The sequence below is a fragment of the Rhea pennata genome, chromosome 21 (genome assembly GCF_028389875.1).
Source record: "Rhea pennata isolate bPtePen1 chromosome 21, bPtePen1.pri, whole genome shotgun sequence".
NCBI lineage: Eukaryota > Metazoa > Chordata > Aves > Rheiformes > Rheidae > Rhea > Rhea pennata.
Genome location: NC_084683.1, coordinates 6,550,493 through 6,619,263, shown reverse-complemented (window position 1 = coordinate 6,619,263; position 68,771 = coordinate 6,550,493).

The window sequence follows — 68,771 nt, the reverse complement described above, 5'->3', positions numbered from 1 at the left end:
GGCGAGCGGAACAAGGCATGTGCTGCACAGCTTCCCTGGCAGGCAGATTCCCTGCTGGGGTGCTTAGTTCTCTTGCCTTAGCGCCCTGCTTTGTTTGGAGGCTGGTTGCGGATCGCAGCACACACAGCGGGAAGGTGCGCGCTGATCGGCTCCAAGTCTCGGCAGATAGAAGCGCAAGCGAGGCACCGGCTCGCAGTTTGTCCCGGGCATGGGAAGCAGCATGCTGCGTGCCCAGAACACATCTCGCTCTGTCCTGCCTGCCTCGGGGCTGTTTCCTAGCTTGTAGGCACGCCTACAAGCCAGCTGAGATGGGCTTTGCCTAAGAGTCAGGGAAGTGGCGAGCGGAACAAGGCATGTGCTGCACAGCTTCCCTGGCAGGCAGATTCCCTGCTGGGGTGCTTAGTTCTCTTGCCTTAGCGCCCTGCTTTGTTTGGAGGCTGGTTGCGGATCGCAGCACACACAGCGGGAAGGTGTGCGCTGATCGGCTCCAAGTCTCGGCAGATAGAAGCGCAAGCGAGGCACCGGCTCGCAGTTTGTCCCGGGCATGGGAAGCAGCATGCTGCGTGCCCAGAACACATCTCGCTCTGTCCTGTCTGCCACGGGGCTGTTTCCTAGCTTGTAGGCACGCCTACAAGCAAGTTGAGATGGGCTTTGCCTAAGCGTCAGGGAAGTGGCGAGCGGAACAAGGCATGTGCTGCACAGCTTCCCTGGCAGGCAGATTCCCTCCTGGGGTGCTTAGTTCTCTTGCCTTAGCACCCTGCTTTGTTTGGAGGCTGGTTGCGGATTGCAGCACTCACAGCGGGAAGGTGCACGCTGATCGGCTCCAAGTCTCGGCAGATAGTAGCGCAAGCGAGGCACCGGCTCGCAGTTTGTCCCGGGCATGGGAAGCAGCATGCTGCGTGCCCAGAACACATCTCGCACTGTCCTGTCTGCCTCGGGGCTGCTTCTGAGCACGGAGACATGCCTACAAGCCAGCTGAGATGGGCTTTGCCTAAGAGTGAGGGAAGTGGCGAGCGGAACAAGGCATGTGCTGCACAGCTTCCCTGGCAGGCAGATTCCCTCCTGGGGTGCTTAGTTCTCTTGCCTTAGCGCCCTGCTTTGTTTGGAGGCTGGTTGCGGATCGCAGCACACACAGCGGGAAGGTGCACGCTGATCGGCTCCAAGTCTCGGCAGATAGAAGCGCAAGCGAGGCACCGGCTCGCAGTTTGTCCCGGGCATGGGAAGCAGCATGCTGCGTGCCCAGAACACATCTCGCACTGTCCTGTCTGCCTCGGGGCTGCTTCTGAGCACGGAGACATGCCTACAAGCCAGCTGAGATGGGCTTTGCCTAAGAGTGAGGGAAGTGGCGAGCGGAACAAGGCATGTGCTGCACAGCTTCCCTGGCAGGCAGATTCCCTGCTGGGGTGCTTAGTTCTCTTGCCTTAGCGCCCTGCTTTGTTTGGAGGCTGTTTGCGGACAGCAGCACACACAGCGGGAAGGTGCGCGCTGATCGGCTCCAAGTCTCGGCAGATAGAAGCGCAAGCGAGGCACCGGCTCGCAGTTTATCCCGGGCATGGGAAGCAGCATGCTGCGTGCCCAGAACACATCTCGCACTGTTCTGCCTGCCTTGGGGCTGCTTCTGAGCACGGAGGCATGCCTACAAGCCAGCTGAGATGGGCTTTGCCTAAGAGTCAGGGAAGTGGCGAGCGGAACAAGGCATGTGCTGCACAGCTTCCCTGGCAGGCAGATTCCCTGCTGGGGTGCTTAGTTCTCTTGCCTTAGCGCCCTGCTTTGTTTGGAGGCTGGTTGCGGACAGCAGCACACACAGCGGGAAGGTGCACGCTGATCAGCTCCAAGTCTCGGCAGATAGAAGCGCAAGCGAGGCACCGGCTCGCAGTTTGTCCTGGGCATGGGAAGCAGCATGCTGCGTGCCCAGAACACATCTCGCACTGTCCTGTCTGCCTCGGGGCTGCTTCTGAGCACGGAGACATGCCTACAAGCCAGCTGAGATGGGCTTTGCCTAAGAGTCAGGGAAGTGGCGAGCGGAACAAGGCATGTGCTGCACAGCTTCCCTGGCAGGCAGATTCCCTCCTGGGGTGCTTAGTTCTCTTGCCTTGGCGCCCTGCTTTGTTTGGAGGCTGGTTGCGGATCGCAGCACACACAGCGGGAAGGTGCACGCTGATCGGCTCCAAGTCTCGGCAGATAGAAGCGCAAGCGAGGCACCGGCTCGCAGTTTGTCCCGGGCATGGGAAGCAGCATGCTGCGTGCCCAGAACACATCTCCCTCTGTCCTGCCTGCCTCGGGGCTGTTTCCTAGCTTGTAGGCACGCCTACAAGCAAGTTGAGATGGGCTTTGCCTAAGCGTCAGGGAAGTGGCGAGCGGAACAAGGCATGTGCTGCACAGCTTCCCTGGCAGGCAGATTCCCTCCTGGGGTGCTTAGTTCTCTTGCCTTAGCGCCCTGCTTTGTTTGGAGACTGGTTGCGGACAGCAGCACACACAGCGGGAAGGTGCGCGCTGATCGGCTCCAAGTCTCGGCAGATAGAAGTGCAAGCGAGGCACCGGCTCGCAGTTTGTCCCGGGCATGGGAAGCAGCATGCTGCGTGCCCAGAACACATCTCGCACTGTCCTGTCTGCCTCGGGGCTGCTTCTGAGCACGGAGACATGCCTACAAGCCAGCTGAGATGGGCTTTGCCTAAGAGTGAGGGAAGTGGCGAGCGGAACAAGGCATGTGCTGCACAGCTTCCCTGGCAGGCAGATTCCCTGCTGGGGTGCTTAGTTCTCTTGCCTTAGCGCCCTGCTTTGTTTGGAGGCTGGTTGCGGATCGCAGCACACACAGCGGGAAGGTGCACGCTGATCGGCTCCAAGTCTCGGCAGATAGAAGCGCAAGCGAGGCACCGGCTCGCAGTTTGTCCCGGGCATGGGAAGCAGCATGCTGCGTGCCCAGAACACATCTCGCACTGTCCTGTCTGCCTCGGGGCTGCTTCTGAGCACGGAGACATGCCTACAAGCCAGCTGAGATGGGCTTTGCCTAAGAGTGAGGGAAGTGGCGAGCGGAACAAGGCATGTGCTGCACAGCTTCCCTGGCAGGCAGATTCCCTCCTGGGGTGCTTAGTTCTCTTGCCTTGGCGCCCTGCTTTGTTTGGAGGCTGGTTGCGGATCGCAGCACACACAGCGGGAAGGTGCGCGCTGATCGGCTCCAAGTCTCGGCAGATAGAAGCGCAAGCGAGGCACTGGCTCGCAGTTTGTCCTGGGCATGGGAAGCAGCATGCTGCGTGCCCAGAACACATCTCGCTCTGTCCTGCCTGCCTCGGGGCTGTTTCCTAGCTTGTAGGCACGCCTACAAGCAAGTTGAGATGGGCTTTGCCTAAGCGTCAGGGAAGTGGCGAGCGGAACAAGGCATGTGCTGCACAGCTTCCCTGGCAGGCAGATTCCCTCCTGGGCTCTTAGTTCTCTTGCCTTAGCGCCCTGCTTTGTTTGGAGGCTGGTTGCGGATCGCAGCACACACAGCGGGAAGGTGCGCGCTGATCGGCTCCAAGTCTCGGCAGATAGAAGCGCAAGCGAGGCACCGGCTCGCAGTTTGTCCCGGGCATGGGAAGCAGCATGCTGCGTGCCCAGAACACATCTCGCACTGTCCTGTCTGCCTCAGGGCTGCTTCTGAGCACGGAGACATGCCTACAAGCCAGCTGAGATGGGCTTTGCCTAAGAGTGAGGGAAGTGGCGAGCGGAACAAGGCATGTGCTGCACAGCTTCCCTGGCAGGCAGATTCCCTGCTGGGGTGCTTAGTTCTCTTGCCTTAGCGCCCTGCTTTGTTTGGAGGCTGGTTGCGGATCGCAGCACACACAGCGGGAAGGTGCGCGCTGATCGGCTCCAAGTCTCGGCAGATAGAAGCGCAAGCGAGGCACCGGCTCGCAGTTTGTCCCGGGCATGGGAAGCAGCATGCTGCGTGCCCAGAACACATCTCGCACTGTCCTGTCTGCCTCGGGGCTGCTTCTGAGCACGGAGACATGCCTACAAGCCAGCTGAGATGGGCTTTGCCTAAGAGTGAGGGAAGTGGCGAGCGGAACAAGGCATGTGCTGCACAGCTTCCCTGGCAGGCAGATGCCCTGCTGGGGTGCTTAGTTCTCTTGCCTTAGCGCCCTGCTTTGTTTGGAGGCTGGTTGCGGACAGCAGCACACACAGCGGGAAGGTGCGCGCTGATCGGCTCCAAGTCTTGGCAGATAGAAGCGCAAGCGAGGCACCGGCTCGCAGTTTGTCCTGGGCATGGGAAGCAGCATGCTGCGTGCCCAGAACACATCTCGCTCTGTCCTGCCTGCCACGGGGCTGTTTCCTAGCTTGTAGGCACGCCTACAAGCAAGTTGAGATGGGCTTTGCCTAAGAGTCAGGGAAGTGGCGAGCGGAACAAGGCATGTGCTGCACAGCTTCCCTGGCAGGCAGATTCCCTCCTGGGCTCTTAGTTCTCTTGCCTTGGCGCCCTGCTTTGTTTGGAGGCTGGTTGCGGATCGCAGCACACACAGCGGGAAGGTGCACGCTGATCGGCTCCAAGTCTCGGCAGATAGAAGCGCAAGCGAGGCACCGGCTCGCAGTTTGTCCCGGGCATGGGAAGCAGCATGCTGCGTGCCCAGAACACATCTCCCTCTGTCCTGCCTGCCTCGGGGCTGTTTCCTAGCTTGTAGGCACGCCTACAAGCAAGTTGAGATGGGCTTTGCCTAAGCGTCAGGGAAGTGGCGAGCGGAACAAGGCATGTGCTGCACAGCTTCCCTGGCAGGCAGATTCCCTCCTGGGGTGCTTAGTTCTCTTGCCTTAGCGCCCTGCTTTGTTTGGAGACTGGTTGCGGACAGCAGCACACACAGCGGGAAGGTGCGCGCTGATCGGCTCCAAGTCTCGGCAGATAGAAGCGCAAGCGAGGCACCGGCTCGCAGTTTGTCCTGGGCATGGGAAGCAGCATGCTGCGTGCCCAGAACACATCTCGCACTGTCCTGTCTGCCTCGGGGCTGCTTCTGAGCACGGAGACATGCCTACAAGCCAGCTGAGATGGGCTTTGCCTAAGAGTCAGGGAAGTGGCGAGCGGAACAAGGCATGTGCTGCACAGCTTCCCTGGCAGGCAGATTCCCTGCTGGGGTGCTTAGTTCTCTTGCCTTAGCGCCCTGCTTTGTTTGGAGGCTGGTTGCGGATCGCAGCACACACAGCGGGAAGGTGCACGCTGATCGGCTCCAAGTCTCGGCAGATAGAAGCGCAAGCGAGGCACCGGCTCGCAGTTTGTCCCGGGCATGGGAAGCAGCATGCTGCGTGCCCAGAACACATCTCGCACTGTCCTGTCTGCCTCGGGGCTGCTTCTGAGCACGGAGACATGCCTACAAGCCAGCTGAGATGGGCTTTGCCTAAGAGTGAGGGAAGTGGCGAGCGGAACAAGGCATGTGCTGCACAGCTTCCCTGGCAGGCAGATTCCCTCCTGGGGTGCTTAGTTCTCTTGCCTTGGCGCCCTGCTTTGTTTGGAGGCTGGTTGCGGACAGCAGCACACACAGCGGGAAGGTGCGCGCTGATCGGCTCCAAGTCTCGGCAGATAGAAGCGCAAGCGAGGCACCGGCTCGCAGTTTGTCCTGGGCATGGGAAGCAGCATGCTGCGTGCCCAGAACACATCTCGCTCTGTCCTGCCTGCCACGGGGCTGTTTCCTAGCTTGTAGGCACGCCTACAAGCAAGTTGAGATGGGCTTTGCCTAAGAGTCAGGGAAGTGGCGAGCGGAACAAGGCATGTGCTGCACAGCTTCCCTGGCAGGCAGATTCCCTCCTGGGGTGCTTAGTTCTCTTGCCTTGGCGCCCTGCTTTGTTTGGAGGCTGGTTGCGGATCGCAGCACACACAGCGGGAAGGTGCACGCTGATCGGCTCCAAGTCTCGGCAGATAGAAGCGCAAGCGAGGCACCGGCTCGCAGTTTGTCCCGGGCATGGGAAGCAGCATGCTGCGTGCCCAGAACACATCTCCCTCTGTCCTGCCTGCCACGGGGCTGCTTCTGAGCACGGAGGCATGCCTACAAGCCAGCTGAGATGGGCTTTGCCTAAGAGTGAGGGAAGTGGCGAGCGGAACAAGGCATGTGCTGCACAGCTTCCCTGGCAGGCAGATTCCCTGCTGGGGTGCTTAGTTCTCTTGCCTTAGCGCCCTGCTTTGTTTGGAGGCTGGTTGCGGATCGCAGCACACACAGCGGGAAGGTGCGCGCTGATCGGCTCCAAGTCTCGGCAGATAGAAGCGCAAGCGAGGCACCGGCTCGCAGTTTGTCCCGGACATGGGAAGCAGCATGCTGCGTGCCCAGAACACATCTCGCTCTGTCCTGCCTGCCTCGGGGCTGTTTCCTAGCTTGTAGGCACGCCTACAAGCAAGTTGAGATGGGCTTTGCCTAAGCGTCAGGGAAGTGGCGAGCGGAACAAGGCATGTGCTGCACAGCTTCCCTGGCAGGCAGATTCCCTCCTGGGGTGTTTAGTTATCTTGCCTTAGCGCCCTGCTTTGTTTGGAGGCTGGTCGGACAGCAGCACACACAGCGGGAAGGTGCGCGCTGATCGGCTCCAAGTCTCGGCAGATAGAAGCGCAAGCGAGGCACCGGCTCGCAGTTTGTCCCGGGCATGGGAAGCAGCATGCTGCGTGCCCAGAACACATCTCCCTCTGTCCTGCCTGCCTCGGGGCTGCTTCTGAACACGGAGGCACGCCTACAAGCCAGCTGAGATGGGCTTTGCCTAAGAGTCAGGGAAGTGGCGAGCGGAACAAGGCATGTGCTGCACAGCTTCCCTGGCAGGCAGATTCCCTGCTGGGGTGCTTAGTTCTCTTGCCTTAGCGCCCTGCTTTGTTTGGAGGCTGGTTGCGGATCGCAGCACACACAGCGGGAAGGTGCACGCTGATCGGCTCCAAGTCTCGGCAGATAGAAGCGCAAGCGAGGCACCGGCTCGCAGTTTGTCCCGGGCATGGGAAGCAGCATGCTGCGTGCCCAGAACACATCTCGCACTGTCCTGTCTGCCTCGGGTCTGTTTCCTAGCTTGTAGGCACGCCTACAAGCCAGCTGAGATGGGCTTTGCCTAAGCGTCAGGGAAGTGGCGAGCGGAACAAGGCATGTGCTGCACAGCTTCCCTGGCAGGCAGATTCCCTGCTGGGGTGCTTAGTTCTCTTGCCTTAGCGCCCTGCTTTGTTTGGAGGCTGGTTGCGGATCGCAGCACACACAGCGGGAAGGTGCGCGCTGATCGGCTCCAAGTCTCGGCAGATAGAAGCGCAAGCGAGGCACCGGCTCGCAGTTTGTCCCGGGCATGGGAAGCAGCATGCTGCGTGCCCAGAACACATCTCGCACTGTCCTGTCTGCCTCGGGTCTGTTTCCTAGCTTGTAGGCACGCCTACAAGCCAGCTGAGATGGGCTTTGCCTAAGAGTGAGGGAAGTGGCGAGCGGAACAAGGCATGTGCTGCACAGCTTCCCTGGCAGGCAGATTCCCTGCTGGGGTGCTTAGTTCTCTTGCCTTAGCGCCCTGCTTTGTTTGGAGGCTGGTTGCGGATCGCAGCACACACAGCGGGAAGGTGCGCGCTGATCGGCTCCAAGTCTCGGCAGATAGAAGCGCAAGCGAGGCACCGGCTCGCAGTTTGTCCTGGGCATGGGAAGCAGCATGCTGCGTGCCCAGAACACATCTCGCACTGTCCTGTCTGCCTCGGGGCTGCTTCTGAGCACGGAGACATGCCTACAAGCCAGCTGAGATGGGCTTTGCCTAAGAGTGAGGGAAGTGGCGAGCGGAACAAGGCATGTGCTGCACAGCTTCCCTGGCAGGCAGATTCCCTGCTGGGGTGCTTAGTTCTCTTGCCTTAGCGCCCTGCTTTGTTTGGAGGCTGGTTGCGGATCGCAGCACACACAGCGGGAAGGTGCGCGCTGATCGGCTCCAAGTCTCGGCAGATAGAAGCGCAAGCGAGGCACCGGCTCGCAGTTTGTCCCGGGCATGGGAAGCAGCATGCTGCATGCCCAGAGTACTTCTCGCACTGTCCTGCCTGCCACGGGGCTGCTTCTGAGCACAGAGGCACGCCTACAAGCCAGCTGAGATGGGCTTTGCCTAAGAGTGAGGGAAGTGGCGAGCGGAACAAGGCATGTGCTGCACAGCTTCCCTGGCAGGCAGATTCCCTGCTGGGGTGCTTAGTTCTCTTGCCTTAGCGCCCTGCTTTGTTTGGAGGCTGGTTGCGGATCGCAGCACACACAGCGGGAAGGTGCGCGCTGATCGGCTCCAAGTCTCGGCAGATAGAAGCGCAAGCGAGGCACCGGCTCGCAGTTTGTCCCGGGCATGGGAAGCAGCATGCTGCGTGCCCAGAACACATCTCCCTCTGTCCTGCCTGCCTCGGGGCTGTTTCCTAGCTTGTAGGCACGCCTACAAGCCAGCTGAGATGGGCTTTGCCTAAGCGTCAGGGAAGTGGCGAGCGGAACAAGGCATGTGCTGCACAGCTTCCCTGGCAGGCAGATTCCCTGCTGGGGTGCTTAGTTCTCTTGCCTTAGCGCCCTGCTTTGTTTGGAGGCTGGTTGCGGATCGCAGCACACACAGCGGGAAGGTGCGCGCTGATCGGCTCCAAGTCTCGGCAGATAGAAGCGCAAGCGAGGCACCGGCTCGCAGTTTGTCCCGGGCATGGGAAGCAGCATGCTGCGTGCCCAGAACACATCTCGCACTGTCCTGTCTGCCTCGGGGCTGCTTCTGAGCACGGAGACATGCCTACAAGCCAGCTGAGATGGGCTTTGCCTAAGAGTGAGGGAAGTGGCGAGCGGAACAAGGCATGTGCTGCACAGCTTCCCTGGCAGGCAGATTCCCTGCTGGGGTGCTTAGTTCTCTTGCCTTAGCGCCCTGCTTTGTTTGGAGGCTGGTTGCGGACAGCAGCACACACAGCGGGAAGGTGCGCGCTGATCGGCTCCAAGTCTCGGCAGATAGAAGCGCAAGCGAGGCACCGCCTCGCAGTTTGTCCCGGGCATGGGAAGCAGCATGCTGCGTGCCCAGAACACATCTCGCTCTGTCCTGCCTGCCTCGGGGCTGTTTCCTAGCTTGTAGGCACGCCTACAAGCAAGTTGAGATGGGCTTTGCCTAAGCGTCAGGGAAGTGGCGAGCGGAACAAGGCATGTGCTGCACAGCTTCCCTGGCAGGCAGATTCCCTGCTGGGGTGCTTAGTTCTCTTGCCTTAGCGCCCTGCTTTGTTTGGAGGCTGGTTGCGGATCGCAGCACACACAGCGGGAAGGTGCGCGCTGATCGGCTCCAAGTCTCGGCAGATAGAAGCGCAAGCGAGGCACCGGCTCGCAGTTTGTCCCGGGCATGGGAAGCAGCATGCTGCGTGCCCAGAACACATCTCGCACTGTCCTGTCTGCCTCGGGGCTGCTTCTGAGCACGGAGACATGCCTACAAGCCAGCTGAGATGGGCTTTGCCTAAGAGTCAGGGAAGTGGCGAGCGGAACAAGGCATGTGCTGCACAGCTTCCCTGGCAGGCAGATTCCCTGCTGGGGTGCTTAGTTCTCTTGCCTTAGCGCCCTGCTTTGTTTGGAGGCTGGTTGCGGATCGCAGCACACACAGCGGGAAGGTGCACGCTGATCGGCTCCAAGTCTCGGCAGATAGAAGCGCAAGCGAGGCACCGGCTCGCAGTTTGTCCCGGGCATGGGAAGCAGCATGCTGCGTGCCCAGAACACATCTCGCTCTGTCCTGCCTGCCTCGGGGCTGTTTCCTAGCTTGTAGGCACGCCTACAAGTAAGTTGAGATGGGCTTTGCCTAAGAGTGAGGGAAGTGGCGAGCGGAACAAGGCATGTGCTGCACAGCTTCCCTGGCAGGCAGATTCCCTGCTGGGGTGCTTAGTTCTCTTGCCTTAGCGCCCTGCTTTGTTTGGAGGCTGGTTGCGGATCGCAGCACACACAGCGGGAAGGTGCACGCTGATCGGCTCCAAGTCTCGGCAGATAGAAGCGCAAGCGAGGCACCGCCTCGCAGTTTGTCCCGGGCATGGGAAGCAGCATGCTGCGTGCCCAGAACACATCTCGCACTGTCCTGCCTGCCTCGGGGCTGTTTCCTAGCTTGCAGGCACGCCTACAAGCCAGCTGAGATGGGCTTTGCCTAAGCGTCAGGGAAGTGGCGAGCGGAACAAGGCATGTGCTGCACAGCTTCCCTGGCAGGCAGATTCCCTGCTGGGGTGCTTAGTTCTCTTGCCTTAGCGCCCTGCTTTGTTTGGAGGCTGGTTGCGGATCGCAGCACACACAGCGGGAAGGTGCGCGCTGATCGGCTCCAAGTCTCGGCAGATAGAAGCGCAAGCGAGGCACCGGCTCGCAGTTTGTCCCGGGCATGGGAAGCAGCATGCTGCGTGCCCAGAACACATCTCCCTCTGTCCTGCCTGCCTCGGGGCTGCTTCTGAACACGGAGGCACGCCTACAAGCCAGCTGAGATGGGCTTTGCCTAAGAGTGAGGGAAGTGGCGAGCGGAACAAGGCATGTGCTGCACAGCTTCCCTGGCAGGCAGATTCCCTGCTGGGGTGCTTAGTTCTCTTGCCTTAGCGCCCTGCTTTGTTTGGAGGCTGGTTGTGGATCGCAGCACACACAGCGGGAAGGTGCGCGCTGATCGGTTCCAAGTCTCGGCAGATAGAAGCGCAAGCGAGGCACCGGCTCGCAGTTTGTCCCGGGCATGGGAAGCAGCATGCTGCATGCCCAGAGTACTTCTCGCACTGTCCTGCCTGCCACGGGGCTGCTTCTGAGCACAGAGGCACGCCTACAAGCCAGCTGAGATGGGCTTTGCCTAAGAGTGAGGGAAGTGGCGAGCGGAACAAGGCATGTGCTGCACAGCTTCCCTGGCAGGCAGATTCCCTCCTGGGGTGCTTAGTTCTCTTGCCTTAGCGCCCTGCTTTGTTTGGAGGCTGGTTGCGGATCGCAGCACACACAGCGGGAAGGTGCGCGCTGATCGGCTCCAAGTCTCGGCAGATAGAAGCGCAAGCGAGGCACCGGCTCGCAGTTTGTCCCGGGCATGGGAAGCAGCATGCTGCGTGCCCAGAACACATCTCGCACTGTCCTGTCTGCCTCGGGGCTGCTTCTGAGCACGGAGACATGCCTACAAGCCAGCTGAGATGGGCTTTGCCTAAGAGTCAGGGAAGTGGCGAGCGGAACAAGGCATGTGCTGCACAGCTTCCCTGGCAGGCAGATTCCCTCCTGGGGTGTTTAGTTATCTTGCCTTAGCGCCCTGCTTTGTTTGGAGGCTGGTTGCGGACAGCAGCACACACAGCGGGAAGGTGCGCGCTGATCGGCTCCAAGTCTCGGCAGATAGAAGCGCAAGCGAGGCACCGGCTCGCAGTTTGTCCCGGGCATGGGAAGCAGCATGCTGCGTGCCCAGAACACATCTCCCTCTGTCCTGCCTGCCTCGGGGCTGCTTCTGAACTCGGAGGCACGCCTACAAGCCAGCTGAGATGGGCTTTGCCTAAGAGTGAGGGAAGTGGCGAGCGGAACAAGGCATGTGCTGCACAGCTTCCCTGGCAGGCAGATTCCCTGCTGGGGTGCTTAGTTCTCTTGCCTTAGCGCCCTGCTTTGTTTGGAGGCTGGTTGCGGATCGCAGCACACACAGCGGGAAGGTGCGCGCTGATCGGTTCCAAGTCTCGGCAGATAGAAGCGCAAGCGAGGCACCGGCTCGCAGTTTGTCCCGGGCATGGGAAGCAGCATGCTGCATGCCCAGAGTACTTCTCGCACTGTCCTGCCTGCCACGGGGCTGCTTCTGAGCACAGAGGCACGCCTACAAGCCAGCTGAGATGGGCTTTGCCTAAGAGTGAGGGAAGTGGCGAGCGGAACAAGGCATGTGCTGCACAGCTTCCCTGGCAGGCAGATTCCCTGCTGGGGTGCTTAGTTCTCTTGCCTTAGCGCCCTGCTTTGTTTGGAGGCTGGTTGCGGATCGCAGCACACACAGCGGGAAGGTGCGCGCTGATCGGCTCCAAGTCTCGGCAGATAGAAGTGCAAGCGAGGCACCGGCTCGCAGTTTGTCCCGGGCATGGGAAGCAGCATGCTGCGTGCCCAGAACACATCTCGCACTGTCCTGTCTGCCTCGGGGCTGCTTCTGAGCACGGAGACATGCCTACAAGCCAGCTGAGATGGGCTTTGCCTAAGAGTCAGGGAAGTGGCGAGCGGAACAAGGCATGTGCTGCACAGCTTCCCTGGCAGGCAGATTCCCTCCTGGGGTGCTTAGTTATCTTGCCTTAGCGCCCTGCTTTGTTTGGAGGCTGGTTGCGGACAGCAGCACACACAGCGGGAAGGTGCGCGCTGATCGGCTCCAAGTCTCGGCAGATAGAAGCGCAAGCGAGGCACCGCCTCGCAGTTTGTCCCGGGCATGGGAAGCAGCATTCTGCGTGCCCAGAACACATCTCCCTCTGTCCTGCCTGCCTCGGGGCTGCTTCTGAACACGGAGGCACGCCTACAAGCCAGCTGAGATGGGCTTTGCCTAAGAGTGAGGGAAGTGGCGAGCGGAACAAGGCATGTGCTGCACAGCTTCCCTGGCAGGCAGATTCCCTCCTGGGCTCTTAGTTCTCTTGCCTTAGCGCCCTGCTTTGTTTGGAGGCTGGTTGCGGATCGCAGCACACACAGCGGGAAGGTGCGCGCTGATCGGCTCCAAGTCTCGGCAGATAGAAGCGCAAGCGAGGCACCGGCTCGCAGTTTGTCCCGGGCATGGGAAGCAGCATGCTGCATGCCCTGAACACATCTCGCACTGTCCTGTCTGCCTCGGGGCTGCTTCTGAGCACGGAGACATGCCTACAAGCCAGCTGAGATGGGCTTTGCCTAAGAGTGAGGGAAGTGGCGAGCGGAACAAGGCATGTGCTGCACAGCTTCCCTGGCAGGCAGATTCCCTGCTGGGGTGCTTAGTTCTCTTGCCTTAGCGCCCTGCTTTGTTTGGAGGCTGGTTGCGGATCGCAGCACACACAGCGGGAAGGTGCACGCTGATCGGCTCCAAGTCTCGGCAGATAGAAGCGCAAGCGAGGCACCGGCTCGCAGTTTGTCCCGGGCATGGGAAGCAGCATGCTGCGTGCCCAGAACACATCTCCCTCTGTCCTGCCTGCCTCGGGGCTGTTTCCTAGCTTGTAGGCACGCCTACAAGCAAGTTGAGATGGGCTTTGCCTAAGTGTCAGGGAAGTGGCGAGCGGAACAAGGCATGTGCTGCACAGCTTCCCTGGCAGGCATATTCCCTGCTGGGGTGCTTAGTTCTCTTGCCTTAGCGCCCTGCTTTGTTTGGAGGCTGGTTGCGGATCGCAGCACACACAGCGGGAAGGTGCGCGCTGATCGGCTCCAAGTCTCGGCAGATAGAAGCGCAAGCGAGGCACCGGCTCGCAGTTTGTCCCGGGCATGGGAAGCAGCATGCTGCGTGCCCAGAACACATCTCGCACTGTCCTGTCTGCCTCGGGGCTGCTTCTGAGCACGGAGACATGCCTACAAGCCAGCTGAGATGGGCTTTGCCTAAGAGTGAGGGAAGTGGCGAGCGGAACAAGGCATGTGCTGCACAGCTTCCCTGGCAAGCAGATTCCCTGCTGGGGTGCTTAGTTCTCTTGCCTTAGCGCCCTGCTTTGTTTGGAGGCTGGTTGCGGATCGCAGCACACACAGCGGGAAGGTGCGCGCTGATCGGCTCCAAGTCTCGGCAGATAGAAGCGCAAGCGAGGCACCGGCTCGCAGTTTGTCCCGGGCATGGGAAGCAGCATGCTGCGTGCCCAGAACACATCTCGCACTGTTCTGTCTGCCTCGGGGCTGCTTCTGAGCACGGAGACATGCCTACAAGCCAGCTGAGATGGGCTTTGCCTAAGAGTGAGGGAAGTGGCGAGCGGAACAAGGCATGTGCTGCACAGCTTCCCTGGCAAGCAGATTCCCTGCTGGGGTGCTTAGTTCTCTTGCCTTAGCGCCCTGCTTTGTTTGGAGGCTGGTTGCGGATCGCAGCACACACAGCGGGAAGGTGCGCGCTGATCGGCTCCAAGTCTTGGCAGATAGAAGCGCAAGCGAGGCACCAGCTCGCAGTTTGTCCCGGGCATGGGAAGCAGCATGCTGCGTGCCCAGAACACATCTCGCACTGTCCTGTCTGCCTCGGGGCTGCTTCTGAGCACGGAGACATGCCTACAAGCCAGCTGAGATGGGCTTTGCCTAAGAGTGAGGGAAGTGGCGAGCGGAACAAGGCATGTGCTGCACAGCTTCCCTGGCAGGCAGATTCCCTGCTGGGGTGCTTAGTTCTCTTGCCTTAGCGCCCTGCTTTGTTTGGAGGCTGGTTGCGGATCGCAGCACACACAGCGGGAAGGTGCGCAATGATCGGCTCCAAGTCTCGGCAGATAGAAGCGCAAGCGAGGCACCGGCTCGCAGTTTGTCCCGGGCATGGGAAGCAGCATGCTGCGTGCCCAGAACACATCTCGCACTGTCCTGTCTGCCTCGGGGCTGCTTCTGAGCACGGAGACATGCCTACAAGCCAGCTGAGATGGGCTTTGCCTAAGAGTGAGGGAAGTGGCGAGCGGAACAAGGCATGTTCTGCACAGCTTCCCTGGCAGGCAGATTCCCTGCTGGGGTGCTTAGTTATCTTGCCTTAGCGCCCTGCTTTGTTTGGAGGCTGGTCGGACAGCAGCACACACAGCGGGAAGGTGCGCGCTGATCGGCTCCAAGTCTCGGCAGATAGAAGCGCAAGCGAGGCACCGGCTCGCAGTTTGTCCCGGGCATGGGAAGCAGCATGCTGCGTGCCCAGAACACATCTCCCTCTGTCCTGCCTGCCTCGGGGCTGCTTCTGAACACGGAGGCACGCCTACAAGCCAGCTGAGATGGGCTTTGCCTAAGAGTGAGGGAAGTGGCGAGCGGAACAAGGCATGTGCTGCACAGCTTCCCTGGCAGGCAGATTCCCTGCTGGGGCTCTTAGTTCTCTTGCCTTAGCGCCCTGCTTTGTTTGGAGGCTGGTTGCGGATCGCAGCACACACAGCGGGAAGGTGCGCGCTGATCGGCTCCAAGTCTCGGCAGATAGAAGCGCAAGCGAGGCACCGGCTCGCAGTTTGTCCCGGGCATGGGAAGCAGCATGCTGCATGCCCAGAGTACTTCTCGCACTGTCCTGCCTGCCACGGGGCTGTTTCCTAGCTTGTAGGCACGCCTACAAGCCAGCTGAGATGGGCTTTGCCTAAGAGTGAGGGAAGTGGCGAGCGGAACAAGGCATGTGCTGCACAGCTTCCCTGGCAGGCAGATTCCCTGCTGGGGTGCTTAGTTCTCTTGCCTTAGCGCCCTGCTTTGTTTGGAGGCTGTTTGCGGATCGCAGCACACACAGCGGGAAGGTGCGCGCTGATCGGCTCCAAGTCTCGGCAGATAGAAGCGCAAGCGAGGCACCGGCTCGCAGTTTGTCCCGGGCATGGGAAGCAGCATGCTGCGTGCCCAGAACACATCTCGCACTGTCCTGTCTGCCTCGGGGCTGCTTCTGAGCACAGAGGCACGCCTACAAGCCAGCTGAGATGGGCTTTGCCTAAGAGTGAGGGAAGTGGCGAGCGGAACAAGGCATGTGCTGCACAGCTTCCCTGGCAGGCAGATTCCCTCCTGGGGTGCTTAGTTCTCTTGCCTTAGCGCCCTGCTTTGTTTGGAGGCTGGTTGCGGATCGCAGCACACACAGCGGGAAGGTGCACGCTGATCGGCTCCAAGTCTCGGCAGATAGAAGCGCAAGCGAGGCACCGGCTCGCAGTTTGTCCCGGGCATGGGAAGCAGCATGCTGCGTGCCCAGAACACATCTCCCTCTGTCCTGCCTGCCTCGGGGCTGTTTCCTAGCTTGTAGGCACGCCTACAAGCCAGCTGAGATGGGCTTTGCCTAAGAGTGAGGGAAGTGGCGAGCGGAACAAGGCATGTGCTGCACAGCTTCCCTGGCAGGCAGATTCCCTCCTGGGGTGCTTAGTTCTCTTGCCTTAGCGCCCTGCTTTGTTTGGAGGCTGGTTGCGGATCGCAGCACACACAGCGGGAAGGTGCACGCTGATCGGCTCCAAGTCTCGGCAGATAGAAGCGCAAGCGAGGCACCGGCTCGCAGTTTGTCCCGGGCATGGGAAGCAGCATGCTGCATGCCCAGAACACATCTCGCTCTGTCCTGCCTGCCTCGGGGCTGTTTCCTAGCTTGTAGGCACGCCTACAAGCAAGTTGAGATGGGCTTTGCCTAAGCGTCAGGGAAGTGGCGAGCGGAACAAGGCATGTGCTGCACAGCTTCCCTGGCAGGCATATTCCCTGCTGGGGTGCTTAGTTCTCTTGCCTTAGCGCCCTGCTTTGTTTGGAGGCTGTTTGCGGACAGCAGCACACACAGCGGGAAGGTGCACGCTGATCAGCTCCAAGTCTCGGCAGATAGAAGCGCAAGCGAGGCACCGGCTCGCAGTTTGTCCCGGGCATGGGAAGCAGCATGCTGCGTGCCCAGAACACATCTCGCACTGTCCTGTCTGCCTCGGGGCTGTTTCCTAGCTTGTAGGCACGCCTACAAGCCAGCTGAGATGGGCTTTGCCTAAGAGTCAGGGAAGTGGCGAGCGGAACAAGGCATGTGCTGCACAGCTTCCCTGGCAGGCAGATTCCCTGCTGGGGTGCTTAGTTCTCTTGCCTTAGCGCCCTGCTTTGTTTGGAGGCTGGTTGCGGACAGCAGCACACACAGCGGGAAGGTGCGCGCTGATCGGCTCCAAGTCTCGGCAGAAAGAAGCGCAAGCGAGGCACCGGCTCGCAGTTTGTCCCGGGCATGGGAAGCAGCATGCTGCGTGCCCAGAACACATCTCCCTCTGTCCTGCCTGCCTCGGGGCTGCTTCTGAGCACGGAGGCACGCCTACAAGCCAGCTGAGATGGGCTTTGCCTAAGAGTGAGGGAAGTGGCGAGCGGAACAAGGCATGTGCTGCACAGCTTCCCTGGCAGGCAGATTCCCTCCTGGGCTCTTAGTTCTCTTGCCTTGGCGCCCTGCTTTGTTTGGAGGCTGGTTGCGGATCGCAGCACACACAGCGGGAAGGTGCACGCTGATCGGCTCCAAGTCTCGGCAGATAGAAGTGCAAGCGAGGCACCGGCTCGCAGTTTGTCCCGGGCATGGGAAGCAGCATGCTGCGTGCCCAGAACACATCTCGCTCTGTCCTGCCTGCCACGGGGCTGTTTCCTAGCTTGTAGGCACTCCTACAAGCCAGCTGAGATGGGCTTTGCCTAAGAGTCAGGGAAGTGGCGAGCGGAACAAGGCATGTGCTGCACAGCTTCCCTGGCAGGCAGATTCCCTGCTGGGGTGCTTAGTTCTCTTGCCTTAGCGCCCTGCTTTGTTTGGAGGCTGGTTGCGGACAGCAGCACACACAGCGGGAAGGTGCGCGCTGATCGGCTCCAAGTCTCGGCAGATAAAAGCGCAAGCGAGGCACCGGCTCGCAGTTTGTCCCGGGCATGGGAAGCAGCATGCTGCATGCCCAGAACACATCTTGCTCTGTCCTGCCTGCCTCGGGGCTGTTCCCTAGCTTGTAGGCACGCCTACAAGCAAGTTGAGATGGGCTTTGCCTAAGCGTCAGGGAAGTGGCGAGCGGAACAAGGCATGTGCTGCACAGCTTCCCTGGCAGGCAGATTCCCTGCTAGGGTGCTTAGTTCTCTTGCCTTAGCGCCCTGCTTTGTTTGGAGGCTCGTTGCGGATCGCAGCACACACAGCAGGAAGGTGCACGCTGATCGGCTCCAAGTCTCGGCAGATAGAAGCGCAAGCGAGGCACCGGCTCGCAGTTTGTCCCGGGCATGGGAAGCAGCATGCTGCGTGCCCAGAACACATCTCGCACTGTCCTGTCTGCCTCGGGGCTGCTTCTGAGCACGGAGACATGCCTACAAGCCAGCTGAGATGGGCTTTGCCTAAGAGTCAGGGAAGTGGCGAGCGGAACAAGGCATGTGCTGCACAGCTTCCCTGGCAGGCAGATTCCCTCCTGGGGTGTTTAGTTCTCTTGCCTTAGTGCCCTGCTTTGTTTGGAGGCTGGTTGCGGACAGCAGCACACACAGCGGGAAGGTGCACGCTGATCAGCTCCAAGTCTCGGCAGATAGAAGCGCAAGCGAGGCACCGGCTCGCAGTTTGTCCCGGGCATGGGAAGCAGCATGCTGCGTGCCCAGAACACATCTCGCACTGTCCTGTCTGCCTCGGGGCTGCTTCTGAGCACGGAGACATGCCTACAAGCCAGCTGAGATGGGCTTTGCCTAAGAGTGAGGGAAGTGGCGAGCGGAACAAGGCATGTGCTGCACAGCTTCCCTGGCAGGCAGATTCCCTCCTGGGGTGCTTAGTTCTCTTGCCTTAGCGCCCTGCTTTGTTTGGAGGCTGGTTGCGGACAGCAGCACACACAGCGGGAAGGTGCACGCTGATCAGCTCCAAGTCTCGGCAGATAGAAGCGCAAGCGAGGCACCGGCTCGCAGTTTGTCCCGGGCATGGGAAGCAGCATGCTGCGTGCCCAGAACACATCTCGCACTGTCCTGTCTGCCTCGGGGCTGCTTCTGAGCACGGAGACATGCCTACAAGCCAGCTGAGATGGGCTTTGCCTAAGAGTCAGGGAAGTGGCGAGCGGAACAAGGCATGTGCTGCACAGCTTACCTGGCAGGCAGATTCCCTCCTGGGGTGCTTAGTTCTCTTGCCTTAGCGCCCTGCTTTGTTTGGAGGCTGGTTGCGGACAGCAGCACACACAGCGGGAAGGTGCGCGCTGATCGGCTCCAAGTCTCGGCAGATAGAAGCGCAAGCGAGGCACCGGCTCGCAGTTTGTCCTGGGCATGGGAAGCAGCATGCTGCGTGCCCAGAACACATCTCGCTCTGTCCTGCCTGCCACGGGGCTGTTTCCTAGCTTGTAGGCACGCCTACAGGCCAGCTGAGATGGGCTTTGCCTAAGAGTCAGGGAAGTGGCGAGCGGAACAAGGCATGTGCTGCACAGCTTCCCTGGCAGGCAGATTCCCTGCTGGGGTGCTTAGTTCTCTTGCCTTAGCGCCCTGCTTTGTTTGGAGGCTGGTTGCGGATCGCAGCACACACAGCGGGAAGGTGCGCGCTGATCGGCTCCAAGTCTCGGCAGATAGAAGTGCAAGCGAGGCACCGGCTCGCAGTTTGTCCCGGGCATGGGAAGCAGCATGCTGCGTGCCCAGAACACATCTCGCTCTGTCCTGCCTGCCACGGGGCTGTTTCCTAGCTTGTAGGCACTCCTACAAGCCAGCTGAGATGGGCTTTGCCTAAGAGTCAGGGAAGTGGCGAGCGGAACAAGGCATGTGCTGCACAGCTTCCCTGGCAGGCATATTCCCTGCTGGGGTGCTTAGTTCTCTTGCCTTAGCGCCCTGCTTTGTTTGGAGGCTGTTTGCGGACAGCAGCACACACAGCAGGAAGGTGCACGCTGATCAGCTCCAAGTCTCGGCAGATAGAAGCGCAAGCGAGGCACCGGCTCGCAGTTTGTCCCGGGCATGGGAAGCAGCATGCTGCGTGCCCAGAACACATCTCGCACTGTCCTGTCTGCCTCGGGGCTGCTTCTGAGCACGGAGACATGCCTACAAGCCAGCTGAGATGGGCTTTGCCTAAGAGTGAGGGAAGTGGCGAGCGGAACAAGGCATGTGCTGCACAGCTTCCCTGGCAGGCAGATTCCCTCCTGGGGTGCTTAGTTCTCTTGCCTTAGCGCCCTGCTTTGTTTGGAGGCTGGTTGCGGATCGCAGCACACACAGCGGGAAGGTGCGCGCTGATCGGCTCCAAGTCTCGGCAGAAAGAAGCGCAAGCGAGGCACCGGCTCGCAGTTTGTCCCGGGCATGGGAAGCCGCATGCTGCGTGCCCAGAACACATCTCGCACTGTCCTGTCTGCCTCGGGGCTGCTTCTGAGCACGGAGACATGCCTACAAGCCAGCTGAGAAGGGCTTTGCCTAAGAGTCAGGGAAGTGGCGAGCGGAACAAGGCATGTGCTGCACAGCTTCCCTGGCAGGCAGATTCCCTGCTGGGGTGCTTAGTTCTCTTGCCTTAGCGCCCTGCTTTGTTTGGAGGCTGGTTGCGGACAGCAGCACACACAGCGGGAAGGTGCGCGCTGATCGGCTCCAAGTCTCGGCAGATAGAAGCGCAAGCGAGGCACCGGCTCGCAGTTTGTCCTGGGCATGGGAAGCAGCATGCTGCGTGCCCAGAACACATCTCGCTCTGTCCTGCCTGCCACGGGGCTGTTTCCTAGCTTGTAGGCACGCCTACAGGCCAGCTGAGATGGGCTTTGCCTAAGAGTGAGGGAAGTGGCGAGCGGAACAAGGCATGTGCTGCACAGCTTCCCTGGCAGGCAGATTCCCTGCTGGGGTGCTTAGTTCTCTTGCCTTAGCGCCCTGCTTTGTTTGGAGGCTGGTTGCGGATCGCAGCACACACAGCGGGAAGGTGCGCGCTGATCGGCTCCAAGTCTCGGCAGATAGAAGTGCAAGCGAGGCACCGGCTCGCAGTTTGTCCCGGGCATGGGAAGCAGCATGCTGCGTGCCCAGAACACATCTCGCTCTGTCCTGCCTGCCACGGGGCTGTTTCCTAGCTTGTAGGCACTCCTACAAGCCAGCTGAGATGGGCTTTGCCTAAGAGTGAGGGAAGTGGCGAGCGGAACAAGGCATGTGCTGCACAGCTTCCCTGGCAGGCAGATTCCCTGCTGGGGTGCTTAGTTCTCTTGCCTTAGCGCCCTGCTTTGTTTGGAGGCTGGTTGCGGACAGCAGCACACACAGCAGGAAGGTGCACGCTGATCAGCTCCAAGTCTCGGCAGATAGAAGCGCAAGCGAGGCACCGGCTCGCAGTTTGTCCCGGGCATGGGAAGCAGCATGCTGCGTGCCCAGAACACATCTCGCACTGTCCTGTCTGCCTCGGGGCTGCTTCTGAGCACGGAGACATGCCTACAAGCCAGCTGAGATGGGCTTTGCCTAAGAGTCAGGGAAGTGGCGAGCGGAACAAGGCATGTGCTGCACAGCTTCCCTGGCAGGCAGATTCCCTCCTGGGGTGCTTAGTTCTCTTGCCTTAGCGCCCTGCTTTGTTTGGAGGCTGGTTGCGGATCGCAGCACACACAGCGGGAAGGTGCGCGCTGATCGGCTCCAAGTCTCGGCAGAAAGAAGCGCAAGCGAGGCACCGGCTCGCAGTTTGTCCCGGGCATGGGAAGCAGCATGCTGCGTGCCCAGAACACATCTCGCACTGTCCTGTCTGCCTCGGGGCTGCTTCTGAGCACGGAGACATGCCTACAAGCCAGCTGAGAAGGGCTTTGCCTAAGAGTCAGGGAAGTGGCGAGCGGAACAAGGCATGTGCTGCACAGCTTCCCTGGCAGGCAGATTCCCTGCTGGGGTGCTTAGTTCTCTTGCCTTAGCGCCCTGCTTTGTTTGGAGGCTGGTTGCGGACAGCAGCACACACAGCGGGAAGGTGCGCGCTGATCGGCTCCAAGTCTCGGCAGATAGAAGCGCAAGCGAGGCACCGGCTCGCAGTTTGTCCTGGGCATGGGAAGCAGCATGCTGCGTGCCCAGAACACATCTCGCTCTGTCCTGCCTGCCACGGGGCTGTTTCCTAGCTTGTAGGCACGCCTACAAGCCAGCTGAGATGGGCTTTGCCTAAGAGTGAGGGAAGTGGCGAGCGGAACAAGGCATGTGCTGCACAGCTTCCCTGGCAGGCAGATTCCCTGCTAGGGTGCTTAGTTCTCTTGCCTTAGCGCCCTGCTTTGTTTGGAGGCTCGTTGCGGATCGCAGCACACACAGCAGGAAGGTGCACGCTGATCGGCTCCAAGTCTCGGCAGATAGAAGCGCAAGCGAGGCACCGGCTCGCAGTTTGTCCCGGGCATGGGAAGCAGCATGCTGCGTGCCCAGAACATATCTCGCACTGTCCTGTCTGCCTCGGGGCTGCTTCTGAGCACGGAGACATGCCTACAAGCCAGCTGAGATGGGCTTTGCCTAAGAGTCAGGGAAGTGGCGAGCGGAACAAGGCATGTGCTGCACAGCTTCCCTGGCAGGCAGATTCCCTCCTGGGGTGTTTAGTTCTCTTGCCTTAGTGCCCTGCTTTGTTTGGAGGCTGGTTGCGGACAGCAGCACACACAGCGGGAAGGTGCACGCTGATCAGCTCCAAGTCTCGGCAGATAGAAGCGCAAGCGAGGCACCGGCTCGCAGTTTGTCCCGGGCATGGGAAGCAGCATGCTGCGTGCCCAGAACACATCTCGCACTGTCCTGTCTGCCTCGGGGCTGCTTCTGAGCACGGAGACATGCCTACAAGCCAGCTGAGATGGGCTTTGCCTAAGAGTGAGGGAAGTGGCGAGCGGAACAAGGCATGTGCTGCACAGCTTCCCTGGCAGGCAGATTCCCTCCTGGGGTGCTTAGTTCTCTTGCCTTAGCGCCCTGCTTTGTTTGGAGGCTGGTTGCGGACAGCAGCACACACAGCGGGAAGGTGCGCGCTGATCGGCTCCAAGTCTCGGCAGATAGAAGCGCAAGCGAGGCACCGGCTCGCAGTTTGTCCTGGGCATGGGAAGCAGCATGCTGCGTGCCCAGAACACATCTCGCTCTGTCCTGCCTGCCACGGGGCTGTTTCCTAGCTTGTAGGCACGCCTACAAGCCAGCTGAGATGGGCTTTGCCTAAGAGTCAGGGAAGTGGCGAGCGGAACAAGGCATGTGCTGCACAGCTTCCCTGGCAGGCAGATTCCCTGCTAGGGTGCTTAGTTCTCTTGCCTTAGCGCCCTGCTTTGTTTGGAGGCTCGTTGCGGATAGCAGCACACACAGCAGGAAGGTGCACGCTGATCGGCTCCAAGTCTTGGCAGATAGAAGCGCAAGCGAGGCACCGGCTCGCAGTTTGTCCCGGGCATGGGAAGCAGCATGCTGCGTGCCCAGAACACATCTTGCACTGTCCTGTCTGCCTCGGGGCTGCTTCTGAGCACGGAGACATGCCTACAAGCCAGCTGAGATGGGCTTTGCCTAAGAGTGAGGGAAGTGGCGAGCGGAACAAGGCATGTGCTGCACAGCTTCCCTGGCAGGCAGATTCCCTCCTGGGGTGTTTAGTTCTCTTGCCTTAGTGCCCTGCTTTGTTTGGAGGCTGGTTGCGGACAGCAGCACACACAGCGGGAAGGTGCACGCTGATCAGCTCCAAGTCTCGGCAGATAGAAGCGCAAGCGAGGCACCGGCTCGCAGTTTGTCCCGGGCATGGGAAGCAGCATGCTGCGTGCCCAGAACACATCTCGCACTGTCCTGTCTGCCTCGGGGCTGCTTCTGAGCACGGAGACATGCCTACAAGCCAGCTGAGATGGGCTTTGCCTAAGAGTCAGGGAAGTGGCGAGCGGAACAAGGCATGTGCTGCACAGCTTACCTGGCAGGCAGATTCCCTCCTGGGGTGCTTAGTTCTCTTGCCTTAGCGCCCTGCTTTGTTTGGAGGCTGGTTGCGGACAGCAGCACACACAGCGGGAAGGTGCGCGCTGATCGGCTCCAAGTCTCGGCAGATAGAAGCGCAAGCGAGGCACCGGCTCGCAGTTTGTCCTGGGCATGGGAAGCAGCATGCTGCGTGCCCAGAACACATCTCGCTCTGTCCTGCCTGCCACGGGGCTGTTTCCTAGCTTGTAGGCACGCCTACAGGCCAGCTGAGATGGGCTTTGCCTAAGAGTCAGGGAAGTGGCGAGCGGAACAAGGCATGTGCTGCACAGCTTCCCTGGCAGGCAGATTCCCTGCTGGGGTGCTTAGTTCTCTTGCCTTAGCGCCCTGCTTTGTTTGGAGGCTGGTTGCGGATCGCAGCACACACAGCGGGAAGGTGCACGCTGATCGGCTCCAAGTCTCGGCAGATAGAAGTGCAAGCGAGGCACCGGCTCGCAGTTTGTCCCGGGCATGGGAAGCAGCATGCTGCGTGCCCAGAACACATCTCGCTCTGTCCTGCCTGCCACGGGGCTGTTTCCTAGCTTGTAGGCACTCCTACAAGCCAGCTGAGATGGGCTTTGCCTAAGAGTCAGGGAAGTGGCGAGCGGAACAAGGCATGTGCTGCACAGCTTCCCTGGCAGGCAGATTCCCTGCTGGGGTGCTTAGTTCTCTTGCCTTAGCGCCCTGCTTTGTTTGGAGGCTGTTTGCGGACAGCAGCACACACAGCAGGAAGGTGCACGCTGATCAGCTCCAAGTCTCGGCAGATAGAAGCGCAAGCGAGGCACCGGCTCGCAGTTTGTCCCGGGCATGGGAAGCAGCATGCTGCGTGCCCAGAACACATCTCGCACTGTCCTGTCTGCCTCGGGGCTGCTTCTGAGCACGGAGACATGCCTACAAGCCAGCTGAGATGGGCTTTGCCTAAGAGTGAGGGAAGTGGCGAGCGGAACAAGGCATGTGCTGCACAGCTTCCCTGGCAGGCAGATTCCCTCCTGGGGTGCTTAGTTCTCTTGCCTTAGCGCCCTGCTTTGTTTGGAGGCTGGTTGCGGATCGCAGCACACACAGCGGGAAGGTGCGCGCTGATCGGCTCCAAGTCTCGGCAGAAAGAAGCGCAAGCGAGGCACCGGCTCGCAGTTTGTCCCGGGCATGGGAAGCAGCATGCTGCGTGCCCAGAACACATCTCGCACTGTCCTGTCTGCCTCGGGGCTGCTTCTGAGCACGGAGACATGCCTACAAGCCAGCTGAGAAGGGCTTTGCCTAAGAGTCAGGGAAGTGGCGAGCGGAACAAGGCATGTGCTGCACAGCTTCCCTGGCAGGCAGATTCCCTGCTGGGGTGCTTAGTTCTCTTGCCTTAGCGCCCTGCTTTGTTTGGAGGCTGGTTGCGGACAGCAGCACACACAGCGGGAAGGTGCGCGCTGATCGGCTCCAAGTCTCGGCAGATAGAAGCGCAAGCGAGGCACCGGCTCGCAGTTTGTCCTGGGCATGGGAAGCAGCATGCTGCGTGCCCAGAACACATCTCGCTCTGTCCTGCCTGCCACGGGGCTGTTTCCTAGCTTGTAGGCACGCCTACAGGCCAGCTGAGATGGGCTTTGCCTAAGAGTCAGGGAAGTGGCGAGCGGAACAAGGCATGTGCTGCACAGCTTCCCTGGCAGGCAGATTCCCTGCTGGGGTGCTTAGTTCTCTTGCCTTAGCGCCCTGCTTTGTTTGGAGGCTGGTTGCGGATCGCAGCACACACAGCGGGAAGGTGCACGCTGATCGGCTCCAAGTCTCGGCAGATAGAAGTGCAAGCGAGGCACCGGCTCGCAGTTTGTCCCGGGCATGGGAAGCAGCATGCTGCGTGCCCAGAACACATCTCGCTCTGTCCTGCCTGCCTCGGGGCTGCTTCTGAGCACGGAGACATGCCTACAAGCCAGCTGAGAAGGGCTTTGCCTAAGAGTCAGGGAAGTGGCGAGCGGAACAAGGCATGTGCTGCACAGCTTCCCTGGCAGGCATATTCCCTGCTGGGGTGCTTAGTTCTCTTGCCTTAGCGCCCTGCTTTGTTTGGAGGCTGTTTGCGGACAGCAGCACACACAGCAGGAAGGTGCACGCTGATCAGCTCCAAGTCTCGGCAGATAGAAGCGCAAGCGAGGCACCGGCTCGCAGTTTGTCCCGGGCATGGGAAGCAGCATGCTGCGTGCCCAGAACACATCTCGCACTGTCCTGTCTGCCTCGGGGCTGCTTCTGAGCACGGAGACATGCCTACAAGCCAGCTGAGATGGGCTTTGCCTAAGAGTGAGGGAAGTGGCGAGCGGAACAAGGCATGTGCTGCACAGCTTCCCTGGCAGGCAGATTCCCTCCTGGGGTGCTTAGTTCTCTTGCCTTAGCGCCCTGCTTTGTTTGGAGGCTGGTTGCGGATCGCAGCACACACAGCGGGAAGGTGCGCGCTGATCGGCTCCAAGTCTCGGCAGAAAGAAGCGCAAGCGAGGCACCGGCTCGCAGTTTGTCCCGGGCATGGGAAGCAGCATGCTGCGTGCCCAGAACACATCTCGCACTGTCCTGTCTGCCTCGGGGCTGCTTCTGAGCACGGAGACATGCCTACAAGCCAGCTGAGAAGGGCTTTGCCTAAGAGTGAGGGAAGTGGCGAGCGGAACAAGGCATGTGCTGCACAGCTTCCCTGGCAGGCAGATTCCCTGCTGGGGTGCTTAGTTCTCTTGCCTTAGCGCCCTGCTTTGTTTGGAGGCTGGTTGCGGACAGCAGCACACACAGCGGGAAGGTGCGCGCTGATCGGCTCCAAGTCTCGGCAGATAGAAGCGCAAGCGAGGCACCGGCTCGCAGTTTGTCCTGGGCATGGGAAGCAGCATGCTGCGTGCCCAGAACACATCTCGCTCTGTCCTGCCTGCCACGGGGCTGTTTCCTAGCTTGTAGGCACGCCTACAAGCCAGCTGAGATGGGCTTTGCCTAAGAGTGAGGGAAGTGGCGAGCGGAACAAGGCATGTGCTGCACAGCTTCCCTGGCAGGCAGATTCCCTGCTAGGGTGCTTAGTTCTCTTGCCTTAGCGCCCTGCTTTGTTTGGAGGCTCGTTGCGGATCGCAGCACACACAGCAGGAAGGTGCACGCTGATCGGCTCCAAGTCTTGGCAGATAGAAGCGCAAGCGAGGCACCGGCTCGCAGTTTGTCCCGGGCATGGGAAGCAGCATGCTGCGTGCCCAGAACATATCTCGCACTGTCCTGTCTGCCTCGGGGCTGCTTCTGAGCACGGAGACATGCCTACAAGCCAGCTGAGATGGGCTTTGCCTAAGAGTCAGGGAAGTGGCGAGCGGAACAAGGCATGTGCTGCACAGCTTCCCTGGCAGGCAGATTCCCTCCTGGGGTGTTTAGTTCTCTTGCCTTAGTGCCCTGCTTTGTTTGGAGGCTGGTTGCGGACAGCAGCACACACAGCGGGAAGGTGCACGCTGATCAGCTCCAAGTCTCGGCAGATAGAAGCGCAAGCGAGGCACCGGCTCGCAGTTTGTCCCGGGCATGGGAAGCAGCATGCTGCGTGCCCAGAACACATCTCGCACTGTCCTGTCTGCCTCGGGGCTGCTTCTGAGCACGGAGACATGCCTACAAGCCAGCTGAGATGGGCTTTGCCTAAGAGTCAGGGAAGTGGCGAGCGGAACAAGGCATGTGCTGCACAGCTTCCCTGGCAGGCAGATTCCCTGCTGGGGTGCTTAGTTCTCTTGCCTTAGCGCCCTGCTTTGTTTGGAGGCTGGTTGCGGATCGCAGCACACACAGCGGGAAGGTGCACGCTGATCGGCTCCAAGTCTCGGCAGATAGAAGTGCAAGCGAGGCACCGGCTCGCAGTTTGTCCCGGGCATGGGAAGCAGCATGCTGCGTGCCCAGAACACATCTCGCTCTGTCCTGCCTGCCACGGGGCTGTTTCCTAGCTTGTAGGCACTCCTACAAGCCAGCTGAGATGGGCTTTGCCTAAGAGTCAGGGAAGTGGCGAGCGGAACAAGGCATGTGCTGCACAGCTTCCCTGGCAGGCAGATTCCCTGCTGGGGTGCTTAGTTCTCTTGCCTTAGCGCCCTGCTTTGTTTGGAGGCTGTTTGCGGACAGCAGCACACACAGCAGGAAGGTGCACGCTGATCAGCTCCAAGTCTCGGCAGATAGAAGCGCAAGCGAGGCACCGGCTCGCAGTTTGTCCCGGGCATGGGAAGCAGCATGCTGCGTGCCCAGAACACATCTCGCACTGTCCTGTCTGCCTCGGGGCTGCTTCTGAGCACGGAGACATACCTACAAGCCAGCTGAGATGGGCTTTGCCTAAGAGTCAGGGAAGTGGCGAGCGGAACAAGGCATGTGCTGCACAGCTTCCCTGGCAGGCAGATTCCCTCCTGGGGTGCTTAGTTCTCTTGCCTTAGCGCCCTGCTTTGTTTGGAGGCTGGTTGCGGATCGCAGCACACACAGCGGGAAGGTGCGCGCTGATCGGCTCCAAGTCTCGGCAGAAAGAAGCGCAAGCGAGGCACCGGCTCGCAGTTTGTCCCGGGCATGGGAAGCAGCATGCTGCGTGCCCAGAACACATCTCGCACTGTCCTGTCTGCCTCGGGGCTGCTTCTGAGCACGGAGACATGCCTACAAGCCAGCTGAGAAGGGCTTTGCCTAAGAGTCAGGGAAGTGGCGAGCGGAACAAGGCATGTGCTGCACAGCTTCCCTGGCAGGCAGATTCCCTGCTGGGGTGCTTAGTTCTCTTGCCTTAGTGCCCTGCTTTGTTTGGAGGCTGGTTGCGGACAGCAGCACACACAGCGGGAAGGTGCTCGCTGATCGGCTCCAAGTCTCGGCAGATAGAAGCGCAAGCGAGGCACCGGCTCGCAGTTTGTCCTGGGCATGGGAAGCAGCATGCTGCGTGCCCAGAACACATCTCGCTCTGTCCTGCCTGCCACGGGGCTGTTTCCTAGCTTGTAGGCACGCCTACAGGCCAGCTGAGATGGGCTTTGCCTAAGAGTCAGGGAAGTGGCGAGCGGAACAAGGCATGTGCTGCACAGCTTCCCTGGCAGGCAGATTCCCTGCTGGGGTGCTTAGTTCTCTTGCCTTAGCGCCCTGCTTTGTTTGGAGGCTGGTTGCGGATCGCAGCACACACAGCGGGAAGGTGCATGCTGATCGGCTCCAAGTCTCGGCAGATAGAAGTGCAAGCGAGGCACCGGCTCGCAGTTTGTCCCGGGCATGGGAAGCAGCATGCTGCGTGCCCAGAACACATCTCGCTCTGTCCTGCCTGCCACGGGGCTGTTTCCTAGCTTGTAGGCACGCCTACAAGCCAGCTGAGATGGGCTTTGCCTAAGAGTCAGGGAAGTGGCGAGCGGAACAAGGCATGTGCTGCACAGCTTCCCTGGCAGGCAGATTCCCTGCTGGGGTGCTTAGTTCTCTTGCCTTAGCGCCCTGCTTTGTTTGGAGGCTGTTTGCGGACAGCAGCACACACAGCAGGAAGGTGCACGCTGATCAGCTCCAAGTCTCGGCAGATAGAAGCGCAAGCGAGGCACCGGCTCGCAGTTTGTCCCGGGCATGGGAAGCAGCATGCTGCGTGCCCAGAACACATCTCGCACTGTCCTGTCTGCCTCGGGGCTGCTTCTGAGCACGGAGACATGCCTACAAGCCAGCTGAGATGGGCTTTGCCTAAGAGTGAGGGAAGTGGCGAGCGGAACAAGGCATGTGCTGCACAGCTTCCCTGGCAGGCAGATTCCCTCCTGGGGTGCTTAGTTCTCTTGCCTTAGCGCCCTGCTTTGTTTGGAGGCTGGTTGCGGATCGCAGCACACACAGCGGGAAGGTGCGCGCTGATCGGCTCCAAGTCTCGGCAGATAGAAGCGCAAGCGAGGCACCGGCTCGCAGTTTGTCCCGGGCATGGGAAGCAGCATGCTGCGTGCCCAGAACACATCTCGCACTGTCCTGTCTGCCTCGGGGCTGCTTCTGAGCACGGAGACATGCCTACAAGCCAGCTGAGAAGGGCTTTGCCTAAGAGTCAGGGAAGTGGCGAGCGGAACAAGGCATGTGCTGCACAGCTTCCCTGGCAGGCAGATTCCCTGCTGGGGTGCTTAGTTCTCTTGCCTTAGCGCCCTGCTTTGTTTGGAGGCTGGTTGCGGACAGCAGCACACACAGCGGGAAGGTGCGCGCTGATCGGCTCCAAGTCTCGGCAGATAGAAGCGCAAGCGAGGCACCGGCTCGCAGTTTGTCCTGGGCATGGGAAGCAGCATGCTGCGTGCCCAGAACACATCTCGCTCTGTCCTGCCTGCCACGGGGCTGTTTCCTAGCTTGTAGGCACGCCTACAAGCCAGCTGAGATGGGCTTTGCCTAAGAGTGAGGGAAGTGGCGAGCGGAACAAGGCATGTGCTGCACAGCTTCCCTGGCAGGCAGATTCCCTGCTGGGGTGCTTAGTTCTCTTGCCTTAGCGCCCTGCTTTGTTTGGAGGCTGGTTGCGGATCGCAGTACACACAGCGGGAAGGTGCACGCTGATCGGCTCCAAGTCTCGGCAGATAGAAGCGCAAGCGAGGCACCGGCTCGCAGTTTGTCCCGGGCATGGGAAGCAGCATGCTGCGTGCCCAGAACACATCTTGCACTGTCCTGTCTGCCTCGGGGCTGCTTCTGAGCACGGAGACATGCCTACAAGCCAGCTGAGATGGGCTTTGCCTAAGAGTGAGGGAAGTGGCGAGCGGAACAAGGCATGTGCTGCACAGCTTCCCTGGCAGGCAGATTCCCTCCTGGGGTGTTTAGTTCTCTTGCCTTAGTGCCCTGCTTTGTTTGGAGGCTGGTTGCGGACAGCAGCACACACAGCGGGAAGGTGCACGCTGATCAGCTCCAAGTCTCGGCAGATAGAAGCGCAAGCGAGGCACCGGCTCGCAGTTTGTCCTGGGCATGGGAAGCAGCATGCTGCATGCCCAGAACACATCTCGCACTGTCCTGTCTGCCTCGGGGCTGCTTCTGAGCACGGAGACATGCCTACAAGCCAGCTGAGATGGGCTTTGCCTAAGAGTGAGGGAAGTGGCGAGCGGAACAAGGCATGTGCTGCACAGCTTCCCTGGCAGGCAGATTCCCTCCTGGGGTGCTTAGTTCTCTTGCCTTAGCGCCCTGCTTTGTTTGGAGGCTGGTTGCGGACAGCAGCACACACAGCGGGAAGGTGCGCGCTGATCGGCTCCAAGTCTCGGCAGATAGAAGCGCAAGCGAGGCACCGGCTCGCAGTTTGTCCTGGGCATGGGAAGCAGCATGCTGCGTGCCCAGAACACATCTCGCTCTGTCCTGCCTGCCACGGGGCTGTTTCCTAGCTTGTAGGCACGCCTACAAGCCAGCTGAGATGGGCTTTGCCTAAGAGTCAGGGAAGTGGCGAGCGGAACAAGGCATGTGCTGCACAGCTTCCCTGGCAGGCAGATTCCCTGCTGGGGTGCTTAGTTCTCTTGCCTTAGCGCCCTGCTTTGTTTGGAGGCTGGTTGCGGATCGCAGCACACACAGCGGGAAGGTGCGCGCTGATCGGCTCCAAGTCTCGGCAGATAGAAGCGCAAGCGAGGCACCGGCTCGCAGTTTGTCCCGGGCATGGGAAGCAGCATGCTGCGTGCCCAGAACACATCTCGCACTGTCCTGTCTGCCTCGGGGCTGCTTCTGAGCACGGAGACATGCCTACAAGCCAGCTGAGATGGGCTTTGCCTAAGAGTCAGGGAAGTGGCGAGCGGAACAAGGCATGTGCTGCACAGCTTCCCTGGCAGGCAGATTCCCTCCTGGGGTGCTTAGTTCTCTTGCCTTAGCGCCCTGCTTTGTTTGGAGGCTGGTTGCGGACAGCAGCACACACAGCGGGAAGGTGCGCGCTGATCGGCTCCAAGTCTCGGCAGATAGAAGCGCAAGCGAGGCACCGGCTCGCAGTTTGTCCTGGGCATGGGAAGCAGCATGCTGCGTGCCCAGAACACATCTCGCTCTGTCCTGCCTGCCACGGGGCTGTTTCCTAGCTTGTAGGCACGCCTACAGGCCAGCTGAGATGGGCTTTGCCTAAGAGTCAGGGAAGTGGCGAGCGGAACAAGGCATGTGCTGCACAGCTTCCCTGGCAGGCAGATTCCCTGCTGGGGTGCTTAGTTCTCTTGCCTTAGCGCCCTGCTTTGTTTGGAGGCTGGTTGCGGATCGCAGCACACACAGCGGGAAGGTGCACGCTGATCGGCTCCAAGTCTCGGCAGATAGAAGTGCAAGCGAGGCACCGGCTCGCAGTTTGTCCCGGGCATGGGAAGCAGCATGCTGCGTGCCCAGAACACATCTCGCTCTGTCCTGCCTGCCACGGGGCTGTTTCCTAGCTTGTAGGCACTCCTACAAGCCAGCTGAGATGGGCTTTGCCTAAGAGTCAGGGAAGTGGCGAGCGGAACAAGGCATGTGCTGCACAGCTTCCCTGGCAGGCATATTCCCTGCTGGGGTGCTTAGTTCTCTTGCCTTAGCGCCCTGCTTTGTTTGGAGGCTGTTTGCGGACAGCAGCACACACAGCAGGAAGGTGCACGCTGATCAGCTCCAAGTCTCGGCAGATAGAAGCGCAAGCGAGGCACCGGCTCGCAGTTTGTCCCGGGCATGGGAAGCAGCATGCTGCGTGCCCAGAACACATCTTGCACTGTCCTGTCTGCCTCGGGGCTGCTTCTGAGCACGGAGACATGCCTACAAGCCAGCTGAGATGGGCTTTGCCTAAGAGTCAGGGAAGTGGCGAGCGGAACAAGGCATGTGCTGCACAGCTTCCCTGGCAGGCAGATTCCCTCCTGGGGTGTTTAGTTCTCTTGCCTTAGTGCCCTGCTTTGTTTGGAGGCTGGTTGCGGACAGCAGCACACACAGCGGGAAGGTGCACGCTGATCAGCTCCAAGTCTCGGCAGATAGAAGCGCAAGCGAGGCACCGGCTCGCAGTTTGTCCTGGGCATGGGAAGCAGCATGCTGCATGCCCAGAACACATCTCGCACTGTCCTGTCTGCCTCGGGGCTGCTTCTGAGCACGGAGACATGCCTACAAGCCAGCTGAGATGGGCTTTGCCTAAGAGTGAGGGAAGTGGCGAGCGGAACAAGGCATGTGCTGCACAGCTTCCCTGGCGGCAGATTCCCTGCTGGGGTGCTTAGTTCTCTTGCCTTAGCGCCCTGCTTTGTTTGGAGGCTGGTTGCGGACAGCAGCACACACAGCGGGAAGGTGCGCGCTGATCGGCTCCAAGTCTCGGCAGATAGAAGCGCAAGCGAGGCACCGGCTCGCAGTTTGTCCTGGGCATGGGAAGCAGCATGCTGCGTGCCCAGAACACATCTCGCTCTGTCCTGCCTGCCACGGGGCTGTTTCCTAGCTTGTAGGCACGCCTACAGGCCAGCTGAGATGGGCTTTGCCTAAGAGTCAGGGAAGTGGCGAGCGGAACAAGGCATGTGCTGCACAGCTTCCCTGGCAGGCAGATTCCCTGCTGGGGTGCTTAGTTCTCTTGCCTTAGCGCCCTGCTTTGTTTGGAGGCTGGTTGCGGATCGCAGCACACACAGCGGGAAGGTGCACGCTGATCGGCTCCAAGTCTCGGCAGATAGAAGTGCAAGCGAGGCACCGGCTCGCAGTTTGTCCCGGGCATGGGAAGCAGCATGCTGCGTGCCCAGAACACATCTCGCTCTGTCCTGCCTGCCACGGGGCTGTTTCCTAGCTTGTAGGCACTCCTACAAGCCAGCTGAGATGGGCTTTGCCTAAGAGTCAGGGAAGTGGCGAGCGGAACAAGGCATGTGCTGCACAGCTTCCCTGGCAGGCAGATTCCCTGCTGGGGTGCTTAGTTCTCTTGCCTTAGCGCCCTGCTTTGTTTGGAGGCTGTTTGCGGACAGCAGCACACACAGCAGGAAGGTGCACGCTGATCAGCTCCAAGTCTCGGCAGATAGAAGCGCAAGCGAGGCACCGGCTCGCAGTTTGTCCCGGGCATGGGAAGCAGCATGCTGCGTGCCCAGAACACATCTCGCACTGTCCTGTCTGCCTCGGGGCTGCTTCTGAGCACGGAGACATGCCTACAAGCCAGCTGAGATGGGCTTTGCCTAAGAGTCAGGGAAGTGGCGAGCGGAACAAGGCATGTGCTGCACAGCTTCCCTGGCAGGCAGATTCCCTCCTGGGGTGCTTAGTTCTCTTGCCTTAGCGCCCTGCTTTGTTTGGAGGCTGGTTGCGGATCGCAGCACACACAGCGGGAAGGTGCGCGCTGATCGGCTCCAAGTCTCGGCAGAAAGAAGCGCAAGCGAGGCACCGGCTCGCAGTTTGTCCCGGGCATGGGAAGCAGCATGCTGCGTGCCCAGAACACATCTCGCACTGTCCTGTCTGCCTCGGGGCTGCTTCTGAGCACGGAGACATGCCTACAAGCCAGCTGAGAAGGGCTTTGCCTAAGAGTGAGGGAAGTGGCGAGCGGAACAAGGCATGTGCTGCACAGCTTCCCTGGCAGGCAGATTCCCTGCTGGGGTGCTTAGTTCTCTTGCCTTAGTGCCCTGCTTTGTTTGGAGGCTGGTTGCGGACAGCAGCACACACAGCGGGAAGGTGCTCGCTGATCGGCTCCAAGTCTCGGCAGATAGAAGCGCAAGCGAGGCACCGGCTCGCAGTTTGTCCTGGGCATGGGAAGCAGCATGCTGCGTGCCCAGAACACATCTCGCTCTGTCCTGCCTGCCACGGGGCTGTTTCCTAGCTTGTAGGCACGCCTACAGGCCAGCTGAGATGGGCTTTGCCTAAGAGTCAGGGAAGTGGCGAGCGGAACAAGGCATGTGCTGCACAGCTTCCCTGGCAGGCAGATTCCCTGCTGGGGTGCTTAGTTCTCTTGCCTTAGCGCCCTGCTTTGTTTGGAGGCTGGTTGCGGATCGCAGCACACACAGCGGGAAGGTGCATGCTGATCGGCTCCAAGTCTCGGCAGATAGAAGTGCAAGCGAGGCACCGGCTCGCAGTTTGTCCCGGGCATGGGAAGCAGCATGCTGCGTGCCCAGAACACATCTCGCTCTGTCCTGCCTGCCACGGGGCTGTTTCCTAGCTTGTAGGCACGCCTACAAGCCAGCTGAGATGGGCTTTGCCTAAGAGTCAGGGAAGTGGCGAGCGGAACAAGGCATGTGCTGCACAGCTTCCCTGGCAGGCATATTCCCTGCTGGGGTGCTTAGTTCTCTTGCCTTAGCGCCCTGCTTTGTTTGGAGGCTGTTTGCGGACAGCAGCACACACAGCAGGAAGGTGCACGCTGATCAGCTCCAAGTCTCGGCAGATAGAAGCGCAAGCGAGGCACCGGCTCGCAGTTTGTCCCGGGCATGGGAAGCAGCATGCTGCGTGCCCAGAACACATCTCGCACTGTCCTGTCTGCCTCGGGGCTGCTTCTGAGCACGGAGACATGCCTACAAGCCAGCTGAGATGGGCTTTGCCTAAGAGTGAGGGAAGTGGCGAGCGGAACAAGGCATGTGCTGCACAGCTTCCCTGGCAGGCAGATTCCCTCCTGGGGTGCTTAGTTCTCTTGCCTTAGCGCCCTGCTTTGTTTGGAGGCTGGTTGCGGATCGCAGCACACACAGCGGGAAGGTGCGCGCTGATCGGCTCCAAGTCTCGGCAGATAGAAGCGCAAGCGAGGCACCGGCTCGCAGTTTGTCCCGGGCATGGGAAGCAGCATGCTGCGTGCCCAGAACACATCTCGCACTGTCCTGTCTGCCTCGGGGCTGCTTCTGAGCACGGAGACATGCCTACAAGCCAGCTGAGAAGGGCTTTGCCTAAGAGTCAGGGAAGTGGCGAGCGGAACAAGGCATGTGCTGCACAGCTTCCCTGGCAGGCAGATTCCCTGCTGGGGTGCTTAGTTCTCTTGCCTTAGCGCCCTGCTTTGTTTGGAGGCTGGTTGCGGACAGCAGCACACACAGCGGGAAGGTGCGCGCTGATCGGCTCCAAGTCTCGGCAGATAGAAGCGCAAGCGAGGCACCGGCTCGCAGTTTGTCCTGGGCATGGGAAGCAGCATGCTGCGTGCCCAGAACACATCTCGCTCTGTCCTGCCTGCCACGGGGCTGTTTCCTAGCTTGTAGGCACGCCTACAAGCCAGCTGAGATGGGCTTTGCCTAAGAGTGAGGGAAGTGGCGAGCGGAACAAGGCATGTGCTGCACAGCTTCCCTGGCAGGCAGATTCCCTGCTGGGGTGCTTAGTTCTCTTGCCTTAGCGCCCTGCTTTGTTTGGAGGCTGGTTGCGGATCGCAGTACACACAGCGGGAAGGTGCACGCTGATCGGCTCCAAGTCTCGGCAGATAGAAGCGCAAGCGAGGCACCGGCTCGCAGTTTGTCCCGGGCATGGGAAGCAGCATGCTGCGTGCCCAGAACACATCTTGCACTGTCCTGTCTGCCTCGGGGCTGCTTCTGAGCACGGAGACATGCCTACAAGCCAGCTGAGATGGGCTTTGCCTAAGAGTCAGGGAAGTGGCGAGCGGAACAAGGCATGTGCTGCACAGCTTCCCTGGCAGGCAGATTCCCTCCTGGGGTGTTTAGTTCTCTTGCCTTAGTGCCCTGCTTTGTTTGGAGGCTGGTTGCGGACAGCAGCACACACAGCGGGAAGGTGCACGCTGATCAGCTCCAAGTCTCGGCAGATAGAAGCGCAAGCGAGGCACCGGCTCGCAGTTTGTCCTGGGCATGGGAAGCAGCATGCTGCATGCCCAGAACACATCTCGCACTGTCCTGTCTGCCTCGGGGCTGCTTCTGAGCACGGAGACATGCCTACAAGCCAGCTGAGATGGGCTTTGCCTAAGAGTGAGGGAAGTGGCGAGCGGAACAAGGCATGTGCTGCACAGCTTCCCTGGCAGGCAGATTCCCTGCTGGGGTGCTTAGTTCTCTTGCCTTAGCGCCCTGCTTTGTTTGGAGGCTGGTTGCGGACAGCAGCACACACAGCGGGAAGGTGCGCGCTGATCGGCTCCAAGTCTCGGCAGATAGAAGCGCAAGCGAGGCACCGGCTCGCAGTTTGTCCTGGGCATGGGAAGCAGCATGCTGCGTGCCCAGAACACATCTCGCTCTGTCCTGCCTGCCACGGGGCTGTTTCCTAGCTTGTAGGCACGCCTACAAGCCAGCTGAGATGGGCTTTGCCTAAGAGTCAGGGAAGTGGCGAGCGGAACAAGGCATGTGCTGCACAGCTTCCCTGGCAGGCAGATTCCCTGCTAGGGTGCTTAGTTCTCTTGCCTTAGCGCCCTGCTTTGTTTGGAGGCTCGTTGCGGACCGCAGCACACACAGCAGGAAGGTGCACGCTGATCGGCTCCAAGTCTCGGCAGATAGAAGCGCAAGCGAGGCACCGGCTCGCAGTTTGTCCCGGGCATGGGAAGCAGCATGCTGCGTGCCCAGAACACATCTTGCACTGTCCTGTCTGCCTCGGGGCTGCTTCTGAGCACGGAGACATGCCTACAAGCCAGCTGAGATGGGCTTTGCCTAAGAGTCAGGGAAGTGGCGAGCGGAACAAGGCATGTGCTGCACAGCTTCCCTGGCAGGCAGATTCCCTCCTGGGGTGTTTAGTTCTCTTGCCTTAGTGCCCTGCTTTGTTTGGAGGCTGGTTGCGGACAGCAGCACACACAGCGGGAAGGTGCACGCTGATCAGCTCCAAGTCTCGGCAGATAGAAGCGCAAGCGAGGCACCGGCTCGCAGTTTGTCCCGGGCATGGGAAGCAGCATGCTGCGTGCCCAGAACACATCTCGCACTGTCCTGTCTGCCTCGGGGCTGCTTCTGAGCACGGAGACATGCCTACAAGCCAGCTGAGATGGGCTTTGCCTAAGAGTGAGGGAAGTGGCGAGCGGAACAAGGCATGTGCTGCACAGCTTCCCTGGCAGGCAGATTCCCTCCTGGGGTGCTTAGTTCTCTTGCCTTAGCGCCCTGCTTTGTTTGGAGGCTGGTTGCGGACAGCAGCACACACAGCGGGAAGGTGCGCGCTGATCGGCTCCAAGTCTCGGCAGATAGAAGCGCAAGCGAGGCACCGGCTCGCAGTTTGTCCTGGGCATGGGAAGCAGCATGCTGCGTGCCCAGAACACATCTCGCTCTGTCCTGCCTGCCACGGGGCTGTTTCCTAGCTTGTAGGCACGCCTACAAGCCAGCTGAGATGGGCTTTGCCTAAGAGTCAGGGAAGTGGCGAGCGGAACAAGGCATGTGCTGCACAGCTTCCCTGGCAGGCAGATTCCCTGCTGGGGTGCTTAGTTCTCTTGCCTTAGCGCCCTGCTTTGTTTGGAGGCTGGTTGCGGATCGCAGCACACACAGCGGGAAGGTGCGCGCTGATCGGCTCCAAGTCTCGGCAGAAAGAAGCGCAAGCGAGGCACCGGCTCGCAGTTTGTCCCGGGCATGGGAAGCAGCATGCTGCGTGCCCAGAACACATCTCCCTCTGTCCTGCCTGCCTCGGGGCTGCTTCTGAGCACGGAGGCACGCCTACAAGCCAGCTGAGATGGGCTTTGCCTAAGAGTGAGGGAAGTGGCGAGCGGAACAAGGCATGTGCTGCACAGCTTCCCTGGCAGGCAGATTCCCTCCTGGGCTCTTAGTTCTCTTGCCTTGGCGCCCTGCTTTGTTTGGAGGCTGGTTGCGGATCGCAGCACACACAGCGGGAAGGTGCACGCTGATCGGCTCCAAGTCTCGGCAGATAGAAGTGCAAGCGAGGCACCGGCTCGCAGTTTGTCCCGGGCATGGGAAGCAGCATGCTGCGTGCCCAGAACACATCTCGCTCTGTCCTGCCTGCCACGGGGCTGTTTCCTAGCTTGTAGGCACTCCTACAAGCCAGCTGAGATGGGCTTTGCCTAAGAGTCAGGGAAGTGGCGAGCGGAACAAGGCATGTGCTGCACAGCTTCCCTGGCAGGCAGATTCCCTGCTGGGGTGCTTAGTTCTCTTGCCTTAGTGCCCTGCTTTGTTTGGAGGCTGTTTGCGGACAGCAGCACACACAGCAGGAAGGTGCACGCTGATCGGCTCCAAGTCTCGGCAGAAAGAAGCGCAAGCGAGGCACCGGCTCGCAGTTTGTCCCGGGCATGGGAAGCAGCATGCTGTGTGCCCAGAACACATCTCGCACTGTCCTGTCTGCCTCGGGGCTGCTTCTGAGCACGGAGACATGCCTACAAGCCAGCTGAGATGGGCTTTGCCTAAGAGTGAGGGAAGTGGCGAGCGGAACAAGGCATGTGCTGCACAGCTTCCCTGGCAGGCAGATTCCCTGCTGGGGTGCTTAGTTCTCTTGCCTTAGCGCCCTGCTTTGTTTGGAGGCTGGTTGCGGACAGCAGCACACACAGCGGGAAGGTGCGCGCTGATCGGCTCCAAGTCTCGGCAGATAAAAGCGCAAGCGAGGCACCGGCTCGCAGTTTGTCCCGGGCATGGGAAGCAGCATGCTGCATGCCCAGAACACATCTTGCTCTGTCCTGCCTGCCTCGGGGCTGTTCCCTAGCTTGTAGGCACGCCTACAAGCAAGTTGAGATGGGCTTTGCCTAAGCGTCAGGGAAGTGGCGAGCGGAACAAGGCATGTGCTGCACAGCTTCCCTGGCAGGCAGATTCCCTCCTGGGGTGCTTAGTTCTCTTGCCTTAGCGCCCTGCTTTGTTTGGAGGCTGGTTGCGGATCGCAGCACACACAGCGGGAAGGTGCGCGCTGATCGGCTCCAAGTCTCGGCAGATAGAAGCGCAAGCGAGGCACCGGCTCGCAGTTTGTCCCGGGCATGGGAAGCAGCATGCTGCGTGCCCAGAACACATCTCGCACTGTCCTGTCTGCCTCGGGGCTGCTTCTGAGCACGGAGACATGCCTACAAGCCAGCTGAGATGGGCTTTGCCTAAGAGTGAGGGAAGTGGCGAGCGGAACAAGGCATGTGCTGCACAGCTTCCCTGGCAGGCAGATTCCCTGCTAGGGTGCTTAGTTCTCTTGCCTTAGCGCCCTGCTTTGTTTGGAGGCTCGTTGCGGATCGCAGCACACACAGCAGGAAGGTGCACGCTGATCGGCTCCAAGTCTCGGCAGATAGAAGCGCAAGCGAGGCACCGGCTCGCAGTTTGTCCCGGGCATGGGAAGCAGCATGCTGCGTGCCCAGAACACATCTCGCACTGTCCTGTCTGCCTCGGGGCTGCTTCTGAGCACGGAGACATGCCTACAAGCCAGCTGAGATGGGCTTTGCCTAAGAGTCAGGGAAGTGGCGAGCGGAACAAGGCATGTGCTGCACAGCTTCCCTGGCAGGCAGATTCCCTCCTGGGGTGTTTAGTTCTCTTGCCTTAGTGCCCTGCTTTGTTTGGAGGCTGGTTGCGGACAGCAGCACACACAGCGGGAAGGTGCACGCTGATCAGCTCCAAGTCTCGGCAGATAGAAGCGCAAGCGAGGCACCGGCTCGCAGTTTGTCCCGGGCATGGGAAGCAGCATGCTGCGTGCCCAGAACACATCTCGCACTGTCCTGTCTGCCTCGGGGCTGCTTCTGAGCACGGAGACATGCCTACAAGCCAGCTGAGATGGGCTTTGCCTAAGAGTGAGGGAAGTGGCGAGCGGAACAAGGCATGTGCTGCACAGCTTCCCTGGCAGGCAGATTCCCTCCTGGGGTGCTTAGTTCTCTTGCCTTAGCGCCCTGCTTTGTTTGGAGGCTGGTTGCGGACAGCAGCACACACAGCGGGAAGGTGCGCGCTGATCGGCTCCAAGTCTCGGCAGATAGAAGCGCAAGCGAGGCACCGGCTCGCAGTTTGTCCTGGGCATGGGAAGCAGCATGCTGCGTGCCCAGAACACATCTCGCTCTGTCCTGCCTGCCACGGGGCTGTTTCCTAGCTTGTAGGCACGCCTACAGGCCAGCTGAGATGGGCTTTGCCTAAGAGTCAGGGAAGTGGCGAGCGGAACAAGGCATGTGCTGCACAGCTTCCCTGGCAGGCAGATTCCCTGCTGGGGTGCTTAGTTCTCTTGCCTTAGCGCCCTGCTTTGTTTGGAGGCTGGTTGCGGATCGCAGCACACACAGCGGGAAGGTGCACGCTGATCGGCTCCAAGTCTCAGCAGATAGAAGTGCAAGCGAGGCACCGGCTCGCAGTTTGTCCCGGGCATGGGAAGCAGCATGCTGCGTGCCCAGAACACATCTCGCTCTGTCCTGCCTGCCACGGGGCTGTTTCCTAGCTTGTAGGCACTCCTACAAGCCAGCTGAGATGGGCTTTGCCTAAGAGTCAGGGAAGTGGCGAGCGGAACAAGGCATGTGCTGCACAGCTTCCCTGGCAGGCATATTCCCTGCTGGGGTGCTTAGTTCTCTTGCCTTAGCGCCCTGCTTTGTTTGGAGGCTGTTTGCGGACAGCAGCACACACAGCAGGAAGGTGCACGCTGATCAGCTCCAAGTCTCGGCAGATAGAAGCGCAAGCGAGGCACCGGCTCGCAGTTTGTCCCGGGCATGGGAAGCAGCATGCTGCGTGCCCAGAACACATCTCGCACTGTCCTGTCTGCCTCGGGGCTGCTTCTGAGCACGGAGACATGCCTACAAGCCAGCTGAGATGGGCTTTGCCTAAGAGTGAGGGAAGTGGCGAGCGGAACAAGGCATGTGCTGCACAGCTTCCCTGGCAGGCAGATTCCCTCCTGGGGTGCTTAGTTCTCTTGCCTTAGCGCCCTGCTTTGTTTGGAGGCTGGTTGCGGATCGCAGCACACACAGCGGGAAGGTGCGCGCTGATCGGCTCCAAGTCTCGGCAGAAAGAAGCGCAAGCGAGGCACCGGCTCGCAGTTTGTCCCGGGCATGGGAAGCAGCATGCTGCGTGCCCAGAACACATCTCGCACTGTCCTGTCTGCCTCGGGGCTGCTTCTGAGCACGGAGACATGCCTACAAGCCAGCTGAGAAGGGCTTTGCCTAAGAGTCAGGGAAGTGGCGAGCGGAACAAGGCATGTGCTGCACAGCTTCCCTGGCAGGCAGATTCCCTGCTGGGGTGCTTAGTTCTCTTGCCTTAGTGCCCTGCTTTGTTTGGAGGCTGGTTGCGGACAGCAGCACACACAGCGGGAAGGTGCGCGCTGATCGGCTCCAAGTCTCGGCAGATAGAAGCGCAAGCGAGGCACCGGCTCGCAGTTTGTCCTGGGCATGGGAAGCAGCATGCTGCGTGCCCAGAACACATCTCGCTCTGTCCTGCCTGCCACGGGGCTGTTTCCTAGCTTGTAGGCACGCCTACAGGCCAGCTGAGATGGGCTTTGCCTAAGAGTCAGGGAAGTGGCGAGCGGAACAAGGCATGTGCTGCACAGCTTCCCTGGCAGGCAGATTCCCTGCTGGGGTGCTTAGTTCTCTTGCCTTAGCGCCCTGCTTTGTTTGGAGGCTGGTTGCGGATCGCAGCACACACAGCGGGAAGGTGCACGCTGATCGGCTCCAAGTCTCGGCAGATAGAAGTGCAAGCGAGGCACCGGCTCGCAGTTTGTCCCGGGCATGGGAAGCAGCATGCTGCGTGCCCAGAACACATCTCGCTCTGTCCTGCCTGCCACGGGGCTGTTTCCTAGCTTGTAGGCACTCCTACAAGCCAGCTGAGATGGGCTTTGCCTAAGAGTCAGGGAAGTGGCGAGCGGAACAAGGCATGTGCTGCACAGCTTCCCTGGCAGGCATATTCCCTGCTGGGGTGCTTAGTTCTCTTGCCTTAGCGCCCTGCTTTGTTTGGAGGCTGTTTGCGGACAGCAGCACACACAGCAGGAAGGTGCACGCTGATCAGCTCCAAGTCTCGGCAGATAGAAGCGCAAGCGAGGCACCGGCTCGCAGTTTGTCCCGGGCATGGGAAGCAGCATGCTGCGTGCCCAGAACACATCTCGCACTGTCCTGTCTGCCTCGGGGCTGCTTCTGAGCACGGAGACATGCCTACAAGCCAGCTGAGATGGGCTTTGCCTAAGAGTGAGGGAAGTGGCGAGCGGAACAAGGCATGTGCTGCACAGCTTCCCTGGCAGGCAGATTCCCTCCTGGGGTGCTTAGTTCTCTTGCCTTAGCGCCCTGCTTTGTTTGGAGGCTGGTTGCGGATCGCAGCACACACAGCGGGAAGGTGCGCGCTGATCGGCTCCAAGTCTCGGCAGAAAGAAGCGCAAGCGAGGCACCGGCTCGCAGTTTGTCCCGGGCATGGGAAGCAGCATGCTGCGTGCCCAGAACACATCTCGCACTGTCCTGTCTGCCTCGGGGCTGCTTCTGAGCACGGAGACATGCCTACAAGCCAGCTGAGAAGGGCTTTGCCTAAGAGTCAGGGAAGTGGCGAGCGGAACAAGGCATGTGCTGCACAGCTTCCCTGGCAGGCAGATTCCCTGCTGGGGTGCTTAGTTCTCTTGCCTTAGCGCCCTGCTTTGTTTGGAGGCTGGTTGCGGACAGCAGCACACACAGCGGGAAGGTGCGCGCTGATCGGCTCCAAGTCTCGGCAGATAGAAGCGCAAGCGAGGCACCGGCTCGCAGTTTGTCCTGGGCATGGGAAGCAGCATGCTGCGTGCCCAGAACACATCTCGCTCTGTCCTGCCTGCCACGGGGCTGTTTCCTAGCTTGTAGGCACGCCTACAAGCCAGCTGAGATGGGCTTTGCCTAAGAGTGAGGGAAGTGGCGAGCGGAACAAGGCATGTGCTGCACAGCTTCCCTGGCAGGCAGATTCCCTGCTAGGGTGCTTAGTTCTCTTGCCTTAGCGCCCTGCTTTGTTTGGAGGCTCGTTGCGGATCGCAGCACACACAGCAGGAAGGTGCACGCTGATCGGCTCCAAGTCTCGGCAGATAGAAGCGCAAGCGAGGCACCGGCTCGCAGTTTGTCCCGGGCATGGGAAGCAGCATGCTGCGTGCCCAGAACACATCTCGCACTGTCCTGTCTGCCTCGGGGCTGCTTCTGAGCACGGAGACATGCCTACAAGCCAGCTGAGATGGGCTTTGCCTAAGAGTCAGGGAAGTGGCGAGCGGAACAAGGCATGTGCTGCACAGCTTCCCTGGCAGGCAGATTCCCTCCTGGGGTGTTTAGTTCTCTTGCCTTAGTGCCCTGCTTTGTTTGGAGGCTGGTTGCGGACAGCAGCACACACAGCGGGAAGGTGCACGCTGATCAGCTCCAAGTCTCGGCAGATAGAAGCGCAAGCGAGGCACCGGCTCGCAGTTTGTCCCGGGCATGGGAAGCAGCATGCTGCGTGCCCAGAACACATCTCGCACTGTCCTGTCTGCCTCGGGGCTGCTTCTGAGCACGGAGACATGCCTACAAGCCAGCTGAGATGGGCTTTGCCTAAGAGTGAGGGAAGTGGCGAGCGGAACAAGGCATGTGCTGCACAGCTTCCCTGGCAGGCAGATTCCCTCCTGGGGTGCTTAGTTCTCTTGCCTTAGCGCCCTGCTTTGTTTGGAGGCTGTTTGCGGACAGCAGCACACACAGCGGGAAGGTGCGCGCTGATCGGCTCCAAGTCTCGGCAGATAGAAGCGCAAGCGAGGCACCGGCTCGCAGTTTGTCCTGGGCATGGGAAGCAGCATGCTGCGTGCCCAGAACACATCTCGCTCTGTCCTGCCTGCCACGGGGCTGTTTCCTAGCTTGTAGGCACGCCTACAAGCCAGCTGAGATGGGCTTTGCCTAAGAGTCAGGGAAGTGGCGAGCGGAACAAGGCATGTGCTGCACAGCTTCCCTGGCAGGCAGATTCCCTGCTAGGGTGCTTAGTTCTCTTGCCTTAGCGCCCTGCTTTGTTTGGAGGCTCGTTGCGGATAGCAGCACACACAGCAGGAAGGTGCACGCTGATCGGCTCCAAGTCTCGGCAGATAGAAGCGCAAGCGAGGCACCGGCTCGCAGTTTGTCCCGGGCATGGGAAGCAGCATGCTGCGTGCCCAGAACACATCTCGCACTGTCCTGTCTGCCTCGGGGCTGCTTCTGAGCACGGAGACATGCCTACAAGCCAGCTGAGATGGGCTTTGCCTAAGAGTGAGGGAAGTGGCGAGCGGAACAAGGCATGTGCTGCACAGCTTCCCTGGCAGGCAGATTCCCTCCTGGGGTGTTTAGTTCTCTTGCCTTAGTGCCCTGCTTTGTTTGGAGGCTGGTTGCGGACAGCAGCACACACAGCGGGAAGGTGCACGCTGATCAGCTCCAAGTCTCGGCAGATAGAAGCGCAAGCGAGGCACCGGCTCGCAGTTTGTCCCGGGCATGGGAAGCAGCATGCTGCGTGCCCAGAACACATCTCGCACTGTCCTGTCTGCCTCGGGGCTGCTTCTGAGCACGGAGACATGCCTACAAGCCAGCTGAGATGGGCTTTGCCTAAGAGTCAGGGAAGTGGCGAGCGGAACAAGGCATGTGCTGCACAGCTTCCCTGGCAGGCAGATTCCCTCCTGGGGTGCTTAGTTCTCTTGCCTTAGCGCCCTGCTTTGTTTGGAGGCTGGTTGCGGATCGCAGCACACACAGCGGGAAGGTGCACGCTGATCGGCTCCAAGTCTCGGCAGATAGAAGTGCAAGCGAGGCACCGGCTCGCAGTTTGTCCCGGGCATGGGAAGCAGCATGCTGCGTGCCCAGAACACATCTCGCTCTGTCCTGCCTGCCACGGGGCTGTTTCCTAGCTTGTAGGCACTCCTACAAGCCAGCTGAGATGGGCTTTGCCTAAGAGTCAGGGAAGTGGCGAGCGGAACAAGGCATGTGCTGCACAGCTTCCCTGGCAGGCATATTCCCTGCTGGGGTGCTTAGTTCTCTTGCCTTAGCGCCCTGCTTTGTTTGGAGGCTGTTTGCGGACAGCAGCACACACAGCAGGAAGGTGCACGCTGATCAGCTCCAAGTCTCGGCAGATAGAAGCGCAAGCGAGGCACCGGCTCGCAGTTTGTCCCGGGCATGGGAAGCAGCATGCTGCGTGCCCAGAACACATCTCGCACTGTCCTGTCTGCCTCGGGGCTGCTTCTGAGCACGGAGACATGCCTACAAGCCAGCTGAGATGGGCTTTGCCTAAGAGTCAGGGAAGTGGCGAGCGGAACAAGGCATGTGCTGCACAGCTTCCCTGGCAGGCAGATTCCCTCCTGGGGTGCTTAGTTCTCTTGCCTTAGCGCCCTGCTTTGTTTGGAGGCTGGTTGCGGATCGCAGCACACACAGCGGGAAGGTGCGCGCTGATCGGCTCCAAGTCTCGGCAGAAAGAAGCGCAAGCGAGGCACCGGCTCGCAGTTTGTCCCGGGCATGGGAAGCAGCATGCTGCGTGCCCAGAACACATCTCGCACTGTCCTGTCTGCCTCGGGGCTGCTTCTGAGCACGGAGGCATGCCTACAAGCCAGCTGAGAAGGGCTTTGCCTAAGAGTCAGGGAAGTGGCGAGCGGAACAAGGCATGTGCTGCACAGCTTCCCTGGCAGGCAGATTCCCTGCTGGGGTGCTTAGTTCTCTTGCCTTAGTGCCCTGCTTTGTTTGGAGGCTGGTTGCGGACAGCAGCACACACAGCGGGAAGGTGCTCGCTGATCGGCTCCAAGTCTCGGCAGATAGAAGCGCAAGCGAGGCACCGGCTCGCAGTTTGTCCTGGGCATGGGAAGCAGCATGCTGCGTGCCCAGAACACATCTCGCTCTGTCCTGCCTGCCACGGGGCTGTTTCCTAGCTTGTAGGCACGCCTACAGGCCAGCTGAGATGGGCTTTGCCTAAGAGTCAGGGAAGTGGCGAGCGGAACAAGGCATGTGCTGCACAGCTTCCCTGGCAGGCAGATTCCCTGCTGGGGTGCTTAGTTCTTTTGCCTTAGCGCCCTGCTTTGTTTGGAGGCTGGTTGCGGATCGCAGCACACACAGCGGGAAGGTGCACGCTGATCGGCTCCAAGTCTCGGCAGATAGAAGTGCAAGCGAGGCACCGGCTCGCAGTTTGTCCCGGGCATGGGAAGCAGCATGCTGCGTGCCCAGAACACATCTCGCTCTGTCCTGCCTGCCACGGGGCTGTTTCCTAGCTTGTAGGCACTCCTACAAGCCAGCTGAGATGGGCTTTGCCTAAGAGTCAGGGAAGTGGCGAGCGGAACAAGGCATGTGCTGCACAGCTTCCCTGGCAGGCAGATTCCCTGCTGGGGTGCTTAGTTCTCTTGCCTTAGCACCCTGCTTTGTTTGGAGGCTGTTTGCGGACAGCAGCACACACAGCAGGAAGGTGCACGCTGATCAGCTCCAAGTCTCGGCAGATAGAAGCGCAAGCGAGGCACCGGCTCGCAGTTTGTCCCGGGCATGGGAAGCAGCATGCTGCGTGCCCAGAACACATCTCGCACTGTCCTGTCTGCCTCGGGGCTGCTTCTGAGCACGGAGACATGCCTACAAGCCAGCTGAGATGGGCTTTGCCTAAGAGTCAGGGAAGTGGCGAGCGGAACAAGGCATGTGCTGCACAGCTTCCCTGGCAGGCAGATTCCCTCCTGGAGTGCTTAGTTCTCTTGCCTTAGCGCCCTGCTTTGTTTGGAGGCTGGTTGCGGACAGCAGCACACACAGCGGGAAGGTGCGCGCTGATCGGCTCCAAGTCTCGGCAGATAGTAGCGCAAGCGAGGCACCGGCTCGCAGTTTGTCCCGGGCATGGGAAGCAGCATGCTGCGTGCCCAGAACACATCTCGCACTGTCCTGCCTGCCTCGGGGCTGTTTCCTAGCTTGTAGGCACGCCTACAAGCAAGTTGAGATGGGCTTTGCCTAAGCGTCAGGGAAGTGGCGAGCGGAACAAGGCATGTGCTGCACAGCTTCCCTGGCAGGCAGATTCCCTCCTGGGGTGCTTAGTTCTCTTGCCTTAGCGCCCTGCTTTGTTTGGAGGCTGGTTGCGGATCGCAGCACACACAGCGGGAAGGTGCGCGCTGATCGGCTCCAAGTCTCGGCAGATAGAAGCGCAAGCGAGGCACCGGCTCGCAGTTTGTCCCGGGCATGGGAAGCAGCATGCTGCGTGCCCAGAACACATCTCGCACTGTCCTGTCTGCCTCGGGGCTGCTTCTGAGCACGGAGACATGCCTACAAGCCAGCTGAGATGGGCTTTGCCTAAGAGTGAGGGAAGTGGCGAGCGGAACAAGGCATGTGCTGCACAGCTTCCCTGGCAGGCAGATTCCCTGCTAGGGTGCTTAGTTCTCTTGCCTTAGCGCCCTGCTTTGTTTGGAGGCTCGTTGCGGATCGCAGCACACACAGCAGGAAGGTGCACGCTGATCGGCTCCAAGTCTCGGCAGATAGAAGCGCAAGCGAGGCACCGGCTCGCAGTTTGTCCCGGGCATGGGAAGCAGCATGCTGCGTGCCCAGAACACATCTCGCACTGTCCTGTCTGCCTCGGGGCTGCTTCTGAGCACGGAGACATGCCTACAAGCCAGCTGAGATGGGCTTTGCCTAAGAGTCAGGGAAGTGGCGAGCGGAACAAGGCATGTGCTGCACAGCTTCCCTGGCAGGCAGATTCCCTCCTGGGGTGTTTAGTTCTCTTGCCTTAGTGCCCTGCTTTGTTTGGAGGCTGGTTGCGGACAGCAGCACACACAGCGGGAAGGTGCACGCTGATCAGCTCCAAGTCTCGGCAGATAGAAGCGCAAGCGAGGCACCGGCTCGCAGTTTGTCCCGGGCATGGGAAGCAGCATGCTGCGTGCCCAGAACACATCTCGCACTGTCCTGTCTGCCTCGGGGCTGCTTCTGAGCACGGAGACATGCCTACAAGCCAGCTGAGATGGGCTTTGCCTAAGAGTGAGGGAAGTGGCGAGCGGAACAAGGCATGTGCTGCACAGCTTCCCTGGCAGGCAGATTCCCTCCTGGGGTGTTTAGTTCTCTTGCCTTAGTGCCCTGCTTTGTTTGGAGGCTGGTTGCGGACAGCAGCACACACAGCGGGAAGGTGCACGCTGATCAGCTCCAAGTCTCGGCAGATAGAAGCGCAAGCGAGGCACCGGCTCGCAGTTTGTCCCGGGCATGGGAAGCAGCATGCTGCGTGCCCAGAACACATCTCGCACTGTCCTGTCTGCCTCGGGGCTGCTTCTGAGCACGGAGACATGCCTACAAGCCAGCTGAGATGGGCTTTGCCTAAGAGTCAGGGAAGTGGCGAGCGGAACAAGGCATGTGCTGCACAGCTTCCCTGGCAGGCAGATTCCCTGCTGGGGTGCTTAGTTCTCTTGCCTTAGCGCCCTGCTTTGTTTGGAGGCTGGTTGCGGACAGCAGCACACACAGCGGGAAGGTGCACGCTGATCGGCTCCAAGTCTCGGCAGATAGAAGCGCAAGCGAGGCACCGGCTCGCAGTTTGTCCTGGGCATGGGAAGCAGCATGCTGCGTGCCCAGAACACATCTCGCTCTGTCCTGCCTGCCACGGGGCTGTTTCCTAGCTTGTAGGCACGCCTACAGGCCAGCTGAGATGGGCTTTGCCTAAGAGTCAGGGAAGTGGCGAGCGGAACAAGGCATGTGCTGCACAGCTTCCCTGGCAGGCAGATTCCCTGCTGGGGTGCTTAGTTCTCTTGCCTTAGCGCCCTGCTTTGTTTGGAGGCTGGTTGCGGATCGCAGCACACACAGCGGGAAGGTGCACGCTGATCGGCTCCAAGTCTCGGCAGATAGAAGTGCAAGCGAGGCACCGGCTCGCAGTTTGTCCCGGGCATGGGAAGCAGCATGCTGCGTGCCCAGAACACATCTCGCACTGTCCTGTCTGCCTCGGGGCTGCTTCTGAGCACGGAGACATGCCTACAAGCCAGCTGAGATGGGCTTTGCCTAAGAGTCAGGGAAGTGGCGAGCGGAACAAGGCATGTGCTGCACAGCTTCCCTGGCAGGCAGATTCCCTCCTGGGGTGCTTAGTTCTCTTGCCTTAGCGCCCTGCTTTGTTTGGAGGCTGTTTGCGGACAGCAGCACACACAGCAGGAAGGTGCACGCTGATCAGCTCCAAGTCTCGGCAGATAGAAGCGCAAGCGAGGCACCTGCTCGCAGTTTGTCCCGGGCATGGGAAGCAGCATGCTGCGTGCCCAGAACACATCTCGCACTGTCCTGTCTGCCTCGGGGCTGCTTCTGAGCACGGAGACATGCCTACAAGCCAGCTGAGATGGGCTTTGCCTAAGAGTGAGGGAAGTGGCGAGCGGAACAAGGCATGTGCTGCACAGCTTCCCTGGCAGGCAGATTCCCTGCTGGGGTGCTTAGTTCTCTTGCCTTAGCGCCCTGCTTTGTTTGGAGGCTGGTTACGGATCGCAGTACACACAGCGGGAAGGTGCACGCTGATCGGCTCCAAGTCTCGGCAGATAGAAGCGCAAGCGAGGCACCGGCTCGCAGTTTGTCCCGGGCATGGGAAGCAGCATGCTGCGTGCCCAGAACACATCTCGCACTGTCCTGTCTGCCTCGGGGCTGCTTCTGAGCACGGAGACATGCCTACAAGCCAGCTGAGATGGGCTTTGCCTAAGAGTCAGGGAAGTGGCGAGCGGAACAAGGCATGTGCTGCACAGCTTCCCTGGCAGGCAGATTCCCTCCTGGAGTGCTTAGTTCTCTTGCCTTAGCGCCCTGCTTTGTTTGGAGGCTGGTTGCGGACAGCAGCACACACAGCGGGAAGGTGCGCGCTGATCGGCTCCAAGTCTCGGCAGATAGTAGCGCAAGCGAGGCACCGGCTCGCAGTTTGTCCCGGGCATGGGAAGCAGCATGCTGCATGCCCAGAACACATCTCGCACTGTCCTGCCTGCCTCGGGGCTGTTTCCTAGATTGTAGGCACGCCTACAAGCAAGTTGAGATGGGCTTTGCCTAAGCGTCAGGGAAGTGGCGAGCGGAACAAGGCATGTGCTGCACAGCTTCCCTGGCAGGCAGATTCCCTCCTGGGGTGCTTAGTTCTCTTGCCTTAGCGCCCTGCTTTGTTTGGAGGCTGGTTGCGGATCGCAGCACACACAGCGGGAAGGTGCGCGCTGATCGGCTCCAAGTCTCGGCAGATAGAAGCGCAAGCGAGGCCCCGGCTCGCAGTTTGTCCCGGGCATGGGAAGCAGCATGCTGCGTGCCCAGAACACATCTCCCTCTGTCCTGCCTGCCACGGGGCTGTTTCCTAGCTTGTAGGCACTCCTACAAGCCAGCTGAGATGGGCTTTGCCTAAGAGTGAGGGAAGTGGCGAGCGGAACAAGGCATGTGCTGCACAGCTTCCCTGGCAGGCATATTCCCTGCTGGGGTGCTTAGTTCTCTTGCCTTAGCGCCCTGCTTTGTTTGGAGGCTGTTTGCGGACAGCAGCACACACAGCGGGAAGGTGCACACTGATCAGCTCCAAGTCTCGGCAGACAGAAGCGCAAGCGAGGCACCGGCTCGCAGTTTGTCCCGGGCATGGGAAGCAGCATGCTGCGTGCCCAGAACACATCTCGCACTGTCCTGTCTGCCTCGGGGCTGCTTCTGAGCACGGAGACATGCCTACAAGCCAGCTGAGATGGGCTTTGCCTAAGAGTGAGGGAAGTGGCGAGCGGAACAAGGCATGTGCTGCACAGCTTCCCTGGCAGGCAGATTCCCTCCTGGGGTGCTTAGTTCTCTTGCCTTAGCGCCCTGCTTTGTTTGGAGGCTGGTTGCGGATCGCAGCACACACAGCGGGAAGGTGCACGCTGATCAGCTCCAAGTCTCGGCAGAAAGAAGCGCAAGCGAGGCACCGGCTCGCAGTTTGTCCCGGGCATGGGAAGCAGCATGCTGCGTGCCCAGAACACATCTCGCACTGTTCTGTCTGCCTCGGGGCTGCTTCTGAGCACGGAGACATGCCTACAAGCCAGCTGAGATGGGCTTTGCCTAAGAGTGAGGGAAGTGGCGAGCGGAACAAGGCATGTGCTGCACAGCTTCCCTGGCAGGCATATTCCCTGCTGGGGTGCTTAGTTCTCTTGCCTTAGCGCCCTGCTTTGTTTGGAGGCTGTTTGCGGACAGCAGCACACACAGCGGGAAGGTGCACGCTGATCGGCTCCAAGTCTCGGCAGATAGAAGCGCAAGCGAAACACCGGCTCGCAGTTTGTCCCGGGCATGGGAAGCAGCATGCTGCGTGCCCAGAACACATCTCCCTCTGTCCTGCCTGCCTCGGGGCTGCTTCTGAGCACGGAGGCACGCCTACAAGCCAGCTGAGATGGGCTTTGCCTAAGAGTGAGGGAAGTGGCGAGCGGAACAAGGCATGTGCTGCACAGCTTCCCTGGCAGGCAGATTCCCTGCTGGGGTGCTTAGTTCTCTTGCCTTAGCGCCCTGCTTTGTTTGGAGGCTGGTTGCGGATCGCAGCACACACAGCGGGAAGGTGCGCGCTGATCGGCTCCAAGTCTCGGCAGATAGAAGCGCAAGCGAGGCACCGGCTCGCAGTTTGTCCTGGGCATGGGAAGCAGCATGCTGCGTGCCCAGAACACATCTCGCTCTGTCCTGCCTGCCACGGGGCTGTTTCCTAGCTTGTAGGCACGCCTACAAGCAAGTTGAGATGGGCTTTGCCTAAGAGTCAGGGAAGTGGCGAGCGGAACAAGGCATGTGCTGCACAGCTTCCCTGGCAGGCAGATTCCCTCCTGGGGTGCTTAGTTCTCTTGCCTTAGCGCCCTGCTTTGTTTGGAGGCTGGTTGCGGATCGCAGCACACACAGCGGGAAGGTGCGCGCTGATCGGCTCCAAGTCTCGGCAGATAGAAGCGCAAGCGAGGCACCGGCTCGCAGTTTGTCCCGGGCATGGGAAGCAGCATGCTGCGTGCCCAGAACACATCTCGCACTGTCCTGTCTGCCTCGGGGCTGCTTCTGAGCACGGAGACATGCCTACAAGCCAGCTGAGATGGGCTTTGCCTAAGAGTGAGGGAAGTGGCGAGCGGAACAAGGCATGTGCTGCACAGCTTCCCTGGCAGGCAGATTCCCTCCTGGGGTGCTTAGTTCTCTTGCCTTAGCGCCCTGCTTTGTTTGGAGGCTGGTTGCGGACAGCAGCACACACAGCGGGAAGGTGCGCGCTGATCGGCTCCAAGTCTCGGCAGATAGAAGCGCAAGCGAGGCACCGGCTCGCAGTTTGTCCCGGGCATGGGAAGCAGCATGCTGCGTGCCCAGAACACATCTCGCACTGTCCTGCCTGCCTCGGGGCTGTTTCCTAGCTTGTAGGCACGCCTACAAGCAAGTTGAGATGGGCTTTGCCTAAGCGTCAGGGAAGTGGCGAGCGGAACAAGGCATGTGCTGCACAGCTTCCCTGGCAGGCAGATTCCCTGCTGGGGTGCTTAGTTCTCTTGCCTTAGCGCCCTGCTTTGTTTGGAGGCTGGTTGCGGATCGCAGCACACACAGCGGGAAGGTGCGCGCTGATCGGCTCCAAGTCTCGGCAGATAGAAGCGCAAGCGAGGCACCGGCTCGCAGTTTGTCCTGGGCATGGGAAGCAGCATGCTGCGTGCCCAGAACACATCTCCCTCTGTCCTGCCTGCCACGGGGCTGTTTCCTAGCTTGTAGGCACGCCTACAAGCCAGCTGAGATGGGCTTTGCCTAAGAGTGAGGGAAGTGGCGAGCGGAACAAGGCATGTGCTGCACAGCTTCCCTGGCAGGCAGATTCCCTGCTGGGGCCCTTACATCTCTTGCCTTAGCGCCCTGCTTTGTTTGGAGGCTGGTTGCGGATCGCAGCACACACAGCGGGAAGGTGCGCGCTGATCGGCTCCAAGTCTCGGCAGATAGAAGCGCAAGCGAGGCACCGGCTCGCAGTTTGTCCCGGGCATGGGAAGCAGCATGCTGCGTGCCCAGAACACATCTCGCTCTGTCCTGCCTGCCTCGGGGCTGTTTCCTAGCTTGTAGGCACTCCTACAAGCCAGCTGAGATGGGCTTTGCCTAAGAGTGAGGGAAGTGGCGAGCGGAACAAGGCATGTGCTGCACAGCTTCCCTGGCAGGCAGATTCCCTGCTGGGGTGCTTAGTTCTCTTGCCTTAGCGCCCTGCTTTGTTTGGAGGCTGGTTGCGGATCGCAGCACACACAGCGGGAAGGTGCGCGCTGATCGGCTCCAAGTCTCGGCAGATAGAAGCGCAAGCGAGGCACCGGCTCGCAGTTTGTCCTGGGCATGGGAAGCAGCATGCTGCGTGCCCAGAACACATCTCGCTCTGTCCTGCCTGCCACGGGGCTGTTTCCTAGCTTGTAGGCACGCCTACAAGCAAGTTGAGATGGGCTTTGCCTAAGAGTCAGGGAAGTGGCGAGCGGAACAAGGCATGTGCTGCACAGCTTCCCTGGCAGGCAGATTCCCTGCTGGGGTGCTTAGTTCTCTTGCCTTAGCGCCCTGCTTTGTTTGGAGGCTGGTTGCGGATCGCAGCACACACAGCGGGAAGGTGCGCGCTGATCGGCTCCAAGTCTCGGCAGAAAGAAGCGCAAGCGAGGCACCGGCTCGCAGTTTGTCCCGGGCATGGGAAGCAGCATGCTGCGTGCCCAGAACACATCTCCCTCTGTCCTGCCTGCCTCGGGGCTGCTTCTGAGCACGGAGGCACGCCTACAAGCCAGCTGAGATGGGCTTTGCCTAAGAGTGAGGGAAGTGGCGAGCGGAACAAGGCATGTGCTGCACAGCTTCCCTGGCAGGCAGATTCCCTCCTGGGCTCTTAGTTCTCTTGCCTTGGCGCCCTGCTTTGTTTGGAGGCTGGTTGCGGACAGCAGCACACACAGCGGGAAGGTGCGCGCTGATCGGCTCCAAGTCTAGGCAGATAGAAGCGCAAGCGAGGCACCGGCTCGCAGTTTGTCCCGGGCATGGGAAGCAGCATGCTGCGTGCCCAGAACACATCTCGCACTGTCCTGTCTGCCTCGGGGCTGCTTCTGAGCACGGAGACATGCCTACAAGCCAGCTGAGATGGGCTTTGCCTAAGAGTCAGGGAAGTGGCGAGCGGAACAAGGCATGTGCTGCACAGCTTCCCTGGCAGGCAGATTCCCTGCTGGGGTGCTTAGTTCTCTTGCCTTAGCGCCCTGCTTTGTTTGGAGGCTGGTTGCGGACAGCAGCACACACAGCGGGAAGGTGCGCGCTGATCGGCTCCAAGTCTCGGCAGATAGAAGCGCAAGCGAGGCACCGGCTCGCAGTTTGTCCTGGGCATGGGAAGCAGCATGCTGCGTGCCCAGAACACATCTCGCTCTGTCCTGCCTGCCACGGGGCTGTTTCCTAGCTTGTAGGCACGCCTACAAGCCAGCTGAGATGGGCTTTGCCTAAGAGTGAGGGAAGTGGCGAGCGGAACAAGGCATGTGCTGCACAGCTTCCCTGGCAGGCAGATTCCCTCCTGGGGTGCTTAGTTCTCTTGCCTTAGCGCCCTGCTTTGTTTGGAGGCTGGTTGCGGATCGCAGCACACACAGCGGGAAGGTGTGCGCTGATCGGCTCCAAGTCTCGGCAGATAGAAGCGCAAGCGAGGCACCGGCTCGCAGTTTGTCCCGGGCATGGGAAGCAGCATGCTGCGTGCCCAGAACACATCTCGCACTGTCCTGTCTGCCTCGGGGCTGCTTCTGAGCACGGAGACATGCCTACAAGCCAGCTGAGATGGGCTTTGCCTAAGAGTCAGGGAAGTGGCGAGCGGAACAAGGCATGTGCTGCACAGCTTCCCTGGCAGGCAGATTCCCTCCTGGGGTGCTTAGTTCTCTTGCCTTAGCGCCCTGCTTTGTTTGGAGGCTGGTTGCGGACAGCAGCACACACAGCGGGAAGGTGCGCGCTGATCGGCTCCAAGTCTCGGCAGATAGAAGCGCAAGCGAGGCACCGGCTCGCAGTTTGTCCCGGGCATGGGAAGCAGCATGCTGCGTGCCCAGAACACATCTCGCACTGTCCTGCCTGCCTCGGGGCTGTTTCCTAGCTTGTAGGCACGCCTACAAGCAAGTTGAGATGGGCTTTGCCTAAGCGTCAGGGAAGTGGCGAGCGGAACAAGGCATGTGCTGCACAGCTTCCCTGGCAGGCAGATTCCCTGCTGGGGTGCTTAGTTCTCTTGCCTTAGCGCCCTGCTTTGTTTGGAGGCTGGTTGCGGATCGCAGCACACACAGCGGGAAGGTGCGCGCTGATCGGCTCCAAGTCTCGGCAGATAGAAGCGCAAGCGAGGCACCGGCTCGCAGTTTGTCCTGGGCATGGGAAGCAGCATGCTGCGTGCCCAGAACACATCTCCCTCTGTCCTGCCTGCCACGGGGCTGTTTCCTAGCTTGTAGGCACGCCTACAAGCCAGCTGAGATGGGCTTTGCCTAAGAGTGAGGGAAGTGGCGAGCGGAACAAGGCATGTGCTGCACAGCTTCCCTGGCAGGCAGATTCCCTGCTGGGGCCCTTACATCTCTTGCCTTAGCGCCCTGCTTTGTTTGGAGGCTGGTTGCGGATCGCAGCACACACAGCGGGAAGGTGCGCGCTGATCGGCTCCAAGTCTCGGCAGATAGAAGCGCAAGCGAGGCACCGGCTCGCAGTTTGTCCCGGGCATGGGAAGCAGCATGCTGCGTGCCCAGAACACATCTCGCTCTGTCCTGCCTGCCTCGGGGCTGTTTCCTAGCTTGTAGGCACTCCTACAAGCCAGCTGAGATGGGCTTTGCCTAAGAGTGAGGGAAGTGGCGAGCGGAACAAGGCATGTGCTGCACAGCTTCCCTGGCAGGCAGATTCCCTGCTGGGGTGCTTAGTTCTCTTGCCTTAGCGCCCTGCTTTGTTTGGAGGCTGGTTGCGGATCGCAGCACACACAGCGGGAAGGTGCGCGCTGATCGGCTCCAAGTCTCGGCAGATAGAAGCGCAAGCGAGGCACCGGCTCGCAGTTTGTCCTGGGCATGGGAAGCAGCATGCTGCGTGCCCAGAACACATCTCGCTCTGTCCTGCCTGCCACGGGGCTGTTTCCTAGCTTGTAGGCACGCCTACAAGCAAGTTGAGATGGGCTTTGCCTAAGAGTCAGGGAAGTGGCGAGCGGAACAAGGCATGTGCTGCACAGCTTCCCTGGCAGGCAGATTCCCTGCTGGGGTGCTTAGTTCTCTTGCCTTAGCGCCCTGCTTTGTTTGGAGGCTGGTTGCGGATCGCAGCACACACAGCGGGAAGGTGCGCGCTGATCGGCTCCAAGTCTCGGCAGAAAGAAGCGCAAGCGAGGCACCGGCTCGCAGTTTGTCCCGGGCATGGGAAGCAGCATGCTGCGTGCCCAGAACACATCTCCCTCTGTCCTGCCTGCCTCGGGGCTGCTTCTGAGCACGGAGGCACGCCTACAAGCCAGCTGAGATGGGCTTTGCCTAAGAGTGAGGGAAGTGGCGAGCGGAACAAGGCATGTGCTGCACAGCTTCCCTGGCAGGCAGATTCCCTCCTGGGCTCTTAGTTCTCTTGCCTTGGCGCCCTGCTTTGTTTGGAGGCTGGTTGCGGACAGCAGCACACACAGCGGGAAGGTGCGCGCTGATCGGCTCCAAGTCTAGGCAGATAGAAGCGCAAGCGAGGCACCGGCTCGCAGTTTGTCCCGGGCATGGGAAGCAGCATGCTGCGTGCCCAGAACACATCTCGCACTGTCCTGTCTGCCTCGGGGCTGCTTCTGAGCACGGAGACATGCCTACAAGCCAGCTGAGATGGGCTTTGCCTAAGAGTCAGGGAAGTGGCGAGCGGAACAAGGCATGTGCTGCACAGCTTCCCTGGCAGGCAGATTCCCTGCTGGGGTGCTTAGTTCTCTTGCCTTAGCGCCCTGCTTTGTTTGGAGGCTGGTTGCGGACAGCAGCACACACAGCGGGAAGGTGCGCGCTGATCGGCTCCAAGTCTCGGCAGATAGAAGCGCAAGCGAGGCACCGGCTCGCAGTTTGTCCTGGGCATGGGAAGCAGCATGCTGCGTGCCCAGAACACATCTCGCTCTGTCCTGCCTGCCACGGGGCTGTTTCCTAGCTTGTAGGCACGCCTACAAGCCAGCTGAGATGGGCTTTGCCTAAGAGTGAGGGAAGTGGCGAGCGGAACAAGGCATGTGCTGCACAGCTTCCCTGGCAGGCAGATTCCCTCCTGGGGTGCTTAGTTCTCTTGCCTTAGCGCCCTGCTTTGTTTGGAGGCTGGTTGCGGATCGCAGCACACACAGCGGGAAGGTGTGCGCTGATCGGCTCCAAGTCTCGGCAGATAGAAGCGCAAGCGAGGCACCGGCTCGCAGTTTGTCCCGGGCATGGGAAGCAGCATGCTGCGTGCCCAGAACACATCTCGCACTGTCCTGTCTGCCTCGGGGCTGCTTCTGAGCACGGAGACATGCCTACAAGCCAGCTGAGATGGGCTTTGCCTAAGAGTCAGGGAAGTGGCGAGCGGAACAAGGCATGTGCTGCACAGCTTCCCTGGCAGGCAGATTCCCTGCTGGGGTGCTTAGTTCTCTTGCCTTAGCGCCCTGCTTTGTTTGGAGGCTGGTTGCGGATCGCAGCACACACAGCGGGAAGGTGCGCGCTGATCGGCTCCAAGTCTCGGCAGAAAGAAGCGCAAGCGAGGCACCGGCTCGCAGTTTGTCCCGGGCATGGGAAGCAGCATGCTGCGTGCCCAGAACACATCTCCCTCTGTCCTGCCTGCCTCGGGGCTGCTTCTGAGCACGGAGGCACGCCTACAAGCCAGCTGAGATGGGCTTTGCCTAAGAGTGAGGGAAGTGGCGAGCGGAACAAGGCATGTGCTGCACAGCTTCCCTGGCAGGCAGATTCCCTGCTGGGGTGCTTAGTTCTCTTGCCTTAGCGCCCTGCTTTGTTTGGAGGCTGGTTGCGGATCGCAGCACACACAGCGGGAAGGTGCGCGCTGATCGGCTCCAAGTCTCGGCAGATAGAAGCGCAAGCGAGGCACCGGCTCGCAGTTTGTCCCGGGCATGGGAAGCAGCATGCTGCGTGCCCAGAACACATCTCGCACTGTCCTGTCTGCCTCGGGGCTGCTTCTGAGCACGGAGACATGCCTACAAGCCAGCTGAGATGGGCTTTGCCTAAGAGTCAGGGAAGTGGCGAGCGGAACAAGGCATGTGCTGCACAGCTTCCCTGGCAGGCAGATTCCCTGCTGGGGTGCTTAGTTCTCTTGCCTTAGCGCCCTGCTTTGTTTGGAGGCTGGTTGCGGACAGCAGCACACACAGCGGGAAGGTGCGCGCTGATCGGCTCCAAGTCTCGGCAGATAGAAGCGCAAGCGAGGCACCGGCTCGCAGTTTGTCCCGGGCATGGGAAGCAGCATGCTGCGTGCCCAGAACACATCTCGCTCTGTCCTGCCTGCCACGGGGCTGTTTCCTAGCTTGTAGGCACGCCTACAAGCAAGTTGAGATGGGCTTTGCCTAAGAGTGAGGGAAGTGGCGAGCGGAACAAGGCATGTGCTGCACAGCTTCCCTGGCAGGCAGATTCCCTGCTGGGGTGCTTAGTTCTCTTGCCTTGGCGCCCTGCTTTGTTTGGAGGCTGGTTGCGGATCGCAGCACACACAGCGGGAAGGTGCGCGCTGATCGGCTCCAAGTCTCGGCAGATAGAAGCGCAAGCGAGGCACCGGCTCGCAGTTTGTCCCGGGCATGGGAAGCAGCATGCTGCGTGCCCAGAACACATCTCGCACTGTCCTGTCTGCCTCGGGGCTGCTTCTGAGCACGGAGACATGCCTACAAGCAAGTTGAGATGGGCTTTGCCTAAGCATCAGGGAAGTGGCGAGCGGAACAAGGCATGTGCTGCACAGCTTCCCTGGCAGGCAGATTCCCTCCTGGGGTGCTTAGTTCTCTTGCCTTAGCGCCCTGCTTTGTTTGGAGGCTGGTTGCGGACAGCAGCACACACAGCGGGAAGGTGCGCGCTGATCGGCTCCAAGTCTCGGCAGATAGTAGCGCAAGCGAGGCACCAGCTCGCAGTTTGTCCCGGGCATGGGAAGCAGCATGCTGCGTGCCCAGAACACATCTCGCTCTGTCCTGTCTGCCTCGGGGCTGCTTCTGAGCACGGAGACATGCCTACAAGCCAGCTGAGATGGGCTTTGCCTAAGAGTGAGGGAAGTGGCGAGCGGAACAAGGCATGTGCTGCACAGCTTCCCTGGCAGGCAGATTCCCTGCTGGGGTGCTTAGTTCTCTTGCCTTAGCGCCCTGCTTTGTTTGGAGGCTGGTTGCGGATCGCAGCACACACAGCGGGAAGGTGCGCGCTGATCGGCTCCAAGTCTCGGCAGATAGAAGCGCAAGCGAGGCACCGGCTCGCAGTTTGTCCCGGGCATGGGAAGCAGCATGCTGCGTGCCCAGAACACATCTCGCACTGTCCTGTCTGCCTCGGGGCTGCTTCTGAGCACGGAGACATGCCTACAAGCCAGCTGAGATGGGCTTTGCCTAAGAGTCAGGGAAGTGGCGAGCGGAACAAGGCATGTGCTGCACAGCTTCCCTGGCAGGCAGATTCCCTCCTGGGGTGCTTAGTTCTCTTGCCTTAGCGCCCTGCTTTGTTTGGAGGCTGGTTGCGGACAGCAGCACACACAGCGGGAAGGTGCGCGCTGATCGGCTCCAAGTCTCGGCAGATAGAAGCGCAAGCGAGGCACCGGCTCGCAGTTTGTCCTGGGCATGGGAAGCAGCATGCTGCGTGCCCAGAACACATCTCGCTCTGTCCTGCCTGCCACGGGGCTGTTTCCTAGCTTGTAGGCACGCCTACAAGCAAGTTGAGATGGGCTTTGCCTAAGAGTGAGGGAAGTGGCGAGCGGAACAAGGCATGTGCTGCACAGCTTCCCTGGCAGGCAGATTCCCTCCTGGGGTGCTTAGTTCTCTTGCCTTGGCGCCCTGCTTTGTTTGGAGGCTGGTTGCGGATCGCAGCACACACAGCGGGAAGGTGCGCGCTGATCGGCTCCAAGTCTCGGCAGATAGAAGCGCAAGCGAGGCACCGGCTCGCAGTTTGTCCCGGGCATGGGAAGCAGCATGCTGCGTGCCCAGAACACATCTCGCTCTGTCCTGCCTGCCTCGGGGCTGTTTCCTAGCTTGTAGGCACGCCTACAAGCAAGTTGAGATGGGCTTTGCCTAAGCATCAGGGAAGTGGCGAGCGGAACAAGGCATGTGCTGCACAGCTTCCCTGGCAGGCAGATTCCCTGCTGGGGTGCTTAGTTCTCTTGCCTTAGCGCCCTGCTTTGTTTGGAGGCTGGTTGCGGATCGCAGCACACACAGCGGGAAGGTGCGCGCTGATCGGCTCCAAGTCTCAGCAGAAAGAAGCGCAAGCGAGGCACCGGCTCGCAGTTTGTCCCGGGCATGGGAAGCAGCATGCTGCGTGCCCAGAACACATCTCCCTCTGTCCTGCCTGCCTCGGGGCTGCTTCTGAGCACGGAGGCACGCCTACAAGCCAGCTGAGATGGGCTTTGCCTAAGAGTGAGGGAAGTGGCGAGCGGAACAAGGCATGTGCTGCACAGCTTCCCTGGCAGGCAGATTCCCTCCTGGGGTGCTTAGTTCTCTTGCCTTAGCGCCCTGCTTTGTTTGGAGGCTGGTTGCGGATCGCAGCACACACAGCGGGAAGGTGCGCGCTGATCGGCTCCAAGTCTCGGCAGATAGAAGCGCAAGCGAGGCACCGGCTCGCAGTTTGTCCCGGGCATGGGAAGCAGCATGCTGCATGCCCAGAACACATCTCGCACTGTCCTGTCTGCCTCGGGGCTGCTTCTGAGCACGGAGACATGCCTACAAGCCAGCTGAGATGGGCTTTGCCTAAGAGTGAGGGAAGTGGCGAGCGGAACAAGGCATGTGCTGCACAGCTTCCCTGGCAGGCAGATTCCCTGCTGGGGTGCTTAGTTCTCTTTCCTTAGCGCCCTGCTTTGTTTGGAGGCTGGTTGCGGACAGCAGCACACACAGCGGGAAGGTGCGCGCTGATCGGCTCCAAGTCTCGGCAGATAGTAGCGCAAGCGAGGCACCAGCTCGCAGTTTGTCCCGGGCATGGGAAGCAGCATGCTGCGTGCCCAGAACACATCTCGCTCTGTCCTGTCTGCCTCGGGGCTGCTTCTGAGCACGGAGACATGCCTACAAGCCAGCTGAGATGGGCTTTGCCTAAGAGTGAGGGAAGTGGCGAGCGGAACAAGGCATGTGCTGCACAGCTTCCCTGGCAGGCAGATTCCCTCCTGGGGTGCTTAGTTCTCTTGCCTTAGCGCCCTGCTTTGTTTGGAGGCTGGTTGCGGATCGCAGCACACACAGCGGGAAGGTGCGCGCTGATCGGCTCCAAGTCTCGGCAGATAGAAGCGCAAGCGAGGCACCGGCTCGCAGTTTGTCCCGGGCATGGGAAGCAGCATGCTGCGTGCCCAGAACACATCTCGCACTGTCCTGTCTGCCTCGGGGCTGCTTCTGAGCACGGAGACATGCCTACAAGCCAGCTGAGATGGGCTTTGCCTAAGAGTCAGGGAAGTGGCGAGCGGAACAAGGCATGTGCTGCACAGCTTCCCTGGCAGGCAGATTCCCTCCTGGGGTGCTTAGTTCTCTTGCCTTAGCGCCCTGCTTTGTTTGGAGGCTGGTTGCGGATCGCAGCACACACAGCGGGAAGGTGCGCGCTGATCGGCTCCAAGTCTCGGCAGATAGAAGCGCAAGCGAGGCACCGGCTCGCAGTTTGTCCTGGGCATGGGAAGCAGCATGCTGCGTGCCCAGAACACATCTCGCTCTGTCCTGCCTGCCACGGGGCTGTTTCCTAGCTTGTAGGCACGCCTACAAGCAAGTTGAGATGGGCTTTGCCTAAGAGTCAGGGAAGTGGCGAGCGGAACAAGGCATGTGCTGCACAGCTTCCCTGGCAGGCAGATTCCCTGCTGGGGTGCTTAGTTCTCTTGCCTTAGCACCCTGCTTTGTTTGGAGGCTGGTTGCGGATCGCAGCACACACAGCGGGAAGGTGCGCGCTGATCGGCTCCAAGTCTCGGCAGATAGAAGCGCAAGCGAGGCACCGGCTCGCAGTTTGTCCCGGGCATGGGAAGCAGCATGCTGCGTGCCCAGAACACATCTCGCACTGTCCTGTCTGCCTCGGGGCTGCTTCTGAGCACGGAGACATGCCTACAAGCCAGCTGAGATGGGCTTTGCCTAAGAGTCAGGGAAGTGGCGAGCGGAACAAGGCATGTGCTGCACAGCTTCCCTGGCAAGCAGATTCCCTCCTGGGGTGCTTAGTTCTCTTGCCTTAGCGCCCTGCTTTGTTTGGAGGCTGGTTGCGGACAGCAGCACACACAGCGGGAAGGTGCGCGCTGATCGGCTCCAAGTCTCGGCAGATAGAAGCGCAAGCGAGGCACCGGCTCGCAGTTTGTCCTGGGCATGGGAAGCAGCATGCTGCGTGCCCAGAACACATCTCGCTCTGTCCTGCCTGCCACGGGGCTGTTTCCTAGCTTGTAGGCACGCCAACAAGCAAGTTGAGATGGGCTTTGCCTAAGAGTGAGGGAAGTGGCGAGCGGAACAAGGCATGTGCTGCACAGCTTCCCTGGCAGGCAGATTCCCTGCTGGGGTGCTTAGTTCTCTTGCCTTGGCGCCCTGCTTTGTTTGGAGGCTGGTTGCGGATCGCAGCACACACAGCGGGAAGGTGCACGCTGATCGGCTCCAAGTCTCGGCAGATAGAAGCGCAAGCGAGGCACCGGCTCGCAGTTTGTCCCGGGCATGGGAAGCAGCATGCTGCGTGCCCAGAACACATCTCGCACTGTCCTGTCTGCCTCGGGGCTGCTTCTGAGCACGGAGACATGCCTACAAGCCAGCTGAGATGGGCTTTGCCTAAGAGTCAGGGAAGTGGCGAGCGGAACAAGGCATGTGCTGCACAGCTTCCCTGGCAGGCAGATTCCCTGCTGGGGTGCTTAGTTCTCTTGCCTTAGCGCCCTGCTTTGTTTGGAGGCTGGTTGCGGATCGCAGCACACACAGCGGGAAGGTGCGCGCTGATCGGCTCCAAGTCTCGGCAGATAGTAGCGCAAGCGAGGCACCGGCTCGCAGTTTGTCCTGGGCATGGGAAGCAGCATGCTGCGTGCCCAGAACACATCTCGCTCTGTCCTGCCTGCCTCGGGGCTGTTTCCTAGCTTGTAGGCACGCCTACAAGCCAGCTGAGATGGGCTTTGCCTAAGAGTGAGGGAAGTGGCGAGCGGAACAAGGCATGTGCTGCACAGCTTCCCTGGCAGGCAGATTCCCTGCTGGGGTGCTTAGTTCTCTTGCCTTAGCGCCCTGCTTTGTTTGGAGGCTTGTTGCGGACAGCAGCACACACAGCGGGAAGGTGCGCGCTGATCGGCTCCAAGTCTCGGCAGATAGTAGCGCAAGCGAGGCACCGGCTCGCAGTTTGTCCTGGGCATGGGAAGCAGCATGCTGCGTGCCCAGAACACATCTCGCACTGTCCTGTCTGCCTCGGGGCTGCTTCTGAGCACGGAGACATGCCTACAAGCCAGCTGAGATGGGCTTTGCCTAAGAGTCAGGGAAGTGGCGAGCGGAACAAGGCATGTGCTGCACAGCTTCCCTGGCAGGCAGATTCCCTCCTGGGGTGCTTAGTTCTCTTGCCTTAGCGCCCTGCTTTGTTTGGAGGCTGGTTGCGGATCGCAGCACACACAGCGGGAAGGTGCGCGCTGATCGGCTCCAAGTCTCGGCAGATAGTAGCGCAAGCGAGGCACAGGCTCGCAGTTTGTCCCGGGCATGGGAAGCAGCATGCTGCGTGCCCAGAACACATCTCGCACTGTTCTGTCTGCCTCGGGGCTGCTTCTGAGCACGGAGACATGCCTACAAGCCAGCTGAGATGGGCTTTGCCTAAGAGTCAGGGAAGTGGCGAGCGGAACAAGGCATGTGCTGCACAGCTTCCCTGGCAGGCAGATTCCCTGCTGGGGTGCTTAGTTCTCTTGCCTTAGCGCCCTGCTTTGTTTGGAGGCTGGTTGCGGACAGCAGCACACACAGCGGGAAGGTGCGCGCTGATCGGCTCCAAGTCTCGGCAGATAGTAGCGCAAGCGAGGCACCGGCTCGCAGTTTGTCCTGGGCATGGGAAGCAGCATGCTGCGTGCCCAGAACACATCTCGCTCTGTCCTGCCTGCCTCGGGGCTGTTTCCTAGCTTGTAGGCACGCCTACAAGCCAGCTGAGATGGGCTTTGCCTAAGAGTCAGGGAAGTGGCGAGCGGAACAAGGCATGTGCTGCACAGCTTCCCTGGCAGGCAGATTCCCTGCTGGGGTGCTTAGTTCTCTTGCCTTAGCGCCCTGCTTTGTTTGGAGGCTGGTTGCGGACAGCAGCACACACAGCGGGAAGGTGCGCGCTGATCGGCTCCAAGTCTCGGCAGATAGAAGCGCAAGCGAGGCACCGGCTCGCAGTTTGTCCCGGGCATGGGAAGCAGCATGCTGCGTGCCCAGAACACATCTCCCTCTGTCCTGCCTGCCTCGGGGCTGCTTCTGAGCACGGAGGCACACCTACAAGCCAGCTGAGATGGGCTTTGCCTAAGAGTGAGGGAAGTGGCGAGCGGAACAAGGCATGTGCTGCACAGCTTCCCTGGCAGGCAGATTCCCTCCTGGGGTGCTTAGTTCTCTTGCCTTAGCGCCCTGCTTTGTTTGGAGGCTGGTTGCGGACAGCAGCACACACAGCGGGAAGGTGCGCGCTGATCGGCTCCAAGTCTCGGCAGATAGTAGCGCAAGCGAGGCACCGGCTCGCAGTTTGTCCCGGGCATGGGAAGCAGCATGCTGCGTGCCCAGAACACATCTCGCTCTGTCCTGCCTGCCTCGGGGCTGTTTCCTAGCTTGTAGGCACGCCTACAAGCCAGCTGAGATGGGCTTTGCCTAAGAGTGAGGGAAGTGGCGAGCGGAACAAGGCATGTGCTGCACAGCTTCCCTGGCAGGCAGATTCCCTCCTGGGGTGCTTAGTTCTCTTGCCTTAGCGCCCTGCTTTGTTTGGAGGCTGTTTGCGGATCGCAGCACACACAGCGGGAAGGTGCGCGCTGATCGGCTCCAAGTCTCGGCAGATAGAAGCGCAAGCGAGGCACCGGCTCGCAGTTTGTCCCGGGCATGGGAAGCAGCATGCTGCATGCCCAGAACACATCTCGCACTGTCCTGTCTGCCTCGGGGCTGCTTCTGAGCACGGAGACATGCCTACAAGCCAGCTGAGATGGGCTTTGCCTAAGAGTGAGGGAAGTGGCGAGCGGAACAAGGCATGTGCTGCACAGCTTCCCTGGCAGGCAGATTCCCTGCTGGGGTGCTTAGTTCTCTTGCCTTAGCGCCCTGCTTTGTTTGGAGGCTGGTTGCGGACAGCAGCACACACAGCGGGAAGGTGCGCGCTGATCGGCTCCAAGTCTCGGCAGATAGTAGCGCAAGCGAGGCACCGGCTCGCAGTTTGTCCTGGGCATGGGAAGCAGCATGCTGCGTGCCCAGAACACATCTCGCTCTGTCCTGCCTGCCACGGGGCTGTTTCCTAGCTTGTAGGCACGCTTCAAGCAAGTTGAGATGGGCTTTGCCTAAGCGTCAGGGAAGTGGCGAGCGGAACAAGGCATGTGCTGCACAGCTTCCCTGGCAGGCAGATTCCCTCCTGGGGTGCTTAGTTCTCTTGCCTTAGCGCCCTGCTTTGTTTGGAGGCTGGTTGCGGATCGCAGCACACACAGCGGGAAGGTGCGCGCTGATCGGCTCCAAGTCTCGGCAGATAGAAGCGCAAGCGAGGCACCGGCTCGCAGTTTGTCCCGGGCATGGGAAGCAGCATGCTGCGTGCCCAGAACACATCTCGCACTGTTCTGCCTGCCTTGGGGCTGCTTCTGAGCACGGAGGCATGCCTACAAGCCAGCTGAGATGGGCTTTGCCTAAGAGTGAGGGAAGTGGCGAGCGGAACAAGGCATGTGCTGCACAGCTTCCCTGGCAGGCAGATTCCCTGCTGGGGTGCTTAGTTCTCTTGCCTTGGCGCCCTGCTTTGTTTGGAGGCTGGTTGCGGACAGCAGCACACACAGCGGGAAGGTGCACGCTGATCGGCTCCAAGTCTCGGCAGATAGTAGCGCAAGCGAGGCACCGGTTCGCAGTTTGTCCTGGGCAAGGGAAGCAGCATGCTGCGTGCCCAGAACACATCTCGCTCTGTCCTGCCTGCCACGGGGCTGTTTCCTAGCTTGTAGGCACGCTTCAAGCAAGTTGAGATGGGCTTTGCCTAAGCGTCAGGGAAGTGGCGAGCGGAACAAGGCATGTGCTGCACAGCTTCCCTGGCAGGCAGATTCCCTCCTGGGCTCTTAGTTCTCTTGCCTTGGCGCCCTGCTTTGTTTGGAGGCTGGTTGCGGATCGCAGCACACACAGCGGGAAGGTGCACGCTGATCGGCTCCAAGTCTCGGCAGATAGAAGCGCAAGCGAGGCACCGGCTCGCAGTTTGTCCTGGGCATGGGAAGCAGCATGCTGCGTGCCCAGAACACATCTCCCTCTGTCCTGCCTGCCTCGGGGCTGCTTCTGAGCACGGAGACATGCCTACAAGCCAGCTGAGATGGGCTTTGCCTAAGAGTCAGGGAAGTGGCGAGCGGAACAAGGCATGTGCTGCACAGCTTCCCTGGCAGGCAGATTCCCTGCTGGGGTGCTTAGTTCTCTTGCCTTAGCGCCCTGCTTTGTTTGGAGGCTGGTTGCGGACAGCAGCACACACAGCGGGAACGTGCGCGCTGATCGGCTCCAAGTCTCGGTAGATAGAAGCGCAAGCGAGGCACCGGCTCGCAGTTTGTCCTGGGCATGGGAAGCAGCATGCTGCGTGCCCAGAACACATCTCGCTCTGTCCTGCCTGCCACGGGGCTGTTTCCTAGCTTGTAGGCACGCCTACAAGCAAGTTGAGATGGGCTTTGCCTAAGAGTGAGGGAAGTGGCGAGCGGAACAAGGCATGTGCTGCACAGCTTCCCTGGCAGGCAGATTCCCTGCTGGGGTGCTTAGTTCTCTTGCCTTAGCGCCCTGCTTTGTTTGGAGGCTGGTTGCGGATCGCAGCACACACAGCGGGAAGGTGCACGCTGATCGGCTCCAAGTCTCGGCAGATAGAAGCGCAAGCGAGGCACCGGCTCGCAGTTTGTCCCGGGCATGGGAAGCAGCATGCTGCGTGCCCAGAACACATCTCGCACTGTCCTGTCTGCCTCGGGGCTGCTTCTGAGCACGGAGACATGCCTACAAGCCAGCTGAGATGGGCTTTGCCTAAGAGTCAGGGAAGTGGCGAGCGGAACAAGGCATGTGCTGCACAGCTTCCCTGGCAGGCAGATTCCCTGCTGGGGTGCTTAGTTCTCTTGCCTTGGCGCCCTGCTTTGTTTGGAGGCTGGTTGCGGACAGCAGCACACACAGCGGGAAGGTGCGCGCTGATCGGCTCCAAGTCTCGGCAGATAGAAGCGCAAGCGAGGCACCGGCTCGCAGTTTGTCCCGGGCATGGGAAGCAGCATGCTGCGTGCCCAGAACACATCTCGCACTATCCTGTCTGCCTCGGGGCTGCTTCTGAGCACGGAGACATGCCTACAAGCCAGCTGAGATGGGCTTTGCCTAAGAGTGAGGGAAGTGGCGAGCGGAACAAGGCATGTGCTGCACAGCTTCCCTGGCAGGCAGATTCCCTGCTGGGGTGCTTAGTTCTCTTGCCTTAGCGCCCTGCTTTGTTTGGAGGCTGGTTGCGGACAGCAGCACACACAGCGGGAAGGTGTGCGCTGATCGGCTCCAAGTCTCGGCAGATAGAAGCGCAAGCGAGGCACCGGCTCGCAGTTTGTCCTGGGCATGGGAAGCAGCATGCTGCGTGCCCAGAACACATCTCGCTCTGTCCTGCCTGCCTTGGGGCTGTTTCCTAGCTTGTAGGCACGCCTACAAGCAAGTTGAGATGGGCTTTGCCTAAGCGTCAGGGAAGTGGCGAGCGGAACAAGGCATGTGCTGCACAGCTTCCCTGGCAGGCAGATTCCCTCCTGGGGTGCTTAGTTCTCTTGCCTTAGCGCCCTGCTTTGTTTGGAGGCTGGTTGCGGATCGCAGCACACACAGCGGGAAGGTGCGCGCTGATCGGCTCCAAGTCTCGGCAGATAGAAGCGCAAGCGAGGCACCGGCTCGCAGTTTGTCCCGGGCATGGGAAGCAGCATGCTGCGTGCCCAGAACACATCTCGCACTATCCTGTCTGCCTCGGGGCTGCTTCTGAGCACGGAGACATGCCTACAAGCCAGCTGAGATGGGCTTTGCCTAAGAGTCAGGGAAGTGGCGAGCGGAACAAGGCATGTGCTGCACAGCTTCCCTGGCAGGCAGATTCCCTGCTGGGGTGCTTAGTTCTCTTGCCTTGGCGCCCTGCTTTGTTTGGAGGCTGGTTGCGGATCGCAGCACACACAGCGGGAAGGTGCACGCTGATCGGCTCCAAGTCTCGGCAGATAGAAGCGCAAGCGAGGCACCGGCTCGCAGTTTGTCCCGGGCATGGGAAGCAGCATGCTGCGTGCCCAGAACACATCTCGCACTGTCCTGTCTGCCTCGGGGCTGCTTCTGAGCACGGAGACATGCCTACAAGCCAGCTGAGATGGGCTTTGCCTAAGAGTGAGGGAAGTGGCGAGCGGAACAAGGCATGTGCTGCACAGCTTCCCTGGCAGGCAGATTCCCTGCTGGGCTCTTAGTTCTCTTGCCTTGGCGCCCTGCTTTGTTTGGAGGCTGGTTGCGGATCGCAGCACACACAGCGGGAAGGTGCGCGCTGATCGGCTCCAAGTCTCGGCAGATAGAAGCGCAAGCGAGGCACCGGCTCGCAGTTTGTCCCGGGCATGGGAAGCAGCATGCTGCGTGCCCAGAACACATCTCGCACTGTCCTGTCTGCCTCGGGGCTGCTTCTGAGCACGGAGACATGCCTACAAGCCAGCTGAGATGGGCTTTGCCTAAGAGTGAGGGAAGTGGCGAGCGGAACAAGGCATGTGCTGCACAGCTTCCCTGGCAGGCAGATTCCCTCCTGGGGTGCTTAGTTCTCTTGCCTTAGCGCCCTGCTTTGTTTGGAGGCTGTTTGCGGACAGCAGCACACACAGCGGGAAGGTGCGCGCTGATCGGCTCCAAGTCTCGGCAGATAGTAGCGCAAGCGAGGCACCGGCTCGCAGTTTGTCCTGGGCATGGGAAGCAGCATGCTGCGTGCCCAGAACACATC